The sequence below is a fragment of the Octopus bimaculoides genome, chromosome 24 (assembly GCF_046866305.1).
Source record: "Octopus bimaculoides isolate indiv1 chromosome 24, ASM4686630v1, whole genome shotgun sequence".
NCBI lineage: Eukaryota > Metazoa > Mollusca > Cephalopoda > Octopoda > Octopodidae > Octopus > Octopus bimaculoides.
Window position 1 is genome coordinate 13,874,823 of NC_142951.1, and position 72,089 is coordinate 13,946,911.

At 38.4% G+C, this 72,089-nt stretch overlaps 3 protein-coding genes across 3 annotated transcripts in view; 1 reads left to right on the forward strand and 2 right to left on the reverse strand.

Annotated features, from left to right (window-relative positions):
* The window catches only part of LOC106876111 (stromelysin-1), a 122,254-nt gene extending 118,902 nt beyond the window's left edge, over positions 1-3,352 (reverse strand). Inside the window, exon 1 of the mRNA XM_089341044.1 lies at positions 3,200-3,352. Coding sequence (XP_089197170.1) covers positions 3,200-3,346 — 147 coding nt within the window. The 5' untranslated portion in view covers positions 3,347-3,352. The remainder of the gene's footprint in view (positions 1-3,199) is intronic.
* A 1,068-nt stretch (positions 3,353-4,420) lies between these two features.
* Positions 4,421-39,956, forward strand: LOC106884243 (stromelysin-2). The gene is made up of 11 exons (XM_089341043.1): positions 4,421-4,530; positions 14,050-14,141; positions 16,606-16,724; positions 19,156-19,234; positions 20,000-20,136; positions 22,831-23,070; positions 29,673-29,738; positions 32,930-33,085; positions 35,658-35,809; positions 36,503-36,651; positions 39,730-39,956. The coding sequence occupies exons 1-11, from the start codon at positions 4,453-4,455 to the stop codon at positions 39,821-39,823; spliced, it is 1,362 nt and encodes a 453-aa protein (XP_089197169.1). The 5' UTR covers positions 4,421-4,452; the 3' UTR covers positions 39,824-39,956.
* A 12,828-nt stretch (positions 39,957-52,784) lies between these two features.
* LOC106884244 (MSL complex subunit 3) overlaps positions 52,785-72,089 on the reverse strand; it is a 31,719-nt gene continuing 12,414 nt past the window's right edge. The window contains exons 5-11 of the mRNA XM_089341046.1: positions 71,306-71,434; positions 70,617-70,759; positions 68,822-68,944; positions 65,957-66,767; positions 60,680-60,815; positions 55,707-55,791; positions 52,785-53,963 (exon numbers count right to left, since the gene is read on the reverse strand). Of these exons, the coding sequence (XP_089197172.1) occupies positions 53,903-53,963; positions 55,707-55,791; positions 60,680-60,815; positions 65,957-66,767; positions 68,822-68,944; positions 70,617-70,759; positions 71,306-71,434 (1,488 nt within the window). The 3' untranslated portion in view covers positions 52,785-53,902. The remainder of the gene's footprint in view (positions 53,964-55,706; positions 55,792-60,679; positions 60,816-65,956; positions 66,768-68,821; positions 68,945-70,616; positions 70,760-71,305; positions 71,435-72,089) is intronic.

Sequence of the window (72,089 nt, forward strand, 5' to 3'; positions counted from 1 at the left end):
CCTGGTCGGTCACGTAATCACATGATATGAGTAGAGGGGTCTGCGTATGGTAATGCCTTTTTCTAACTAGAAATTGTTATCGAGAGCAAGAAATCTCCTTAAAAATCTAACTTTTATTTCCGTTGAAGGGGGGTGAGCTGTGATAAGTGGAAAGCAAGGAGAAAACAGCTGTAGGAGAAATAAACATTGAAGATCTTTGGGTACGTGTATGTTTAACATACAGTTTGTGTGTACTTGTGCGTGTGCTTGTGTGCGTGTGTGGACCGTGCATCTGCTCTCTCTCCTGAACCCACCCCGCTGTCTCCCACCTCCCATTTCCCCTCACCTACCACTCCACCACCCTACCTTTCCAACGCACCATTTTCCGAGCTTTCTGGCGACTCCAGTCCGACCCCTCCACTTCTTAGTATAGCGTTCATAGCCTCTCTCCCTAAACAGCTCCCTGTAAACTGTTCTTGTTTCTAACGGTCATTTAACTTAGCTATATAGTGTTATTATTCGTACGTAACCTTAGCATTTAGCGCAAGTCTTGCATTTGTAACATGGTTCCCTCACGATGAATTTATGTGCATATACCAGCTTCTCTCACTTCTTTGGAGTAGAGTGCACATAATTTTTGAAACATATGTAGGAATTAAAGGAACTTGTTGATTATATGCGTTTTGCTCTATTTATTATTATTCTATACATCTACTCAAAATACATCACTTTAACATGGAATTTCTACCCATTAACCGGGTATAATATCCCAGTTTTTGTGTGATTTTTGCTACCCTGGTAACTATTAACATATTTGCATTATCGAAGTTTTTCAACCAAGATAATATTAATATATACATAAATTTATATATATATATATATATATATATATATATATATATATATATATATATATATATATATATATATATATATATATATATATATATATATACATATGTAGGTGTGTGTATGTACATACATACATACATACATACATACATACATGTACACACGGATATATATATATATATATATATATATATATATATATATATATATATATACATATACACGCATGTATATATATGCACACAAAAATACTAACATACACGCGCGCGCTTATGTGTGTGGTTATGTGTGTGCACACAACAGTGTGCATAAGCTTGCAGATGGTAATGCAATTAACGTAATATTAATATTAATATTACGAAGAAAGTAAAGAGTACTCGCTGCATGAATGGGAGTAAATATCTATAATTACATTATTGCTTAAATAGATTATGTTTCCACTTTCCATTACATAGATTTTTGTTCAAACGGTAATCATCAGATTACGTCTCAATCGGGAAGTCTCTTGTAGAGTGTTGTAACAATCCAATGAGTTCCACGAAGAGGGAGTGCGTGCATGTGAAAGGAAGCATGTGCGTTTGTGCGTGTGAGAGAGAGAGAAGGAGGGGAAGAGAGATGATGATGATGATGATGATGAGAGACAGAGAGTACGTTTCAGTACTTACTCCAAGACACTCTGAAGCCCGAACAATCACCTTATGAATGTAACTCTAAGTAGCTATGGTGTAGATAATAGACTTTGTACGAATGCATGCATACATACAAAAGCGCACTCGGCGGAAGGGAAAACCAGTAGCGCTGGCCGAGAGATCCTTCAAATGCAGTTGCTGTGTGCGTGACTGCCATTCCCGTGTGGATCTCTACAGCCGAAGCAGATGTTGCACCACCATCAGCTGCTGACACGATTTCTTCGGGCGGTGACCCATGGCCTCTCGTGAACGATGGATGACTACTACTTGCTTTTGCTAATGGCGTTCTGTTTTAAAAGGAAACATTAACTGTTGAATGTACAGAACCACTTGAAAATTTTTACCCTCTTCCTTTCCACGAATAATGTACGTGTATTAGTTTCAACTATTGTCTGTAGGTTCCGGGAGCAAATTTCTGTTGTAACCTTTGTTTCAATTCATTTTGAAAATAATTAAGAATACAGGAAAATAGCTCTGTCCTTAATAACCTGACGTTTGGGGCATAATTTGCTTTGCAATTTTGGCGCAAGGCCAGTAATTTGAAGGACGAACACAAGTCGTTTACATGGACTTGAAGGGGACTTAGTTTATTCCTCGAAAGGACGAAGGACAAAGGTGACATCGGTGGATTTTAACACAGAATGTAAAGAGCTGGAAAAGCACTTTTCCACTCTGTAACGATTCCAGCTTTCTGTGGATTTTCACTGTTCTTCCGTGTCTCACTAGCATAGAGAATTGTCACTAGAACTAAGCCGTTGACCCAGTAAAGCTAGCAATATATCGTCTTCCACAACAGAAAGCCTTCCTGGCCTTGGTTTATCTTCAGGGCTGATGTCAGCTTCCTTGAAACGTCTGAATCAGTGCCACAGGTTTGTCAACAGTTCCTGGGCCTGCCACATCATTAATTTCTTTTGTCACTGCTCTTGCATAGGTAGCGTAAAATGGCTCTAATTGCAATTTGTTCGTCACTCATTATCAAAGCAATAAAATAAAGACTAAACAATTAATGTTTATCTGTTACACATGAAAATATATATACACAACGGGTGCTTTTATTTATTTGATATTCTTTGCTTCTATTTTTCTATTTTACTTGTTTCAGTCATTAAACTAGGGCACAACCACTCACTACACTTTAGTCGGCCCGAGGCTAAAGTAGAAGGCACTTGCTCAACATGTCATGCGGTGGCACTGAACCCGATACCGTGCGTTTGAAAAACAAACTACTTACCACCGAGCCACGCTACACACACAATCACGCACATACACACACGTATCCCGTTAGGATGAAAGGTAAAGCCGATCTCGAAGGAATTTGAACTGAAAACGTAAAGACGAAAAACCGCTAAGCATTTCGCCCGGTATGCAAAAGATTCTGCCAGCTCGTCGCCTTAAGACTTCCGCGCACGCACGCACACGTCCAATATTACTTTCAAGTTTTGGCACAAGACCAACACCTTCGGGGGTTGAGCCAGTTGATTACATTGACCCCCCACCCCTGCTCAACTGGTACTCATTTGATCGACCCCGAAAGAGATGAAAGGCAAAGTCGAATCCGGCGGAATTTGAATTCAGGTCGAAATGCCGTTAAGCATTTCGCCCGGCGTGCAAACAATTTTGCCAGCTCACCACCTTAACACACACACACACACACAATATTAATTACAATTTTAACATACCTCGAAATTATCATCGGCAGGAACAAGCTCAGACCCTAAAACAGCCAAAACGAAGAAGCAAAGTTTCAAATTGTACATGGTCCGTTCAGAGCAACAGTAAACCTTTCTCTGTTGATTGCTACGATCTTCCTTCCTTTCTTTTCTCATTTATTTAATTCTTTACCCCAATTTCCCACAACATCAGCAGCAGCAGCAGCAACAACAACAACTGACAATTAAAAAGAAAAATTATTTCTCCGTTTCAAGAAAGAAATGGTGAAAGGCCTTGAGATAAATTTCTGTGTTGTTTGTTCCCGATGCATGTTTTTATTTAGTTGGATGTTTTTTGCTTATTTTCTGTGGGTCTTTTTGTTTGTTTCTTTCTTTCAAAGTAATATATCCCTTAAATACGTAACTACATCCTTTAGCCTTACCTCACTCCAGCCCGTTACCCCTCCTATGCCTAAACTCTTCCCCCCCCCCCGCATCAATTTGAAGGACATTATATTTCATATATATTTCTACACTCTGCTCTCTTTTCCTCCCTTCTTCTTCTTCTTCTTCTTCTTCATCATCATCATCATCATCTTTTCTTCTACCATGTGTGTGTGTGTGTGTGTGTGTGTGTGTGTGTGTGTGTGTGTGTGTGTGTGTACTGTGGGTGTGTGGTAAGAAAAATGAAGAGGAGGAAGAGAAAGAGGACGACGACAGCGACGAGATGTAGAGGAGGGGTGGAGAAGAAGAAGAAGAAGAAGAAGAAGAAGAAGAAGAAGAAGAAGAAGAAGAAGAAGAAGAAGAAGAAGAAGAAGAAGAAGAAGAAGAAGAAGAAGGGAGGAAAAGAGAGCAGAGTGTAGAAATATATGTGAAATATAATGTCCTTCAAATTGATGAGTGGGGGGAAGTGTTTAGGCATAGGAGGGGTAACGGGCTGGAGTGAGGTAAGGCTAAAGGATGTAGTTACGTATTTAAGGGATATATTACTTTGAAAGAAACAAACAAACAAAAAGACCCACAGAAAATAAGCAAAAAACATCCAACTAAATAAAAACATGCATCGGGAACAAACAACACAGAAATTTATCTCAAGGCCTTTCACCATTTCTTTCTTGAAACAGAGAAATAATTTTTCTTTTTAATTGTCAGTTGTTGTTGTTGCTGCTGCTGCTGCTGATGTTGTGGGGAAATTGGGGTAAAGAATTAAATAAATGAGAAAAGAAAGGAAGGAAGATCGTAGCAATCAACAGAGAAAGGTTTACTGTTGCTCTGAACGGACCATGTACAATTTGAAACTTTGCTTCTTCGTTTTGGCTGTTTTAGGGCCTGAGCTTGTTCCTGCCGATGATAATTTCGAGGTATGTTAAAATTGTAATTAATATTGTGTGTGTGTGTGTGTGTGTGCAAAATGCTTAGCGGTATTTCATCCTTCTTTGTGATCTGAGCTCAAATTCCGCCGTCGTCGATTTTGCCTTACAATCCTTTCAGTGGGTGAATAAAATAAATAGTACCAGTTGAATACTGGGGCCGGCCTCACACGAAATTGCTGGCCCTTTGCCAAAATTTGAAGCAAATATTATGTATGTATGTATGTATGTATGTATGTATGTATACAAATTGTGCCAACCTGCAGGTATCGTAAGTTTTAATTAACTTTTAATTTTATTAAATGTGTGTGTGTACACGCATACAGACATACATACACACACGTACACATACGTACATACAGATTTGGTAGAACAAACGGGAGAAATAGAACAAAATGCAAGTGTGTGTATATGCATATATGTAAATATATATATATGTGTATGTATGTATGTATGTATGTATGTATGGATGGATGGATGGATGGATGGATAGATAGATAGATAGATAGATAGATAGATAGATAAGAGAGAGAGATAGGGGAGAAAGAGAGAGGCGGAGAGAGTTCAAGCTCACTCTGCGCTGAGTGGCATGCACGATGCTTCCATCACTTGTGCCATTTTTCTAACTTACGCCCGATTAAATGAAAAAGGCGTGTGTGTGTGTGTGTGTGTATCATGTACGTATATATATATATATGTATATATATATATGTGTATGTATGTATGTATATATAATACAGAATGAGACAAGGACGCAAAACGTCCAGACAGTTAGGTGATACAAGAAAGGGACAAAACATCCAGATAAACGATACAAAGAAAACAAGGACGGGTCATTCGGAGTTTTCTTTCTTCAGTCGAGATCCAGATTATCCTTGCAATTTCGGCCAGTTATTCTCGATATTGCTCCAATCTGGCCAGCCCCAAGGAAAAACTAAGATAAGAGCATTAGATTCCTTGGAAGAAAGCAGCTAATGTATACAAAAGCAAGGACGGGAAAAATGAACAATGTTACACAAATACAGTAAGAATAATAACAGGACAAAACAACAGATGTCTTTCGACTAAGGACGAATCAAATTAAGCTGGCGTATATGGAAATGTGTGTGTGTGTGTGTGTGTGTGTGTGTGTGTGTGTGTGTGTGTGTGTGTGTGTGTGTGTGTGTGTGTGTGTGTGTGCGTGTGTGTGCGTGTGTGTGTGTGTGCGTGTGTGTGTATGTATATATACATATATGTATATACGCATACATACATACATACATACATACATATATGTGTGTGTGTGTGTGTGTGTGTGTGTGTGTGTGTGTATTACAATTTCTTTTTTTAATCGAAGACGAGATAAACAGGATGCATTTGGCTGACGCTCTGGAAAACTTGAAGAATTTTCTAACGTTTCGAGCATAAGCTCTTCTGCGGAAAGGATAGATGTGGAGGAAGAAAAATGGAAAGAAAAGAACAAGCGTGTCTCAGTTAGACGTTCAATGCATACTGGTATGCATACATACGTACATACATACATACATACATACACACACACATACATACATACATACATACATACATACATACATACATACATAATACAAATGTATATATGTGTGTGTGTGTATACATATAGGAAAATGTGTTGTTGAAAATGCACCTAAATTTCAAAAATTCGTAAATGTTTGAAATAAATTTATTTACTTATATACCAAACTAGTTTCAACAATGTGTTTTGTTTATCAATGGTAAGCGTTTAAAATTATGAATTATGTTTCAATGTTGATAAATTAACATGTTCAAAACAGATAAATTTAGCATTATGAATTAGGAGGATAGGTGTAAGTTTGAATGTTCATAGCAGTCAATAATATTAAAACTGTATATCAATTTGTTTGAATGTACAAAGTTCATTAATTTTAGTGGTGGTCGACAAGTCATACTGAGAAAAACAAGGGAGAAATGAAAATATTAAATAAAGGAATTTGGTTTACAGTTTCTCTGATCCCCAGCGTCTACTAGAAGGGGATCAGAGAAACGTTGAAACATTTTAATTTGTCAACAATGAAACTTTTAAAGATGTTTTTCTAATTCATGATTTTAAACTTTTGCCATTGATAAACAAAAAATATTGTTGAAACTAGTTTGGTATATACGTAAATAAATTTATTTTAAACATTTATGAGTTTTTGAAATTTTCCTATATTTTTTCCTGCGTCGGAACACCACCCTCTCTTTTGTTATATATACATATATATATATATATATATATATATATATATATATATATATATATATATATATATATATATATATATATGTACATATAAACATACATACATACATACATACATATATATATATATATATATATATACGATACCTGATTGGTTAAATTTAGAATTCATATGATAGAGTCTTATCAAATTACTTCATTCAGCGAGTCTTATCTCGCTGGAGAAAGATATTGTGGCTTGCCGCTCGCTGTCCCTTGAACATCTTCTGACGTTGGTGATTTTGTGTGGCTATTCGAGGTATATTTTTAGCTCTTATTTCTAGCAATTGCACCCTTAGTCATGTATTCTACGTTTTTGGCTTTTGTATTTAATACGTCATAATATTAATTTATCGTTATAATATTTTCTTGTATATATATATATATATTTATATATACATATACATGAATGGCAAAAGAACGGGCGTTACGTAATCACTTTCATTAAATTACCAGCGATTGTGCATCCAGACCTGCTAGTTAATTGTGAAAATTATAACAATTAGTTATCGGTATCGCTGTTGTGGCTAAGAGGAATCATATATATATATATATATATATATATATATATATATATATATATATATATATATATATATATATATATAAATGTTTGTATGTGTGTGCGCGCGCTTGTTCGTGTTTGTATGCATGTATATGTGTATTCATGCACATGTATGTAGGTATGTATGTAAGTGTGTTTTTTCTCTCTTAGGTGAGAACATTTTTGACCGGTCATGTACTTAGTAGCAAGGTTGTGAAGGAAAGTATCATGTTTCAACCATCGTCCTTTAAATCTTAAGAAGGTCTTGCAGATTTTTATAGTCCCTGATATTGTCATCATGTAAAGATTAAGGAATTTCCTTCTATCCCTAAGAGCCCAAGTTGAACCATGCTTAACTTCAGGCGGATTCGTTCGTGTCCTGTTGCTCCCATAATAATAGATGTGAAGCTGAAAATATTTCTCGGGTAGAGATTTTCAAACTCCTTATCAGTTGTCCACAGATGTTCTCTTTCTCCTGTATTTTTCTGACCACAATGTTGTCCAACGGGTAACGGAATATATCCTCCACAACAGAGCACATCTTTTTCTCGAATTCTCACGCAAAAATGTCTGGCCGGTGTGGTGTCTGTTTTAATCTTTAAGTTCCACCAATATTCTTTTGACCTATCGGTCTCAATATAATCGGCTATGTATGCATGCATGTATGTATGTATGTATGTATGTATGGGCCACAGTTATGCCCCTAGGTAGCAAGAAATATTGCAGTATAATGGTACATCTTTTCAAAGACAACAAAAACAAGATTCCTAGTATAATTTAACTCTTCTAAAATTTCTTATTTTTGGCCCTTAACAGTAAAAACGAATAAAAATCTTTCCAAATATTTCAAAGGCCTTTAGAAAAATTGGCAGATTTAAAGAAATAATTCATTGATGAGAATTTTTTAAAATTTACATAAATTAATGTAATATATTGATTTCAATTTGTTTCAAATTTTGGTACAAGGCCAGTAGTCTTGACGAGAGAGAGTAAGTCAATTACATCGACCCCAGCACTCAACTGGTACTTATTTTATCGTCCCCGTAAAGATGAAAGGCAAAGTCGACCTCAGAACTTAAGCATGGACGAAATGTCGCTAAGCATTTTTTTCCCGGCGTGCTAACGATTTTGCCTGCTCACCGCCTTAAAATTAATGTAATATATCGGTTTCAAATTTTGGTACAAGACCAGCAATCTTAGCGGGATTGGGTAACTCGGTTACATCGACCCCAGTGCTCGCCTGATATTTATTTTATCAACTCCAAAAGGATGCAAGGCAAAGTTGGCCTCGGCGGAACTTGAACTCAGAATGTAAAGACAGACAAAATGTTAAGCGGCATTTTGTCCCGCCTGCTAACGACGCCGCCAGCTCGTCGCCTTAAATTAATGTAATGTATTGAAAAGTGAAAAAGGTTTTCCTATTATTACAGCTTCTAAACTGCATGGCCAAATAGTTAGAGGTTTTGTACTCGCGAACTTGCGAACGTGGTTTCAATTCCTGGATTGGACGGTGCGTTGCGTTTTTCACTCAGCTGTGAACGAGTAACCCTACAATGGACTGGCATCCCATTCAGGGGCAATACTGTGACCTTCGTCACTTATATTCCATAGAAACCGGGTAGCGAGCCTAATGTTTCCTTGGACTCAAGACGTAGAGCAGTGTTTCTCAATCAGGGTCCATATGGCCCTTGAGAGCCCATATAAAATTTTGTTGTTGAAATTTTTATCTGCAATAAATCGGTTACACTTCTACAACACAAATATGTTAATTTTTTTAGACAATTCCTAATAATATTTAATTATATAAAATATAATGCAACTTTTTAAACATCGGCGTAGGAATAGCTGAGTGGTAGGTAGTTTGCTTACCAGCCACAAGGTTCCGGGTTCAGTCCCACTGCGTGGCACCTTGGGTAAGTGTCTTCTACTATAGCCTCGGGCCGACCAACACCTTATGAGTGGATTTGGTAGACGGAAACTGAAAGAAGCCCGTTGTATATATATATAAACATATGTGTGTGTGTGTGTGTGTGTATGTGTCTGTGTTTGTTCCCCCAGCATCACTTGACAACCGATGCTGCTGTGTTTACGTCCCCGTAACTTAGCGGTTCGGCGAAAGAGACCGATAGAATAAATACTAAGCTTACAAAGAATAAGTCCTGGGGTCGATTTGATTCGACTAAAGGCCGTGCTCCAGCATGGCCGCAGTCAAATGACTGAAACAAATAAAAGAATAAATCGAATAAATAGGATGCTACACCCAAATAAAATAAAGAATCGAAGAGTTCCATAGGTAAAAAAAATGGTTCAGAAACACTCATGCGGAGGGTTATATTCTTGCTAGGGCTTGCTTATTTCTATTCCTTATTTAATTTTATTTATTTACTATGAAGATGGATGGCATTCTTATGAAAATCAGTTTGAATCCATTTCTAGGCACCCAACAATGAATATTTTTAGTATTTTTGTTATATATATATTTTCTTTAAGTAAGGTATCCACTTTCGTCTTAGATGAAACTGGTTTCAGTACTGAAGGTACCATGGTCCCGGAGTACCTTAACTATGCAGAAGGGTTGCAGTGCAGACAGCAGCAGAGAAATGTGGCCGCAGAGGAGTATCCCGGAGTCATGACGTGGATGTGACCCGGGGACCTTACAGTGAGAGAAGTTGAGGGCCAAGACATTTGCATAGGCGGCACTTCTCTGAAGACTCTCTACTGTTCAGCTCTCTCTCTCTGCCGTTTCTTACTACCCGACACTAAATTGATGTGATTGTAGTTAAGTTAGATATTAACAAAACTACATCATATATATATATATATATATATATATATATATATATATACAAGCATACACACACACTCATATATACGTATGTATATAAGTGAGTATACAAAGTATATATGTATGCATTTACGTGTATATGTATATATATGCATACGATATATGTACGTATATATGTGTGTGTGTATCTATGTATGCATGGGAGTATATATATATATATATATATATATATATATATATATATATATATATATATATATATATATATATATATATATATATATATATATATATATATACATATATATATATATATATATATACATATATATATATATAATTTGGGAAAACAAATTTCTAAACCAATCAGGTGCAACCCTTCAGTGTTATATATATCTACATATCGTACTTTGGGGTCTTATTTATCGTATATCTTTATATATTTATCTATAAATATACAAAGTATCTGATAAAAGTCAAGATATGTATTTGAATTTTTCTTGTTATATATCACATTTAAACGCAGACATTTTTATTCTGATGTTTAATCTTATATCTCACATTCTGTATTTGACATATACTAGATTTTACATGATTGATATATAAACTAATTCATATTTATAATGCATAATTTATAAATTTTAATTCTTAATATTACAAAGTATAATTTTTATTCTTAATTTTTAATTCGTAATTTTTAATCTTTAATACTTAATTGTATGTAAAATTAGATATATAATATTTTGAAATAGAACTTGAAGAGATGTTGGAATAATTGTAAATCTGATGATCGCATATATGTATTTATATATGTATATGTAAGGGTATACAGTTGTGTATATGTATAGATATTGTAATCTTCCAATACTGAAACACGTGTAGTTCCTTCATATTTAATAAATATAAGTATTAACTAAAGTAGGATATAATTAAGGAAATATATTATATACCCAGCTGGTAATTTTGGTTATATCCTTTAAGTATTATTTCGAGATGTGCAAACTGATACCATGAGTTTACTGTCAGATATACTCATTAGGTTATTTTTGTATTATCTGAAATAGAATAACCACATATCGATTAATCCCCAAAAATTGAATTATTCATATGTGTGTGTGTATGTGTGTATGTGTGCTTATATATATTACACGTTTCAGTCATTTGACTGCGGCCATGCGGGAGCACCGCCTTTATTCAAAGAAATCGACCCCACGACTTATACTTTGTAAGCCTAGTACTTATTCTATTAGACACTTTAGCCGAACCGCTAAGTTTCGGTGACATAAACAAACCAATATATCAAGTGATGGCGGGAGGACAAAAACACAGACACAAAGTCACACACATAAATATATATATATATATATATATATATATATATATATATATATATATATATATATATATATATATATATATATATATATATATAAGGAGCACTCCGTCGGTTACGACGACGAGGGTCCCAGCTGATCCGATCAACGGAAAAGCCTGCTCGTGAAATTAACGTGCAAGTGGCTGAGCACTCCACACATGTGTACCCTTAACATAGTTCTCAGGGAGATTCAGCGTGACACAGAGTGTGACAAGGCTGGCCCCTTTTGAAATACAGGTGCTACTCATTTTTGCCAGCTGAATGGACTGGACCAACGTGAAATAAAGTGTCTTGCTCAAGGACACAACGCGTCGCTGCGAATTGAACTCCCGACTTTACTATCATGAGCCGAATGCCCTAACCACTAAGCCACGCGCCTTATATATATATATATATATATATATATATATATATATATATATATATATATATATGTGTGTGTGTGTGTGTGTGTGTGTGTGTGTGTGTGTGTGTGTGTGTGTGTGTGTGTGTGTGTGTGTGTATATACACGACGGACTTCTTTCAGTTTTCGTTACAACGAATGTTCCAGTTGATCCGTTCAACAGAACAGCCTGCACGGGAAATTAACGTGCCAATGGCTGAGCACCCCACAGACATGCGTACCCTTAACGTAGTTCTCAGAGAGATTCAGCATGACACAGAATGTGACAAGGCTGGTTCTTTGAATCATGGGTACAACGCATTTTTGTCACCTGAGTGGATGAAGCAACGTGAAATAAAGAGTCTTGCTCAAAAACACAACGTACTGACGGGAATCGAACACACGACCTTACGATCGCAAACCAAATACCCTAAACACTAAGCCACGTGCCTTCAAACATGGACGAATACAGGTATGTCAAATAACATATAACATAAGTTCCTGATTTATTAAAATCATGTTTCTAGATGAGATATCATAATTACTATTTGGGGACCAGTTCCATACATACATTCAAACATGCATACATACATAAATACTTACGTACATTCATACATGCATGCATACATACAAATATACCTGCAAGCATTTATGCATACATACATAATGCAAGTATGGATACATACATAATACATGCGTGCATACATTCATTTATACATGCATACATACATGCATGCTCGCATACATACATACATACATACATACATACATACATACATACATACATGCGTACATATATATATACATACATGCATACATACATGCATGCATGCATAAATATATACATGCATACATACGTACATACATTCGTAAGTACGTACTTACACACGTACATGCATACATACATGTATACATGCAGACATAATACTTACGTGCATACATGCATGCATGCAGGTATACATACAAGCAAACATGCATACGTATATACGCACATACATACATACATACATACATACATACATACATACATACATACATACATACATACAGGGAAGAGAAACTGTACGCAGTTGTGGAGATTAGATGCCCAGCGGATGTTAACATAAAGCTGAAGATCAGCGGAAAAGAGAACACCTATGCTGAACTATTGAGAAATCTGCAGTTACTTTATCCAGATTACAACTTCAGATTTATACCTGTAATTATTGGGGTATTGGGATATGTAACACACTGCCTAAATACAAATCTTGAGAAATTAGGCTTCTCAAAACAAGAAAGGAGAAAGCTAATTCGAAGACTACAGATCCAATCCATCACTGGAACTGTAAAAATCTGTAAAAATCTGTAAAACTTTCCAGAAGTTTATCATTTAAATATATATGAGCATGTCTGGATGTGCAACTAAATGCATGAGAATACATACATAAAACATACAAATCTGCACATACATACATACATACATGCATACATACATACATACATACATACATACATTTGTTGGCACTCCGTCGCTTACGACGTCGAGGGTTCCAGTTGAGCCGATCAACGGAACAGCCTGCTCGTGAAATTAACGTGCAAGTGGCTGAGCACTCCACAGACACGTGTACCCTTAACGTAGTTCTCGGGGATATTCAGCGTGACACAGCGTGACAAGGCAGACCCTTTGAATTACAGGCACAACAGAAACAGGAAGAAAGAGTAAGAGAAAGTTGTGGTGAAAGAGTACAGCAGGATTCGCCACCATCCCCTGCCGGAGCCTCGTGGAGCTTTAGGTGTTTTCGCTCAATAAACACTCACAACGCCCGGTCTGGGAATCGAAACCGCGATCATGACCGCGAGTCCGCTGCCCTAACCACTGGGCCATTGCGCCTCCACTCATACATACATACATACTTACCTGCATACAAAAATAACCTGTTGATGTTGAAATTTCAATGAAGGAACTTTGGATCTAGGTTAGAAACCGGTTCTTTCTCTGTTGGCAAGAAATCTTGAAACAAACTGAATAATGACATACATACATACATACATACATACATGCATGCATACATACATACATGCATGCATACATACATACATACATACATACATACATACATACATACATACATACACACACACACACATACTCAACTTGTGTATTTATCAATGTTCTCGTTATTAGACTGTACTGTATAAATATGGCTACATGCAAAAGCCTTCGGGGAGAGACAAAGACAGGGAAGCGACGAAAAAGGAAATGCAAGAAGCTATCAAGTAAGTATTGGGATTCCTTTATTTTCCATTTTCTTTTTCGTTTTTTATTCGTGATACGAAAACTTTTGTTCTTTGTTGTTGCTGTGGTGTTGATGAGGTGGTGTTGGTGGTGCTTGTGGTAGAAATAGTGATGGAGGTGTTGATGGTGGTGCTGTGGTGGTTGTGATGATGGTGGTGGTGGTGGTGGTAGTATTGGTGGTGGTGGTGGTGGTGGTGGTGGTGGTGGTGGTGGTGGTGGTGGTGGTGGTGGTGGTAGTGGTGGTGGTGGTGGTGGTTGTGATGATGGTGGTGGTGGTGGTGGTGGTGGTGGTGGTGGTGGTAGTATTGGTGGTGGTGGTGGTGGTGGTGGTGGTAGTGGTGGTGGTGGTGGTGGTTGTGATGATGGTGGTGGTGGTGGTGGTGGTGGTGGTGGTGGTAGTATTGGTGGTGGTGGTGGTGGTGGTAGTATTGGTGGTGGTGGTGGTGGTGGTGGTGGTGGTGGTGGTGGTGGTGGTTGTGATGATGGTGGTGGTGGTGGTGGTGGTGGTGGTGGTGGTGGTGGTTGTGATGATGGTGGTGGTAGTGGTGGTGGTGGTGGTGGTGGTGATCGTGATGATGATGGTGGTGGTTATGGTGATGGTGGTGTTATAGTCGTTGTTGTTTATTGTTGTGGCTTTCGTTGTTGTTGTCGTTGTTGTTGTTATTGTTGTTGTTGTTGAGTCCTGACGGAGCAAATTTATGCTGAATCGTATTCCATCCGTGGCCATCACGAAATTTTAGTTGATTTCTATGTCTAAATTATTTCAATATCCTTTGTCCGAAAACTTCATATCAAAGTATGATATGATGGAGAATTTAGCTTCTATCTCTAGCAGATCCAACTTCTCTGTTGCCGATAGTACTGATGCTACTGATGCGGCTTCTGCGACTTCTGCCGTTACTTTTATTGTTGTTCTAATTGTTTAGCTCCCATGTGAGCCCACCAAGCGAGGAAATCTATCATCAATAAAAGACGTTGCAGATGTGACCCTCCTGTATCATTTTGTAGTTCAGAGACGGTGTGAATGAAGCTGGAAAGGATGCTTATTACGGCGGCTGGCTGTTGTTTCTATCAGGCTCAGTGACCACCTAGTATCCTCCCTTCAACGATGGCTCAACAGCATCATTTGCAATGGAGATTCTGTTGAGTGGTACTTTCGTATAGAGAAAGGGTTACTTAACAAGCAGGTGCAATTTGAACGGCTTACTACTTAAGCTCTTCGATGACAATTCTCGACACTCGGCTGTCTTTTCTCATTCTCTTTAGTTCAGTGTTTCCCAACCTATTTTCCCTCAGACCCCACTACAACTTTCCAGAAAAATATATGCCCCACCGGTGGTTCGAAAAGAGAAACAACTTTATTTTGAATATTTCATAATAATATACTTTCCTTAACTCTTTCAGTCACTTTGTCCAATGTATTGGACAATTTTTCAACATAAATTACAAAGGAAATATAAATTATAATTAAGTCCCAGTTACCAATTCATTGGACACCTCTAAAACGCATATATAACCAAGACCACGTGATTTTGACTCTGTTTGTTCACAAGTCATAGAGGACTCTGTTTGTTCACAAGTCGTAAATTTCACAGATGTAAATAAATTGGGGTTTTTTGTAGCTAGTGTTATCAAAATTTTTATTTATCCATGCCAAAAATTAAGCATAGTGAATATTGAATTCTTTAAAAATTTACTCAATATGTGTTATTTACCTGCACTTTGGTATAAATAAAAAATTGAAATTAAAAAATAGTTTTCCTTTTTTTTATCTGTGACTGAAGGGGTTAAAGAAACATCCACACTGGAACATTGGAATAAGACCAAACTGTAGCGGACGGTCTTCACACGGCATGCTTAGCTGGAGGCATTCGTTTGGCTAGGCTCAGTAAAGGAGTAGTTTGCGTGCTCTGAATAAAAGATTTTCACAATTCCATGTCCCACTTTTAAAAAATTGGATCCCACGCCCCACTTCATTTTCCCAGGCCCCACCGGTGAGACGCATGCCTCACTTTGGAAATCATTGCTTTAGTTGGATCCCTGCTTTTCCAGCTCCAGATGTTTCTCTCATTGAAGGCCTTACTTCCCCATGTATTGTTAACTTTTAATAGTCATCAATGTTTCTTTTTTTCCCCTAGTTAGGAGTGTTGGTCCTTCGCAAACCCATTTTCACCTCTATCCCTTGACCTGTCCAGTACGGAAGACCCAACCAGGAGCTTGCACTCTGTCTACATAGTTCTTAAGATCACTGAGGTGCACAAGCCATTACACCACAACAAGAACCCAACTTGTGGTGGAATGTGAATGACTTATGTCAGTTAATTAAAAGACTTATGCCCACCTTTGCATTACGTTCGGTATAACCCGCATATTTGTACAGACAATTACACAGAAATGAACAAGGATTCTATGCTGAACTATCTCCCTCTGGTTTACCTTCTACAGGAAATACCAAGCATTCAATGGATTGGAGGTAACTGGTGTCTTTGACGAAGAGACGATTAAGAAAATGGGTTCGCCTCGTTGCGGGCTTCCAGATTTTGAACCAGGGCAGTCGCGAAGCGGTAAGTTATTTATGGAAACAGAAGCATTTGTAACTCGAGCAATTATAAGCTTTTGTCACAGTGGGGAGCACAATAAAAAGAAATTAATTTGCTTCATCATAGGCGAGCTGGCAGAATCGTTAGCATGTCGGACAGAATGCTTAGCGGCATTTCGTCCGTCTTCACGTTCTGAATTCAGATTCCTCCGAGGTTGACTTTGCCCTTTCATCCTTTCGGGGTCTTACCAGTTGAACACTGGGGTCAATGTAATCGACTTACCTCCTCTCCCGAAATTGCTGGCTTTGTGCCAAAATTAGAAGTCAATAGAGCGACGAGCTAGTAGAATCATTACTGTGCCGGAAAAAATGCTTAGCGGCATTTCTTCCAACTTCATGTTCTGAGTTCAAATGTCACCGGTATCGACTTTGCCTTTCACTCTTTCGGGCTCGATGAAATAAATACCAGTTGAGCACTGGGGTCGATGTAATCGACTTAACTTCTCCCACACAATCGCTGATCTTGTGCCGAAATTCGAAACCAACATTTATCTATTCAATAAACAGTCAAAATTTCATTCCAATGACAAGATGCTGTTGACAAAAACATGAGAGTTTTTTTGTTTGTTTGTTTTCTGTCTCCCTCACAGTAAAATTATTTATTTGAATAAATCTTAAATAATGATTTCATTTATTTACCACCAGGGTGTATCTGATGAATGCTTATTAATAACCGCAACTTTCACGCTTGGTAGACCGGCAGAGTCCTTAAAGATGCAAGATAAAATCCCTTACAATATTCGTTCTACCTCTTAGAGCTTTGAGATCAGATCACGCAAAGGGTCGGCTTTGCTTAATTCTTCGTTTATGCCCTCGATTTTTGTCCCACAGTTAATTCTTGGTCCGAACACATATCATCACAAGCGGAACAGTATGTTCCAAATTTTGGCACAATGCCAGCAATTTTGGGATGGATGGAACTAATCGATTACATCGACCTCAGTGTTTGACAATGATCCTATTTTATCAACCCCAAAAGGATGAAAGTCAAAGACATGTTGGTGCTAAAACATAGAGCAAAAAGAAATACCGCCAAGTATTTTGTTCGACGCACCAACCATTCTATCAGCCGCCTTAATAATCCTTTCTAATATAGGCACAATGCCTGAAATTCATGAGGCGCGGAGATAAGTCGATTATATTGAATGCGGTACGCATCTGATACTTATTTCATTGACCCCGAAAGTATGAAAGTCGACTTCAGCGGGATTTGAACTCGGAATGTAAAGACGGACGAAATGCCGCTGAGCGTTTCGCTGAGCGTTTCGCCCAGCGTGTTAGCGATTCTACTAGCTCACCGCCTTAATAATCCTGGTACTTAATTTATCGACCCCGAAAGGATGAAAGGTAAAGTCGACCCCGGCGGAATTTGAACTCGGAATGCATTTCGCCCGGCAAGTTAACGATTCTGCCAGCTTGCCGCTTTAATAATAATAATAATAATTCTTTCTAATTTTGGCCCAGTTTTAGAGGTGGGGGTAACTCTATTATATCGGCTCCAGTGCTTAAGTGGTACTTATTTTATAGACCCCGAAAAGATGAAAAGTAAAGTCAACCACGGCAGTATTTGAACTCAAAACGTAAAAAGCCAAAAGTAATGCTGCTTAGCAGTTTGTCCGATGCACCGATGATTTTGCCTGCTCGACGCCCTCATCATAAACAGCATAATATTACAGATAAATGTGTTGAATCACTGTAAAACTAAGAATATTTTGGATGTGACCCCAGAATGCATGAAACTTGCCGGTTCCGGATTTAGGATTGGTGATGCCCTTATATAAAATTTGGAGGATCCTTCTTTAACGGCAGAAATAAAAATTACACCGAAAGGATTCGTAAAATCTGAAAAATGCACGAGCCCTTCAGTTATTTTAAAGTCCCTGCAGATTGTAAAGTCTTTAATTGTAGCTTATTTAGTATATATCTTTTCCCGTAACTTAGCGCTTCGGCAAAACAGGCCGAGAAAATAAGTACCAGACTTTAAAAGTAAGTACTGTGGGCGATTTATTCGTCTAAAATCTTTCATGGCGGTGCCCCAGCATGGCCGTAATACAGTGAATGAAAATGAAATATGAAAGATCTATTTATTCATTTGTGGTGACTGATGAAACTTAATAGAATTATGATTTGGATAAGGCGGCGAGCTGGCTGAAACGTTAGCACGCCGAGCGAAATGCTTAGCGGTATTTCGTCTGCCGCTACGTTCTGAGTTCAAATTCCGCCGAGGTCGACTTTACCTTTCATCCTTTCGGGGTCGATTAAATAAGTACTAGTTACGAACTGGGGTCGATATAATCGACTTAATCCGTTTGTCTGTCCTTGTTTGTCTCCTCTGTGTGTAGCCCCTAGTGGGCAGTAAAGAAATAAAAATTATGATATGATGTTCTTTATTTCAGGCAGGAAATGGCTGAAGAACGACTTGACATGGTTTATTGAGAAATTCAGCAAAACACCAATCAAAAAGAAGGAACAAAAGTAAGTAAACGCATTTCAATTCTTCTGTCAAAATATATGGCTTCGTATGTTGGTTTCAAATTCTGGCACAAGGCCTGTAATCCCGATGGAGGGGTTAAGTCGATTACATCGACCCCGGTGTTCAATTGGTTTCATCGACCCGCGTGATTGAAAGGAAAAGTCGGCCTCGGCAGAACTCGAACTCAGAACATAAAGACAGACGAAATGCCGCTAAGGATTTTGTCCCGCGTGCACAATATTCTGCTGGCTCGCTGCCTTATTTAATGATAATAACCCTTTCTGCTTAAATTTCGAGGGAAATTGGTAACTCGATTGCATGGACCCCAGTACTCAACTGCTACTTAATTTTTCGACCCCCAAAGGATGAAAGGCAAAGTCGACCTCGGCGGAATTTGAACTCAGAACGTAAAGACGGACAAAATACCCCTAAGCATTTTGTCCGGCGTGCTAACGATTCTGCCAGATCACCTCCTTAATTATAGGTTATAGCAGAAGATGCTTGTCCACGGTTCCACGCAGTGGGACTGAACCTAGAACCATATGGCTGGAAAGCAATCTTCTTTCCACACAGCCACGTTTGCGCCTATTTAATCATAAAAATACTATAGGATTTTCTAAACATCGATTGGCTATGAGGACCTACCTTATTAAATTGGGAATGAAGAAGATTCATAGGTAAAATGTGGTTGAGAACTACTTCTATAGTCACACGTCACCTTAATTTTTTAATTTTTTTTTTCTTTTCTTTTTTCACTTTCATTTCAGAGAAGCTATAAAGAATGGTCTGGCAAGATGGGCAGAGGTTACAAAATTAAATTTCAAACAAGGTGCAACTGATTCAGATTTAAATATTCAATTTGGCGTCGGAGAACACGGAGACGGTTTCCCTTTCGACGATGCAGGTAAGCGTGAGCGATCGACTTTAGAAACTCGTCCACATTCAATTAACTTTTTACCTTTCACTTGTTTCAGTCATTTCACTGCGGTCAGGTTGAAGAATTTTAGTCGAACGAATCGATCCCACCCTTTTTTCAAAGCCAGCTAATTATTCTATAATTTGTTTTGCCGAACCATTAAGTTACGGGGACGTAAATACACCGTCACACAAACAGAAATTTCACGGAATCACGCGGTTCCTGTGTGAATGTTTAACTCATATTAACCCACTGTCCTCGTTTGAGGACAGTTGAAATAAATTTATTCAATCGTATATGTTTTAGATGAAATAGATTTATTTATTGCAGTAAAGATTAACTGGATACTTCAGTATGTTTTCTATCTTCAGAATTTCGATCGAAATCGCAAGGGAATCCAAAAGTTTTTTTTTTTCTTTTTTTAATTACCGATTCAAGAAATGGCGGGTGGAATTGAGATGATTTGGCTTCCAGCATTTCAAAAATTAAAGTCTATCGAAAATTTTAAAATTTGGCACAATAATGTACTATTCCCAGCAAAATTGCTGGAGTTGTTTCACTTCTCGAGAAAAATGTTTTTAAAAAGTTATAGAGGTTTAAAGTTCGATAATTTTCAGGATTTGGAAGCTGTCATTTTGTGCATAACATCACGTCTTGTCAACTGCAAACAAAGCAAATAAATTTGGGGGAAGGATTGAAATTATTTTTTTTTTTTTTTTTTGCTAAATCGTAATAGCATACTTTTTTGTTTCCTTACACACACACACACACACCTACACACAAACACACACACACACACACAGCCTCGCCTGGTTGGGTGGAGGTGGGGATTTGAATTTCAAATTTTTTGTTGTTGCTTAGATCCCTGCAATGTACCATGCGTGTGTTACTTCTGTATCATCATTCTATAAAATATGCTTATAGAAAGAAAGTTATGGAAAAACATCAACACATGTGACAGTAACAAAGAAACGAGGATGTACTAGAAACAACAGCCAAAAGTACGTAGTGCCAAAAAAAATTAGCTGATATCGGCCAGGAGGATGAGGCTGAGGTGAAAAAATAGCACAAATTTTCAAAAAGAATTTCATAAAAAATCCACACACACACACACACACACACACACACACACACACACACACACACACACACACACACACACACACACACACACACACACACACACACACACACACACACACACCCACCACCACCACCACCACCACCACCACCACCACCACCACCACCACCACCACCACCACCACCACGACGACGACGACGACGACGACGACGACGACGACGACGACGACGACGACGACGACGACGACGACGACGACGACGACGACGACGAAGGCCTGAGTGAAAAATATAATTCGAAAAATTCCTGTGAAAACGAAGAAAATTAGACTTAAGTGGGCATCCTGATCTGAAACTCCACCTCAATAATTTCTTCTCCTTAACTGTATGATGCGTAAATATATTGATTTTCATTTTTTACCTACAAATTCAGACATCGAAAGTATTTAGAGCAGAAATAATGTAGACACAAAAAGGGTTTAAATATTTAGTTTTAAGAATTATTGCTCGTTGTCAAGCCATGTCTTGAAGGAAAAAAAAATCTAAGGAGATAATGTTCCAAATTTTGTTTTTTATCTCTTACATAAAAAATGATAATATAAAGTTGTGAAGGTGAATAATACAATTTATCTGGTTTAAAGTTATATCAACCATTGCGGGTGGACCCCCCCCCCCCCACCCACCCACCCTTAGTCACCTGGCAACCAATACTTTTAGACCCAATCCGCCACTATGTTTCTGTGTGTGTGTGTGTGTGTGTATTGAAAGAAGAAGTGTATTTCCACACAAGAAAAATTCAGAAGAATTTGTTTTGTGGTTTGAAAATGCACCTGAAACTCAAAACGTGTAGTCGTTTTTAAATTTTGTAATATATTTCTTCAAATACCAAACCGGTTTCGACAACTTTTTGCTTATCAACGGTGAAAATAAATAAATAAATAAATAAATAAAGGGTTTGGGAGAGTTTGAAGTTACAAGATTAGATTCAGAAAAACATGTTTAAACGATCAAATGTTCAAACGTTCACAGAAATTTCAATGAGTTTCACAGGGATAGACAGTAATATAACTCTTTACTTGTCATTTGACTGCGGCCATGCTGGAGCACTGCCTTTAGTCGAGAAAATCGACCCCAGGACTTATTCTTTGTAAGCCTAGTACTTATTCTATCGGTCTCTTTTTGCCGAACCGCTAGGTTACGGGGACGTAAACACACCAGCATCGGTTGTCAAGCGATGGTGGGGGGACAAACATAGACACACAAACACACACACACACATATATATATATATATACAAATATATATATATTTGTATATATATATATATAGGCTTTGGTTGGCCCGAGGCTATAGTAGAAGACACTTGCCCAAGGTGCCACGCAGTGGGACTGAACCCGGAACCATGTGGTTGGTAAGCAGGCTACTTACCACACAGCCACTCCTGTAAATGTTCGTTGACCATCATAACAGATACGCATGACTGAAAGTTCAGTTATATCGAGTTTTTATTTTTTTTTTAAGTGGAGAGAAAGAGAAAAAAAAATTGACAGAAAGAAAAATGTTTTTTTTTTTATATATATATATATATTCTGCTTTCATTTCTAGGTGGTACCCTGGCTCACGCTTTTTATCCAGAGAGTGGGAAAATTCATTTTGATGACTCAGAGGACTGGCAAATGGATAAGCACTCAGGAAAAAACCTTGAAGTTGTTGCCGCCCACGAATTCGGTCACAGCCTGGGTCTGCCTCATTCTGACGTCTCTGATTCTATGATGGCCCCTTATTACCAGGGTTTCATGGCTGGTTTGCACAAGGATGATATTGAACGCATACAGAAGCTATATGGTAAGTGGGATTCTAATTCTAACTAAACAAGCGGGGGGGGGGGTAAATAATTATTTGTAACATGGGTGCAAAGAAACAGGTTCAGGGGTTGGAATAAGGTACAAATGATTAAACTGATTCTGATGGTTCCCTATATTGTCGATCTCCCTGAAGGTTGAAAGGTAATTTGGCTTCGGCACCTATTGCGTTGTCATTGAATGTTTTTCCCTTCAAGAAAGACTTCAAATTTTGGCATTTTGGCACGAGGCCAGCAACTTTAGGTGAGAGTGTAAGTCGATTACATCAACCCCAGTACTCAACTGGTACTTATTTTATCGACCCCACAAGGATGAAAAGCAAAGTCGACCTCGGCAGAATTTGAACTAATCAATCAGGAGAAATACTACAAAGCATTTTTTTTACGAGCCTCTAACTGTTCTGACAGCTTGCCACCATGCTTTGCCCTACTATGATGCGTTTCTCTGGTACACTTTTTTGGTAAATTAGCTTAAATTCAATGACATACAATGCTCAATAGAGAACATCAAGTTAATCGGTTTGTTATTCAATCAAGTCACAATTAACTGGACGGACACGATGGAGCTTCTTTATGCCTTGTATCTTTTATCTTATACTTGTGTCAGTCATTTGACTGTGGACTTGCTGGGGCACCGTCTTGAAGGGTTTTAGTCGGACAAATTGATCCGAGGACATTATTTTTTGAAGCCTAGTACTTACTCTATCGGTCTCTTTTGCCGAATTGCTAAGTTACAATGACGTAAACACACCAACACCGGTTTTCAAGCAGTCAAGTAATGGTGGAGGACAAACACAGGCACAGAGACACACACACATAGATGTATACATATCTACCCTGTCTACCAAATCCACTCACAAGGTTTTAGTCAGCCTGAGGCTATAGTAGAAGACCACTTGCCCAAGGTGTTACGCAGTGAGATTGAGCCCGGAACCATGTGGTTGGAAAGCAAGCTTCTTACCTTGCAACCAAACCTTCCTCAAATTATATTGGCTTTTTTCTCTTCTTTGCCATCCTGTTCCGTTTCCATGAGGAGTATTCTGCTGTACAAGAGATATTGTGAACTCAACACCGGTCAATCCATTTTTGCCATTAGTCCCTCTTCGTGACATACTCAATGGTTTTACTAAACCGAGTATGGTATTTGCTAGATTGTTATTAACTTCGGGGATGCTTGTCTTTCACAAAGTCCATCCAACACAATAAGCGCTTGTATATTCAAAGGCGGCGAGCTTGCAGAAACGTTAGAGCGCCGGGCGAAATGCTTAGCGGTATTTCGTCTGTATTACGTTCTGAGTTCAAATTCCGCCGAGGTCGACTTTGCCTTTCATCCTTTCGGGGTCGATAAATAAAGTACTAGTTACGCACTGGGATCGATGTAATCGACTTAATCCCTTTGTCTGTCCTTGTTTGTCCCCTCTATGTTTAGCCCTTTGTGGGCAATGTTGGCACTGTTGGCACTCCGTCGCTTACGACGTCGAGGGTTCCAGTTGAGCCGATCAACGGAACAGCCTGCTCGTGAAATTAACGTGCAAGTGGCTGAGCACTCCACAGACACGTGTATCCTTAACGTAGTTCTCGGGGATATTCAGCGTGACACAGTGTGACAAGGCTGACCCTTTGAATTACAGGCACAACAGAAACGGGAAGTAAGAGTGAGAGAAAGTTGTGGTGAAAGAGTACAGCAGGGTTCGTCACCATCCCCTACCGGAGCCTCGTGGAGCTTTAGGTGTTTTCGCTCAATAAACACTCACAACGCCCGGTCTGGGAATTGAAACCACGATCCTATGACCGCGAGTCCACTGCCCTAACCACTGGGCCATTACGCCTCCACCTTGTGGGCAATAAAGAAATAAGAAATGTTAGCAAGCCGGGCGAAATGCTTAGCGGTATTTCGTCTGTCTTTACGTTCTGAGTTCAAATTCCACCGAGGTCGACTTTGCCTTTCATCCTTTCGGAGTCGATAAATTAAGTATCAGTTGCTTACTGGGGTTGATCTAATCGACTGCGTCCCTCCCCAAAAAGCTCCACGAGGCTCCGGCAGGGGATGGTGGTGAACCCTGTTGTACTCTTTCACCACAACTTTCTCTCACTCTTACTTCCTGTTTCTGTTGTGCCTGTATTTCAAAGGGCCAGCCTTCTCACACTCTGTATCACGCTGAATATCCCCGAGAACTACGTTAAGGCTACGCGTATCTGTGGAGTGCTCAGCCACTTGCACGTTAATTTCCCGAGCAGACTGTTCCGTTGATCGGATCAACTGGAACCCTCGTCGTCATAAGCGACGGAATGCCAACAACATGTATGTATGTATGTTATTGTTCAGTTTTATTTCAAGATTTCTTGCCAATAGAGAAAGAACCGGTTTCTAACCTAGATCCAAGGCTTCTTCATTGCAATTTCAACATCAACAACAGGGTATTTTTGTTTGTATGTATGTATGTATGTATGTATGTATATGTACAAATTTGTATGTTTTGTTTTATGTATGTATTCTCATGCGTATACTTGCATATATAGACATGCTCATATATATTTAGATGATAAACTTCTGAAAAATTTTACAGATTGTTATGGTTCTAGTGATGGGCTGGATCTGTACTTTTCAAATTATCTTTCTCCTTTCTGGTTTTGAGAAGCCTAATTTCTCTAGATTGAGATTTAGGTAGTGTGTTACATATCTATATATATATGTATGTATGTATGTATGTATGCATGCATGTATGTATGTCATTATTCAGTTTGTTTCAAGATTTCTTGCCAATAGAGAAAGAACCGGTTTCTAACCTAGATCCAAAGTTCCTTCATTGGAATTTCAACATCAACAACAGGGTATTTTTGTTTGTATGTATGCATGTATGTATGTATGTATGTATATATAGGTTAAAGTAGAAAAGAAAAGGCAGACTGTTTGGCAAGACTTGACAAGGACATTTAATATAGCAAAACGATAAAAGGTTTAAATAGTCTCTGATAGTTGTTTCTATCATATCCTAGCTATTGTAACCTCTTGTCGAGCGAAGATTCCATAGGCTGAGTATTCCGCTATCGGAGAGAGATAGGTTAAACGTACGTAAGTTTGTCCAACTTTGGAACTACTAACATCCATTCTCCCTCGTTATGGATTATTATCTAAAACTTTTTCTCTGGACATGGATTTACCTAAGAAATACCCGATCTAACTGGATTTATTGGATTTCCTCTCCCTTTCTAGACATAATGAACGTCAACCATCATTGAAAAGGAAATTTCTTCCACTGCTACATATGTATAACCTATGTCTCTCCGATAACGGAATACTCAGCAATGGAATCCACGCTCGTCACAATGTTCCAATAGCTAGGGTAATTCTAGAAATAGCTGTCTGAGACTATCAAAACCTTTTATTATATAGCTAAATTAAATAACGTCTTGCCAAATTCTTTGCCTTTTCTTTTCTACTTTAATGTATACCTACTGATTCAAGGGGGAAGCCGCTTCTAGCCGCTTTCGATGAGGTAGTCGCAAATTCACACCTTCAACTGCAGTTCAAACCGAGGTTTTAGTGGTAAAGCTATTTGAGTACTCAGAGCTTATACCTATTTAGTTTGAGTCACCCTGACGAAAACTCCTCATATGTTATACATATATATATATATATATATGGGAGAATATACAAATAATAACAACAGACGAGGACAGGTGGTGTAAATAACAAAAGTATATATTAGTATGACGCTCGGGAATACGGAAAGTCTTTGACGTTTCGAGCTACGCTCTTCAACAGAAAGAATACGGAGACAAGGAGAAAAACACGGAGAAAAAAAATTGAATAGTGTTCAGTCAACGGTCAATCATAATAATGGCCGATCATAACAATGACTGACCGGAAGTTAGAAATTCTTATTTCAGGAGAGCTAAGAAAGGGGGAGATAACAAACGGTGATCGGGAACGAGGGGCTGTGTGTGGGAGGTAGAATGCTGGTGATCTTGACGTATGTAGTGTGAAAATGGGGAAGGGAGAAAGGGAGAAAGTAGTTGGTCAGTTGTAGTGTGTGCGTGGTGTGATGCGAGGGTATTGGTGTGGTGTGCGTGGTGTGATGCGAGGGTATTGGTGTGGTGTGATGTGAGGGTGTTGGGAGGTGGGGAAGGCATGGGTGGAGTGTGGGTTAGGCTTAGGGTGGGGTAGAGGTAGGGGTCTGTGGGTAGGGGTGGGTGGTGGGTGTAAGGAATTGGATGGGGTGGAGTGGGAAGGTAGAGTGGGAAGGTAGAGTGGGGTAGAGTGTGTTGGGGTGTGGTGGGATGAGCTTATGAGAGGGTGTTGACGAGGAGGGAGAAGGGGAAGGTGGATGTAAGAGAGGGGGAAGATGGGTATGGGAGGGGAGAGGAAGAGAGGAGAGAGGGTGGGTATAAGAGAGGGAAGGTGGATTAAGAGAGGGGGAAGGTGGGTATGGGGGGAGATAAAGAGGGGAAGGTGGGTATGGGGGGGGGGGGAGAAAGAGAGTGAGAGAGGGAAGAGGGGTATGGGGGGGAGAAAGAGAGTGAGAGAGAGGGGAAGAGAGTGAGAGAGTAAGGGTGAGAGAGTAAAAGAGTAAGGGTGAGAGAGTAAGAGAGTAAGAGTGTAGAGAGTAGGAGAGTAAGAGTGTAGAGAGTAAGAGTGAGAGAGGGGGGAGTACGAGAGAAGAGAGTGAGAGAGAGTAAGAGAGAGGAGAGAAAGAGTAGGGGTGAAGAGAAGTGGGAGTGGAGAGAAGTATGAAGAGAGGTGAAGAGACGTACAAAGAAGTAGGAATCGGAGCAGGAGGTGGGGGAGGGGAGAGATGGGTGGTAGGAGGGAGGGTGGGGGAGAGAGACAGGAGGAGGGGGTTAGATGAAGAGTGGAGGGGAGTTGAGCCCATATGGCGCAAAGGAGCGAAGATAGAAGATTAATCCCTGTTCACGGCGCAAACGGGAGTCTGGATGGCCCCTGTGCATGGACAATCCAAACACAGACAGGTGTTGCCGCAAGGAGTGGCCGGCAGAACGGAAGTGGCGTGACACCGGGGTGTCATTGCCGACGTTGATATCTCGGAGGTGTTCCGCGAATCGGTCGGCCAGGCGGCGCCCCGTTTGTCCGATGTACAGGGATTGGCAGAGAGAGCAGGAGAGGCAATATATGATGTTGGTAGACGTGCAGGTGAAGGAGTCGGTGATGGGTGCTGGTGAGGAGGGTGGTGTTGGAGAGGTAAGGGCAAGTGCGGCAGCGTGGGCGGGAGCAGGGGAACGAGCCAGGTTGGGAGGTTGGGTTGGGGAAGAAGCTGTGAACCAAGAGGTCCCGTAGGTTGTGGGCTCGTTTGAAGGAGGGGAGGGGTCGATTAGGGAAGATGTGGGAGGTGGAGGGGTCGGACTAGAGGCGCCGAAAAGCTCGGAGAATGGAGCGTTGGAGGGGTAGGGTGGTGGGATGGTAGGTGAGGGGAAAAGGGAGGCGGGAAACGGCAGGGCAGGTTCGGGGGGAGAGAGCAGATGCACGGTCCACAGAACGTGCTCTGGCAAGGGCGGTGTGGATGGTGGTGGGTGGATATCCACGCAGGCTAAAGTGGTGAGCCATGAGTTGAGACTGAGTCTCAAAGTCATGGCTGTCGCTACAAAGTCTGCGTAGACGGAGGAATTGGGAATAGGGGATAGAAAGTTTTGTGTGTCTAGGGTGGGAGGAGGAGAAGTTGAGATAGGAGTGTGAGTCTGTGTGTTTGTAGTGGATGGAGGTGCTAAGGGCGGAGTGGAGGATGCTGACCGAAATGTCGAGAAAGGGGACAGAGGTGTCAGAGACAGTACAGGAGAAGTGGAGGGCAGGATGGAAAGACTGAACGAAAGAGAGGAACGAGTCAAGATGTTCGCGGGAGAGTGAGGTGGCACCGATACAGTCGTCGATATACCGACCGTATAGTTCGGGAGTGGGACCAGTGAAACTGGAGAATATATATATATTCTTATAGTTTCAGCTTAGAGCTGCGGCCATTGGAAGGTGATGTACAGGAATTACGTATTAGAAAACATAATAAGGTACCCAGATATCTGAATGGTTGTACAGTTACAGATTTTTATTAATATGTCACATGTTTTATAAATATAAGCGCTTGCACCTATTCTTGTAGGTTCTTCAGATATGATTTCACTTCAGAGGATCTGTCTCTTTTTATAGTATATATATATATATATATATATATATATATATATATATATATATATATATATATATATATATATATATAAGGCATGTATGTGTGTGTCTGCGTTTGTTTGTTCCCTTCACGGCTTGACAACCGGTGTCTACGTAATTTAGCAGTTCCGCCAAAGACACTACTAGAAAATACCCGACTTTAAAAATAAGCACTGCGGTCGATTTGTACGACTAAACTTTTCGAGTCGATGCCCCAGCATGGTCGCATCCCAATGACTGAAACAAATAAAATTTTAAAGATTAAACATACACGGGAACATATTAAGTGGAGATTTTTATACCATTTTCTTGTGTGTTTTTGTTGTTGCTTTTTTTCAACTGGATCATATTTTCTGCAAATATCAGTTTCACTGTGCATCACTGATGTTCCAATTTTTTGATTTCATTTGACAGGCGCTAAGGAAGAAAATAAAGGATTCTGTGGCCATAAATATACAACCATAACTGCAGCCATGAAAGGTAAAGGAAATAAGTTTTTTTTCATTGCTTATAAGAAGAAAATGTGGAGGCGCAATGGTCCAATGGTTAGGGCAGCGGACTCGCGTACGGAGGACCGCGGTTTCGATTCCCAGACCGGGCGTTATAAGTGTTTATTGAGCGAAAACACCTAAGCTCCACGAGGCTCCGGCAGGGGGTGGTGGCTACCCCTGTTGTACTCTTTGGCCCCAACTTTCTCTCACTCTTTCTTCCTGTTTCTTGAGTAACGCTGCGATGGACTCGCGTCCCGTCCAGCTGGGGGGAACACATGCGCCATAGAAACCGGACCCATGAGCGTGGCTAGGCTTTGAAAGGCCGACGTTTATCGTTTTTTATAAGAAGATCATTAACATATTTTCCCAGCGCATGCGCAAGCGTGGCTGTATAATAAAAAGTTTGCTTCCCGACCACATGGTTCCGGGTTCAGTCCCACTGCGTGGCATCTTAGTCAAATGCCTTCCACTATGGCCTCGACCCAACTAAAGACCTGTGAGTGGATTTGGTATGACGGAAACTGAACGTGTGTATGCGTGCATGTGTGTGTGTGTATATGGGGGGGGGCTGATGTGTTTACGTCCCAGTAACTTAGCGGTTCGACAAAACAGACTGATAGAATAAGGAACAGGCTTTAAAAAATGAATACTAGTGTCGATTCATTCGACTAAAAATTCTCCAAGGCGGTGCCCCACTTTAGCTCACCACTTTAGCCTGCGTGGATATCCACCCACCACCATCCACACCGCCCTTGCCAGAGCACGTTCTGTGGACCGTGCATCTGCTCTCTCCCCCCGAACCCGCCCTGCCGTTTCCCGCCTCCCTTTTCCCCTCACCTACCATCCCACCACCCTACCCCTCCAACGCTCCATTCTCCGAGCTTTTCGGCGCCTCCAGTCCGACCCCTCCACCTCCCACATCTTCCCTAATCGACCCCTCCCCTCCTTCAAACGAGCCCACAACCTACGGGACCTCTTGGTTCACAGCTTCTTCCCCAACCCAACCTCCCAACCTGGCTCGTTCCCCTGCTCCCGCCCACGCTGCCGCACTTGACTGAAACACGTAAAAGAAAAAAGATGGAAGACATTTTGTCACCAATTCCCTCACCCACCTAATTTTCTTCTCGGTAACCCTAAATCAGTGTTTCTCAACCTTTTTACCCTTGTGTAACCCTTAAAATAAATTACATGTCTCAAGGAACCCCTGCACAAGAAAAATATATACCATATCTTTCTCATATTTTTTTCATCGTAGTTCACGTGATAAATCTCATATATATATATATATATATATATATATATATATATATATATATATACCGGAGTAAGCACATGGAATGTGCAACAAGGTGGAAAAAAGAGTACTCAAATACCAGAGGTAGAGTAATATGCTTTATTTAAAAGCAGCAGAAATATAACAAAAGAACCGTTAGTAACGGTTTTTTTGTTATATTTCTGCTGCTTTTAAATAAAGTATATATATATATATATATATATATATATATATATATATATATATATATATATATATAATTGCAACGTGGAAGATGTTTGTAAGCCATTTAAGAACACACAAAAACCGTTAGTTTCGCTTCAACATTTAAATTTAATTTGTGTCAAAATATTTTCGTCGCTTTGAAACCACGACCTGTTCACTGACAAAAACTTCGTGCTGCATCTATACATATAATTATATATACATACATACATATATATATATATATATATATATATATATATATATATATATATATATATATATATATATATATATATATATATATATATATATATATATATATATATATATATATATATATATATATATATAGGGTGTCCTTGAATTTCAGAGATTACTATATATATCCCCAATTGTTATTATATTTATCTTTTTGATAACATAATAGATTAGATAGAATGATGTCTATATTACAAGATTACAATAACCAACTGTGCATGTATAGTGATATTATAATCATGAGATTAGCATTAGCCTATCTCACTCTTTCTTGCGGAACCCCTAGGAACCTTTTGCGGAACTTTAAGGTTCCGGGGAACCCCGGTTGAGAAATGCTGCCCTAAATGTTTCTTTATTTTATCTTCTATATTTATATAGAAGACCCAAGATGCCAGAAGATACTTCCTAGGCACTTCAGCAAGTGTCTTCTACAATAACCCCGCGAGTGACTAAAGGTTGTGAGTGGATTTGATTGACGAGAAATAAAAAGAACTTGTCGTATATATATATATATATATATATATATATATATATATATATATATATATATATATATATATATATATATATATATATGTTAATTCTCTAAATTAGGTATTAACAGTAACTGCACGATAAAGTGAAGTATATTGCCACAGACGTGTGTGTGCGTGTGTGTCTGTGTGTGTTTGTAAATATCTATTCATATATAGATACGTATATATAAAATATATATATATATACGTATACATGCATAGAAAAATGTACATGTATATATTTAATGTTTATATATATGTACACTCACATATATATACATATATATATATATATATGTATATATGCATATATATAAATGTGCGTGTGTATGCATGTATACATATATGCGTGTATATACATATGCATATATTTATTTATATATATATATATATATATATATATATATATATATACGTATGCATGTATTTATGTATGCATTCATGTATGTATGCATGTCCGTGTGTGTGTGTGTGTGTGTGTGTGTGTGTGTGTGTGTGTGTGTGTGTGTGTGTGTGTGTGTGTGTGTGTGTGTGAATGTGCGCGCGCAGTGTGTTGAATCCAGAGTAAGAAACTCATTTAGAATTTTTAAATAAAATGTTATATGTTACTTTATTTTTTATTCACTTTTAATTTTTAATTTTATTCATTTTTAATGTTTTTATTTCTTATTTCCTTTATTCTTTATTCACTTTTTATTCTTATTTATTTTTTATTCATTTTTAATTTCTATATTTTATTCAATCTTATTTTTATTTTTTATTCATTTTTTATTTTTTATTTTATTGTTTACTTTTATTGTTTACTTTTATTTTTATTCACCTATTTTTATTTTTTATCTATTTTTTTTACTTTTTTATCTTTTTTAATTTTTTTGTCTATTTTTATTTCTATTTCTATTTTTTACATTTTCTTTTTTTTTTTTGCAGTTGGATCCAGCACATATCTCTTCGTTGATAATCTTTTTGTCATTGATGGGTCTACAGGACGCAAGAAAAAGACAAAAAGAGTATTTCCCGATGCCCCAAACTCTGTAGATGCAGCCGTATTCTCCCAAGATCTTCACAAAGCATTGCTATTCAAGAGTAAGGCAAAAAAGCAATAACTTAATTCATAAAATAATTATAACTCTTTCTTTATTGCCCACAAACGTCGCACACAAAACACAAGGATGACACAAAATAAAGGACAGTGGAGTCTATATAAAATACTTGTAAACCATAAAAGCAATAACAACAATAAAATGACAACAGGGGGAGTACAAGCCAAGGGCGACTGAGGAACTTCAGTCGGGAACGACAGATCCCGAGTTACCCTGCTCACCAGATGCACGATTGTAAGTGCTCCTCTCTCTTCAGTAAATTCCAGCCTACAGGTGCATGCTTAGAGTGGATCCACTAACTCGAGTCACTCTCACTACTTTTAACAAATTTACTGGGCTATAGCACTTCTCTCTCCACCCTCACTTTGCTTTCCAACTGTTGATAAGGGCTTGGCCGAAGATAAAAGTGCCTGTCTTCAGCCCTTTCAATCACGTCCATCACACAACTTTTTTTGCCATAGCCATCAGAAAGATAGAAATTGTTTGCACCTTACGGCCAAAGGAAGGCGGTGCAGCGAACTTTACGATGGAGTCGACCGATAGCCCGACTCGTCTTACACGTTTTGTGTAGCTTATTTCGTAACCAAAAGACAAGTACAGATTATAAACAATGAAAGGCTGATTTTGGTGATTCATTTGATAGAAATAGTAGAGAGCCAATCCGATGATAAATCTGACCTTGAATCTTGAATCTTGAATTTAACTGGCTCAGTTAAATCTCTTGTGGCTCCAAATGATGTCATCTGTAGTGCAGCATTATGTTGTCTAATTTTGTTTTGGAAGTGCTTGGAATATTGGTCAGCTGATGACAACCATTTCTTCAATGGCTCTGGAAGTTGGGGGATTGCAGGGAGTTTAACCTTTCCACCACTGCAGCACAATGCAGGTGTCTCTCCAGACTACTTCTTTGCTTTACAATGTATGCACTCAGTTGTCATTGCACCAATGGAAACTCTAGTGTCATCTGCATAATGAACGGCTGGATCATAATTGAAAGCTGCTTCATAGAAGTTGCTTCTCTGAGCTGTTGTGACTGTTCTTCGTTCTGCAGTGGAAATCCTATTCCTTGTCAGCCGTGCATACCTCTGTTCATCAGTTTGAGATGCTCTGGCTTTTGTAGTGCAGTCTGTTCCTTTCTTGATATGCTTCCTTTTCAGCAGCTGTCTCTCTTTCCCTGGACAGAGACATTCTTTTGGTTGACCTTGACATTATAGACAAATTTGATACTTTACTTCAAGGCATGGTAATATACGTATACAGAAACACACGGGTACAGAAGATAGTAAACAATAAAAATAAGTGGATAATGAAAATTATATTTCTTAATACGGCAGGTAGAAAGCAAACGACATTTTTATGGAAAATAAAGAACTGTACGAGTTGAAGTGAAATTTGTCACTTACTGAACCAAAGAGCCAGTATCGATGGAACCCGAAAAAAGCCGTTAACAACAGAAAAACACAAAACTGTTGCAAAAGTAAATAAGAAAGTTTTAGGGAAATTAACTAAGTGTACGGATTTAAGTGAAATTTTCGAAAGTTACTTCTCAACAACAAAAACACAAAACGTTATAAAAGTAAATAAGAAATTTGTAGGCAAATTTAACGAAGTGTACGGATTGAAGTGAAATTTATGAAGTTACTTTTGTCAGTAAATTATGTATGAAATTACTTTCGTCAGTAATTGTGAACTTCTTTCTGTCAGTAATTTGTCGTTGTTGTTTGTAAATAGTGATTGAAAACTTACAGTGAAAACAATAGTGATTGAGCTTCAAGTGAAAGCAATAGTGTCTGAAAAGTGAAAGGGAAAACAATAGAGATTGAGTGATATATATATGGAGGGAGAGGCGAGATAGGGGGATGGGAGAGGGGAGAGGCAGAGGGGGAGGGAGAGAGGCGAGAGAGAGGGGGAGAGGCGAGAGAGAGGGAGAGAAAGAGGAGGAGAGAGAATTAGCTAGCTAGACAAATAAGATAGATAGATAAGATATAGACAGATAGATATAGAGATAAATATGGATAGAGAGCTAGAGATACATGTGAAAAGCGAATACACACACATCTCTTTTTAATATATTAGATGAGATTGTGATAATTTTTTGACCAATGGATGTAAGAGAAACAATCAATTTCTGAAAATTACTCCGCAGAGAGTTACCTCCCTTCTCCACGTAACCCATATTTCTGCCCCCAAGGGCCCCGTTACTCATTACGTGAAAAATTTTAAGTCTCAAACCATCTCTGGAACATAAGTAATGTATGTCCCCAGTCTGGAGAAAATCAGTTGGAAAATACGGCACTTATAATCTTTTACACACGCACAAAGAACGGGATTTATATCATAGGTATATACAATGGGCTTCTTTCAATTTCTGTCGACCAAATCCACTCACAAGGCTTTGGTCGACCCGAGGCTATACAAAAACAAACACTTGCCCAAGGTGCCACTGAACCCGGAACCATGTGGTTAGGAAGCAAACTTCTTACAACGAAATGCATATCGACAGGACCGCATTGACCGATTTCTTTTTTTTTTTTTTTTGCTCTTTAAATATACAGACAACCAGGTATGGTCATATTCTCTAAGCGGTGGTAAGTTCTACTCAAACTACGGCTACCCCAAAACTCATCGTGATGCTGTGTTCAGTAAACCAGACGCTGCCATGATCATGAGAGATTTTGAACAAATAGAGCGAGTGTTCGTATTCAAAGTAAGTCAGTCCTTTGTTATGTTTGTTCAATTTAATTCAAATCATTGCTTGTGTACATGGCAAATTATTTTTATTCATTGTTAATAAGTGAACTATGTTGTGTTGTATTGTTTAAACTAAATACGAGGATTTTATATATATTTTATATGAATGGCTTTCTTCAAAGTAAGCGGGAGATTTTAGTTTATTCCAGAGAAGGAAATATGCTATACAAGTTAGATATTAATTACAACACCAGGATCTTTGTAGTTTTCGTCACTGTTTACAATTATCTTTTTTACTCTTTTACTTGTTTCAGTCATTTGACTGTGGCCATGCTGGAGCACTGCCTTTAGTCGAGCAAATCGACCCCCAGGACTTACTCTTTGTAAGCCTAGTACTTATTCTATCGGTCTTTCATGCCGAACCGCTAGGTTACGGGGACGTAAACACACCAGTATTCTATATCCCACATTAATTTTATAAGAATATAAATTAAACATAAAAAACAGAGTTGGAACTCTTTTAATATATTCCTCTATACACTATCATATAACCCTTTTTTAATTTTTTATATATATATATATATATATATATATATATATATATATATATATATATATATATATTATTATTATTATTATTATTGCTATTATTATTATTATTATTATTATTATTATTATTATTATTATTAAATGTTTATGCGTCTTTCAGAATGACAGTATGAGAGAATGGGTGACATATTATGAACTATTGACTCCCGAATCAACTTTGAAGCATCACGACCTCTTCATTGGAGTACCAAAACATGTTGATGTCATTCTGTCAGACGGCAAACAAATCGTTTTCCTTTCAGGTGAAAAGTAAGTGAAATTTTTCTCTTCAGAAATGGGTTGTTATTTTCTTTTCCTTTTTTTTACGTGTGACGTCAGCATTGATGCAGTGATAACTACTATACAGATGTGATAAGTTCATGCAATGTCCTGTACCCAGATATGCATCTATATATACAGGTAGATGTAAGTATGTACATACATGTACGTATATATGCATATACTCATTTATTATTTGTATTACATGATCGAACGCACGCGTCATCCCTGCAAGTAAGTTTTGAACTTTATATTTTCTTTTTCCCCCTCTCGTTCTTCCTTCTGTTACTACTACATCTCTCTCTTCCTCCTGTCTCTCATTGCTCGCCTATTTTTTACTTCCTCCCCTTTTTTCTCCCTCTACCACTCTTTCTCCTTACCCCTCGCTGGTCACATGTGTCCAGCTTTACTTCCTTTCTTTCTTGGACATCGCCAAGCATGCACACGAACTATTCTTCGTCCCTCTTCCTTCCAGTTCGTTGCTTCACAGCGTTCAATATACACACATTCTTCCACGTCTGGCCGTATAGCCTTTTTTGTTTATTCTACTGTTTCGTTTTCCTGTCTTGTTTTCTGTCCGCCACTACATTCCTCCATGGTACAAATTTAATTTGTGGTCCGTGGGAAGAGCCATTTTAACGATGCGTCCTGCCCTAACTCTTCGAAACGCCAGTGTTAGAACGGTGGCAGCTGATGAAGGAAATGTTCTCTATGTGGCCTGTGTGTTTTCTGTACCCTGTTTATCATTTTGTCTGCGTTTTGTTTGCAATGTATTGTACCCAGATATGCGCCTATATATACAGGTAGATGTAAGTATGTACATAGATGTACGTATATATGCATATACTCATTTATTATTTGTACTCATCTTTTAACCTGCTCACCCATTGCTTTGTTTCCTCCTCTCTATATCATTTTTTCTCTCTCTCTCCCCCGCACACCTCACTTCTTCCCATTTCTATTTTTCGACACAGCAGCTGCTCCATCTATGTATGTGTGTGTGTGTGTATCAAAAATGTCATGCACAACATGGACCAAAAAGTTTCTTCTTACAAAATTACGTATTCAAATAATTACATCTAAATTTCATGAATAGCGAAAGCGAAACCGGTAGATTATTTTAGAAATTATATTAAAACTATGTAAAGTGTGTGTATTTTCCTTCGATAATTTCTTATATATATTACAACTCACCACGTGGGGATAATCGAAATTCTTCCTTTTCTGTATAGACATATACATATATATACATGTATATGCATACATATATATACATATATATCTATGTATGTATATAGCATATGCATGTAGTATATGTATATACATGTGTATAGTATATATATATATGTGTGTGTGTGCGCATATGTATGTATATATACATACATGTATGTGTGTATATATATATATATATACATATATATATACATGTATGTATGTATATTGTATATATATATATATATATGTATGTATATATATATATATATATATATATATATATATATATATATATATATATATATATACAGCTCATACATTTAATCACAATATACAAATTATTTGTGCAGGTCGTTCGGCAAACGCTGAACGCTTATATGTTGTCTTCGACGAGAGAGTCCGTCATATATATATATATATATATATATATATATATATAATATAAACATATAGCTATATGCATATATTCATACATATATGTACATACCTACATCTATATGTATATATACATGCATATATGGGTACAAAAAACGTTAAACGCAATGAGAAACGAAAACATAAAAACGAAAACATAGAAAACGAACTTTTTTCGAACGAAAAAACAGAGAAACGAGACATGCAACATAAAGAGTATATCCCTTCGTCAGTTGTCCCTGTTCCATCTACTCCGCGTTTTGAAGGCAAGGACAATACGCGACTTCGTTGGAACAGTGTTTCCCACAAAGCAAATTAAATACAATTTGGGATTTTTTGCGGAGAGTGAAAGTGTTAACAAGAACAGGACAGTGAGGACAAGACAGTAAAAACAAATGTTGAGGGTTGTTGGGCCAAGACGATAGAGAAATTATTATGAACGCTAGGTAGACGAGCCATGAGGAGACAGGAAAAGTCACGTCTTTTCTTTAGCAAGGAGGTGGACAGAAAGAGAGATCCCCTTTCGTCACGTCTCAGCAACGAGATAGTCAAGGAGGAAGAGTGAGAGAGAGAGGGAACGGTGAAAGGGAGATAAGAATAGGGAAATGGTGGGAGAGAAAAACAGAAAGGATGAAGAACAAGAGAGGGACAGAGATAGACAGAGAAGAGATAGTAGAAGAGTGCGCATCGTAATTATTAAGATAAAACTTACTTGGAAAGGGATGCGTGGCGTTCGATCATATAATAATATAAATAATATATAAATATATGCATATATTCATACATATTTGTGCATACCTACATCTATATGTATACATACATGCATATATGGGTACAGGACATCACAAAAAATGTTAAACACAATGATAAACGAAGACAGAAAACGAACTCTTTTTCGAACAACGAAAAAAAACAAACAGTGAAACGAGACATGCAACATAAAGAATATTTCCTTTCTTCAGTTGTCCCTGTTCCATCTACTCCGCATTTCGAAGGCAAGGACAATACGCGACTTCGTTGGAACAGTCCTTCACACACACACACACACATATATATATATATATATATATATATATATATATATATATATATATATATATATATATATATATACGTATAGTACCATACATTGATGATACTGTGTTGAATGTAATCTCCGTCGACAAGTTTCTACTATATGTAATCTTAATGATTTGGGTTAAATCTTCCAATTTCGATGGTCAAACTTTTGATATTGCTTTGTGGCAGTGGTTAGCACAGCTACAAAGTTTACAGCAAACACGGCGTTCGAATTCTGCAGGCTTTTCAGCTTTTTCTCGTTTCCGAAGTGTAAACATATGCATGCATACATGTATGTATGTTTGTTGATAAATATGTGTGCGCATGCATTTGTATCTATGTATGATTTAAAATTTTATCATCAAATGTCTTTATTTGTAGATATTTCGTCATGAACTCTGACGACCAAATTGTCACAGAATCGGAAAAGGATATGGAAAGCTTGCTGGGACCCTGTAAAAAGATATCAAAATAGCTAGTCACGCGTGTTTTCTCTTTCACTTTACCATGTTCAAGGGACATAATTCGTAGATAAAAAGAGAATTAAACTTTTTTGTCAATTTCAACAAATATTTGATGTTAATTAATAATTAAATCATTTCATTGGACCAGTGTTTTCTTTTTTCTTTTATTTTAGTACAACTATGTTTTTAAAACGTCTTTACTTTTTTCCGGTGGATAAGCTAAGCATCCCAGGATTTCAGACATATTTATTAGTTCTCGTAAAAGATTCCTAGTTGAGGATTTTCCACAAAACCCTTTCTCTTAAAATGTTTGAGAAGTAGAGCACAAGAGTCACGACATGCTCCAGCATAGCCAGTCACATCGCAGATACCAGACATCCGGAGGACCATTTGTTTTTTGGGGGTTTTTACAGGTGAAATAAACAAGCGTAGATGCTTTGTGCTCACGAAGAAACTGCAGGAAATACTCAGAATTTTTGCAAGTTCTTCTAAATCCATTGCAATGTCGAAAATATTTCCGTATCATCAGCAGATTTCTCAGATCACATACGTTTCGTCCCTTAGCCTGTACACTTCGACTTAATGGGACGGTAAGGATTGAATTATTATTATTTGCCAGCGGAAGGGTTCCACATGCAGTCTCTTATCAACCACAGCTCCCTCGAACCAGTTTCATCTGCCACGTCTATCTCCTTAGTGGCTTTCTTTAGTTGTCTGGTTTCCAAACCATTCTTCAATCGGAAATAGCACACCGACTTAGATGGAAAGCCGCGGCAACCGATTTCTATCAGAAATGAGGCCACGTGTCTTCTCTTGACAAGTCTCTCGTCGACCAAGTCCTGATAGTTAGTTTCCTTCAGCTGCTTTAAAATACAAAATACATTTTTTTCATTTCGTGTTTTTATTTTCTCGTTGTTGTTGTTGTCATATAATTAGGACAGAGAATACTGCCATGACCCTTTACAGGGATCCTAAAACTGACAGAAAGGGGGAAGGACAGTATCTTCAAACGGGAGACTTATCTTGCAGCAGAATACTTGAAGCACAGTGAACTCTCTGCCGAACGTGACCCAAGGTACCAGGAGGCGGTGATGAAGGTGGTGGTGGTGGTGGTGGTAAACGGGGTGACTAAGTCTATCATCATCATCATCATCATCATTATCATCATTTAATGCCCATTTTCCATGCTGGCACGGGGTGGACGGTTCGACAGGAACTGGCAAGCCAGAGGGCTGCACAAGACACCAGTCATCTGTTTTGGCATATTTCTACGGCTCGATGCCCTTCCTGACGCCAACCATTTTACAGAGTGTACTGGGTGCTTTTCTTTTTGACGTAGCGCTGACACGGGTGCTTTTTATGTGTCACCAGCAAGGGTGCTCTTCGTGTAGCGCTGGCATGGATGCCTTTAATGTTACATCGCACGAGTACTTTTTACTACAGAGGAATTTGAACTCAGAGTGCAAAAGCAGAAACAAATTGCGGAACGCAATTGAGCCAGCGTTCTTTCTGCCACCCCCACCCCCTGCACCACACTGAAGTGGTACTTCTTTTAATCGACCCTGAAAGAATAAAAGGCAAGGATGAAAGGTAAAGTCGACCCCGGCGGCATTTGAACTCAGAACATAAAAACGAACAAAATGCCGCTAAGCATTCTGCCCGGTGTAGTAACGATTCTGCCAGCTCACTGCCTTATTTGGAACATAAATCAACATGAAATTTTGATGAAAAGGTTTAATCCAGATTACTTTAAAACAGTGAAACCATTCTTGCATCGGACTCCATCAAGGGCTAACCTCTCAAATATATGGTGCTCATCATTAATTTCCAAATTTTTTCCATACATGATTTTGTGATGCACTTGGATACATCTTAAAGTGATGTTTCCTGATGTGATAGGTGTGTTGGGTCTTTCAACAATCAAATACTCTTCTTGCCCGTGTCCCAGCCAGGGTTGACCAAGCCCCGACCAAGGTTGCCAATTTAATGCTTTTCGCACTAGATTTAGTGTCTTTTTACTATTTTCAGCAGGAAAATCCATCGAATTACGCACTCGCGTAATTTCAGTTCTTGATATATATATATATATATAGTTGAAATTTACAAAAAAGACTAAGTCAGGTGTATAAACAAAAAACAGGTGTATTCGTTTGACGTTCGGGGAAGAGAGAAAGTCTTTTGTGTCGAGCCTACGCTCTTCAACAGAAATCAACACGATATATAGAGAGAGAGACAGAAAGAGGTGTGAGTTCGAGTCCCATGCGTACAGAAAACCTACTTTTTTCCGTTGAAGGTTTATATGTTCCAAACTATTATTATTATCATTTACAGAATTTACGCTACTTACCAAAAAACCATCGCGTGCGTGCGTGCGTGCGTGCGTGCGTGCGTGCGTGCGTGCGTGCGTGCGTGCGTGCGTGCGTGCGTGCGTGCGTGCGTGCGTGCGTGCGTGCGTGCGTGCGTGCGTGCGTGCGTGCGTGCGTGCGTGCGTGCGTGCGTGCGTGCGTGCGTGCGTGCGTGCGTGCGTGCGTGCGTGCGTGCGTGCGTGCGTGCGTGCGTGCGTGCGTGCGTGCGTGCGTGCGTGCGTGCGTGCGTGCGTGCGTGCGTGCGTGCGTGCGTGCGTGCGTGCGTGCGTGCGTGCGTGCGTGCGTGCGTGCGTGCGTGCGTGCGTGCGTGCGTGCGTGCGTGCGTGCGTGCGTGCGTGCGTGCGTGCGTGCGTGCGTGCGTGCGTGCGTGCGTGCGTGCGTGCGTGCGTGCGTGCGTGCGTGCGTGCGTGCGTGCGTGCGTGCGTGCGTGCGTGCGTGCGTGCGTGCGTGCGTGCGTGCGTGCGTGCGTGCGTGCGTGCGTGCGTGCGTGCGTGCGTGCGTGCGTGCGTGCGTGCGTGCGTGCGTGCGTGCGTGCGTGCGTGCGTGCGTGCGTGCGTGCGTGCGTGCGTGCGTGCGTATATAATTTAGTGTTCAAGTTAGTGTTTTTCGATGAAAGTGAAATCAAAACTTCCTTTTCAATTCAGGCAGGATAATTCTGTGGGAAGAAAAACTGTTTTTCTACTCTTTTTAAAGCAAATCATTTCGGAAGTTCAAAGAGTTATCAAAGAGTTTGAAGCAGAAACACACAACCCCACTAAATTATTGAATAATCTTCAGCATCTCATTGATTCACTCGGTTCAATAATTATAATGCCAGGAAAGAATCTAAATGAAAGTGATTCATCACAAGATTATTTCGATCTGAAATCCTGTCTTGGTAATCAATTTGAGCGGAAAATTCCTGAGTGTAAATTTACAGAGCAAGAAGAAAATGAGATAAAAAGCCTGGTGCATAAAACTTGTAGTGGAAGTTTTGGAATAAATCAAAGAGCGTCTTTTAGAGAATTTTTGTATTTTACAATCAATGAGTTATTTACTGTAACAGATTGACTTAAACCATTAAAACCTGGAATTTATAGACCTGACAATGGATTTTAATGAAGAACCAGAAATTCTGACAATAATTAATTTTCAATGGAATTTTTTTTTTTTTAATGTACGATGGACACAAGTTTCAGACACAGTTTCTTTCTGGATTGAAGTACCATCAAATAGGAATTTGACTGGGAAAAATTCATTTGAACATTTGTCAAAGTTATTTTTAACACTTCTCGTTTCACCACGTGCAAATGCTGATGTGGAGAGAGTTTTTAGCCACGTGAATTTTATGAAATCAAATAGACGTGTAACCGCCTAAGCATAAAAACACCAACAGAAATTTTGAACGTCAAATATGGACTTAGACGGAGAGGTAAATATGCTATGATTAAAAACTACCACTTGAACACCTAAAAGAACTGTGGATCCATGGATGCTTATAAATCATGTGAAACCGCACCTTCTATATCATTTAACATCCGTTTTCCATGCTGGTATGGGATGGTCGGTTTGATAGGAGCTGGCAAAGCCAGGATCCGCATCAGGTTCCATAGTCTGTTTTAGCTTGGACTCTACAGCTGGATGCCCTTCCTAACGCCAACCACTTTACAGAGCGCACTGGGCGCTTTTTACAAGGCACCATCATTAGTGCTTTTTACATGGCATCATCAGTGCTTTTTATGTGGCATCATCATCAGTGGATTTTTTTTTACGTGGCACTTTTTTACGTAATATCTACGGTTCTTATTACCTGGCACCAGCACCAATGTTTTTACATGGTACCAGTGCTTTTTTTACGTGGTACCAGCACCAGTGCTTCTTTTATGTGGCACCATCATCAGTGCTGGCCTGCATCAAAAGAAAATGAGGAAACCTGCAAAAATATGATGAAGTAAAACTGAAATGTAATGAAAAAAAGGCATCGGAGGGGGCGATGCACACCCTGCGCACATAAATTTGTTCGCAAATTACAAAGCGTTGCCTGTCTAAGCTTTTAAATTGAACTTAATTAAGCTTTGTAAATGTTTGACTAAACTTGCGTATCGGGAAATTTGTAAGTTCGATATTTTTTTTTTTAAATATCACCATTATGCGTATTTATACTCCAGTGAAATTTAGAAATCAACTCGTAAATAAACGAAACCCTCGAATCCATCACTGTACACACACACATACACACACACAGTCGCACATCTATGTATGTATTTATGTACTTACACGTGTCTACACGCATAGGTACACCATGATCTATACACACGCAGACGAGGGTCGATTCATATGAAAAAGAGTGTGAACAAAATGAAATACTTATAGAAATTATTGCATAGAATTTGAGAAGTATTTTCAACATCTTTCAATGATGGCAGGTGAATCAAACGTACTGTAGTTCGTTGTAGTTCGATATAAATAATATGACCACCTGCTTATCGGGAAATTTGTAAGTTCGATCTTCTTTTTTTTTAAGTATCACTATTATGGATATTTATACTCCGGTAAAATTAAGAAATCAACCCGTAAATAAGCGAAACTCTCGAATTCATCACTGTACACACACACAGTCGCATATCTATGTATGTATTTATGTATGTTTGAAAATAATCAAACCAAATTTTCATCATTCTGAGCCACTCATCCAATGAGTATTTCTGCCAAATTTGGTGAAAATCCGTTCAGCCGTTTTCCAGTAATTTTGCAAACACACAGACAAACAGGAGTGATTACAATACTCTGCTTTCGCTTACGCGCGCAAGGTAATTAAGTTAATTTCAGTCTAATTTAATTAGAAATGAAATAGGTGTAAATATCGAAAGATTTAAATCAACAATTTTGCTTTGGTGATTTTTTTTTTGCACTTTTTTCATCTTTAGTGTCTTTTAACTATTGAAATAGTCTTTTTTTTTTAAATTTAGAATTGACAACCTTGGTCCCAGGTTATGACTAGTTAACACTACTCTGAGTAACACTACCCCTTCCAAGGTTCACGCCCCCACCTATATCTACAGCCACCCTGAAAATACCTTATGTTGCCTCCATAGTCAACTTAATGGGCTTTCTGCTTACTGGCCCCCATAATGCTCAGTAAGTTGTAGGCTCTGCAAAAAGAGGGACTTAGCTGTTGAAGTGAAACAAATTTAATTTTGAAACAGAAAGAAAAAATTTGAAATTAAAAACGATTATGAAAAAATTAAATTAAAAAATTGTTTTTATTTTTCGCTTTGTTTTATTTTATTTTGTTTCATTATTATTTTTTTCCTTTCTTTTCTTTTTTTTTTCCTTTTGCTTTTGATGAGTGGCTTAAGCCAACAGTTGAATGGAACAAGCACAGGATTGACTGGGACAAGCCAGCAAGTGAATGCTTTTGCAATTTAAGAAATTATATATAAATGTATGTATGTACGTACGTACGTATGTATGTATGATGTATGTATGTGTGTATGTATGTATGTGTGCATGTGTGTATATGTATGTATGTACGTACGTATGTGTGTATGTGTATGTATGTATGTATGTATGTACGTATGTATGTTCATGTTTGTATATGTATTATGTATTATGTATGTATGTATGTATGTATGTATGTACGTATGTATGTACGTATGTATGTACGTACGTATGTGTGTATATGTATATATGTATGTATGTATGTATGTATGTATGTACGTATGTATGTATATGTGTGTGTGTATGTGTGTATATGTATTATGTATATATATGTGTTTATGTATGTATATGTATTCATTCATGCGTGTTTACCTTTTGCTGCTTGCCATTTATTAGAAAGTATAACAGAGACACTTGAATTAAAAGGAAGGAAAGAAAGCTGAGAGAGAGGAAGAGAGATGGGGGGGGGGAGCAGAGAGTGCAAGAGTGAGAAGGAAAATAGCAGATGAAGAAATAAGGAAGAGAATCCAAAGTCACAGTCTTCAGCAACAAGATAGTGCCAACAATCACACCAAAATCAAAACAAATATCTGCAAATCCCTATCATCCTCCAACTCCCTTAAACCGCCACCACCACCCCACCCTACATCACCTCCACCCGAAGAAGGTTTGGGGTGAGGTTGGTGGGGGGAGGGGTTGAGTCAGTACTTAGCTTAAGTTTTTTTTTTTTTGTTTTTTTTTCTTTTCATAGCATCATGGAGATAGCACCAGTCTATTTTGCAAGTTACATTCACAGCTAGACGAAGTGAGGTAATGTGGAATAAAATATTCTGGTTAGAAACAGAATGAAGTGCCCGGTAATAGATTTGATCTGACAATCTGGGAATAAGTTAAATTGATCCACGTCTACAGCACCACCAACAATTATAGCAAATTATGTAACATAATTTTTCTAGTGTGCGGCAGAAGACAGAAGATCCCAATTTCTTGGTTAGGGGAGTGAGGCAGAGACATTGAAACTAACATCAAGCAATGACTGCTACTTTGTTTACAAAATCTGGAGGGATGGAAAGAAGTAGAGTGACCGCTCACCTGAGTTGCACTCAGAACATAGAGTGAGGAAATGAAGTAGAGTCCGGCATTTAATCCCTCCCACCACACGCTTCTGTTGCCTAGGCAATAATAATAATAATAATAATCCTTTCTACAATGGGGACAAGGCCTGAAATTTGGGGGAGGGGGCTAGTCAATTTCATTGATCCCAGTGCGCAACCTGGAAAGGATGAAAGGCTAAGTCAACCTTGGCAGCCACAAAGCATTTTGTTCAGCATGCCAACAATTCTGCCAGTTCACTGCCTTAATGATTTCAAATTTTGGCACAAGGCCAGCAATTTCAAGGGAGGGAGTAAGTCGATTACATCGACTCCAGCACTCAACTAGTACTTATTTTATTGACCCCAGAAGAATGAAAGGCCAAGTAGAACTTGACAGAATTTGAACTCTGAACATAAAAATAGGTGAAACGCCACAAAGCATTTTGTCTGGCATGCTAGTGATTCTACCAGCTCACCCACCTTAGCAAAATAATTACAACAATGATGGTTTCAAATTTTGGCACAAGGCCAGCAATGTCCGGGGGGTGTGCTCAACTGGTACTTATTTTATCGGAAAGGATGAAAAGCAAAGTTGACCTTGACAGAATTTGAACTCAGAACCTAAGACAGACAAAATGCCGCAGAACATTTTGCCCAAATGCAAACAATTCTGCCAGCTCACCACCTTAGCAAATAATAATAATAATAGTAATATAGGATTGCCAAGCACAGCCTACATCTCATACAATGCCACAACCTATACAACACATAATCACATAGTCACCACCCAATAATACAAGCACAACCAACACAACACATACTAAACAAAATCAACACCTAAATATAACACAGCTTGCACAGCACGTAGCCTATACAATCACTACCCAATAACGTAACAGACTGACATAACACAAGCTCCACACCAGAGACCACACCTCTTGGGGTGTTCTTTGACATGGCATGCCAAGGTATGTAACACAAAGAAGGGAAGTATGTGCTTCGTTAAAACTGTTTCTCAGAAATAAAATTAACCCCTTTCTTTCTATTGAAATACACACTGCTTTGTTTCAATTAATTTTGAAAATAATGAAGGACATAGTGAAATATAATTTGTCATTATTCCCCCTTTAGCACAAGGAGGTGCATAGCTTAGTGGTTAGGGTGTTGGACTCATGATCATAAGATTGTGGTTTCAATTCCTCAGCTGGGCAATGCATTGTGTTCTTCAGCAAAACACTTCATTTCACGTTGCTCCAGTCCACTCAGCTGGCAAACATGGGTAATCCTGTGACGGACTGGCATCCCATCCAGGCGGGGAATACATACGCCATGGAAACCGGGAAACCAGCCTTTATGAGTCGGCATGACTCAAAAAGCTAACCTTTATCTTTACTATCCTTTAGCATTTAAACTGGCCATATTTGGCCCAAATATTTTACCAGCTTCGTGTTCAAACTGGCCAGACCTGGCTTCTTACACCTACCCTATAATCACAAAGCTATGAGATAATTCATGATTAATTCAAATCAACATGAATTAATAAGCATTACATTTGATAGAGTAAAAACGGAAAGCTAAAGGGTTAATCTGGCATTTGGAACATTAACACTTTAGCATTTAAACCAGTGGTTCTCAACTGGGGTCCCTATGGCCCCCGAGGGTCCAAATAAGATTTTTGGGGGTACACGCAACAAAGCAGTAAGTTGAGGATCCACAATAATATCTTAAGGTCCCCTGAAAAAATTTCACTTTAGATGTATGTATTGGTATGTTTTGCAAGAAACAGCTAAGTTTTTTGGGGTTTTTTCTCTAATATTTTGCATAGTTCAATCTACACAAGTTAATGTGTGAAAAACAAAACAGGAATTTTGAAAGAAGTTTGTATAAAACTAGTTTTTAAAACATCGAATGGCTATCAGGGTCCACCAGAATAAAATAGCTATCAAAGGGTTCCATAAATAAAAAATGGTTGAGAACCCCTGACTTAAACCAGCCATATCCTGCCAGAATATTCTACTTGATTTATGCTGAAGCCAGCTAGATCTGGCCTCTCACACCTACCTTACTATGTCATTGTAAACATAAACAGTCACATGATCAAAATTTCAAAGCTGTGAGATAATTGCATGATTAATTCAAAATAATGTGAATAAATAAGTTTTACATTTCACAGAATAATCTGAATGCTAAAGGATTAAATTAGCATAGAAGTTTGATGGAAGGTTTTAATTTAAATCTCTTGAAAACAGGGAAATTGTGTCATAGAACCAAGGTGTGGTCTCCAGTGGGTTAGTATCAAAACGGTTAAGCTTGCTTTCAAAGAAATAATTTTGCTCTGTTAAGCACATCAAGAACATTGTAACTCAATCTTTGGAAAATAAGCTAGTTATTAGAAAAGTAACTTGTTCGTTCATTTTCAAATATGATATTACTTATGTAGGAGTGTGATAATTAATTAAACATTTCTTAGGGATGGGAAGAGGGGTAGAGAAAGAGGCTGGGAACCAGAGCTCTACTGGATCGCCATCAAATACTGAATCACAAGCCACACAACACACACCCTAAACAATCACCATCCAGTAATGTAACGGCCTGCATGGCACATACACTACATAACTGCAGTCTGGCACACACAACACCACCCAACAAACTAACACAACTCACATTGCACAACAAATAAGATACTAAAAGATACTGCACAACAAACGAGATACTAAAATAACACCAGAAACAAATCTCACAACACCAGAAACAAAATTCAGAACATCAAAAACAAACCTCACAACACAAAAAAACAAACATCACAACACTGGAAACCAAATCTCACAACACTGAGGACAAATCTCACAATACAGTTGGATGCCCCTCCTAACACCAGCAAACAAACCCCACAACTCCAGGAACAAAACCTCACAACACCAGGAACAAAACCTCACAACACCAGAAACAAAACCTCACAACACCATGAACAAAGCTCACAACACTGGAAACAACATCACAATACCAGAAACAAACCTCACAACAAAGCAACACTGATATAGTATAGAAACACACTTCTATATCAATGCTACATAAACCTCAGGAACATGAAGTGCCCCCCCCCCCCACCCAATGGTGCAACAAGGCTAAGCACTGCACAACCACACATAAAACCAATGAAAACATAATGATAATCTCTCTTACATAGGCACAAGGCTAGAAATTTGGGGGAAAGAGACCAGTTGATTATATTGACCCTTCAGTATTTGACTGGTACTTTTACTATACAGATTTTTTCCAGGACAGAGAAGAGGCCAAGTGGATCCTGGAAGGATTTGAACTCAGAACATAAAGGGATGTAGCTAAATACCACAAAACCTTTTGCCTGGCATCTCTAAATCATTGGGTAAAAGAGAAATAAGGAGCACAGTTGGTAACAGTCAAGCGTCAACTATTTCTCGTGAGATACGAAGAAAGAAAAAGAGTAAAAGGGGAAAATGGCTTCTAAAAACAAAAAAAAAAAATGGAGATTTCAAAAGCAAAAAAATTTTTTTTAAATTACACGAAACACAAATTAGAAATAAACACACACAGTTTGTGATGTGATGTAATAGGAAGTCATATGGCATGATGGGAGGTCATGTGATGTGGTGCAAAGAAAATGACGTGTGAGGTGATGCTGCATGATGAGGTACCATGGGAAACCATGTGGCATGATGGGATGTCATATGAAAGGATGAGGATATGTGAAGAGACAGGGGAGATGGGAAGGATGTTGGGAATGTCATTTGTGGGAGGAGGGGAAGGAGAGGAAGTCACGTGGGATGATGGGGGGATGCGATGCAAAGAAAGCTACATGTTAACTGATGTTTACAAGTTAACTGACGTGGTATGATGGGAAACATGTAGCATGATGAGAATTCACATGAAAGGATGAGGTGTTGTGAGAGAACTGAAAGTGATGGGGACAACATGTGGGAGGAGGCAAAGGAGAGGAAGTCATGTGATGTGATGCAAAGAAAGTTATGACACGCGAACTGATGCTGCATGAGATAGTATGATGGGAAGCCATGTGACATAATGCAAAGTCACAGGAACAATGGGAAGTCATTCAAAGGAATGGTGAATTATTGGGAGGGAGAGGGAGTCATGTGGGAGAAGGGGAAGGATGACAAAATATGTGGCATGATGGAAAGTCATGTGGAAGGGTGGGGTGTCATGAAGGAGAAAGGGAAGGATGGAAAACCATATGACATGATGAGGAATCATGTGGGGGTGATGGAAAGTCATGTGGTATGATGATGCAAAGGAAGTTATGACATGCAAAATGATGCTGCCTGACATGGTATGATGGGAAACCATGTTGTGGAAGAGAAACTCATGTAGCGTGGTGTGAGGTTGTAATGGTGTAATGCAAGACCGGGTGGCGTGATGGGTAGTCATGTGGTTTAACACGAAATTCATGTAGTGTGGTATAAATTCATGTGATGTGACGTGATGCCATGTGGTGTGAAATGAGATTCGTGACACAATTAAAGGCCAAAAAATACAAATTGAAAAAAAAAATAATAAAATAAAATTGAAAACAGAAAAATTAAGAAAAAATAAAAGTGGGGGGGAGGTTCTGGTTCACCATGATCGATGTTGAGAAAATACTTAATATTTCGGGGCATGACCCGTCATCAAGTTTAGTTTCAGTTTCCAAACCAGCCCCTCCTATCTACCTGAAGCTGTTTGTGTGCAGATTATGCATGTGTTTGTGCAAGTAAATGACTGCACAAAGGCATGCCTATGCATGTCTACTTGTGTGGGTGTGCATGAGTGTGTGTGTGTGTATGCATGAGTGTGTGTGCATACATACAGACATACATGCATGCATGTTCATGTATGAACAGACCATATTCATTATGAAATACATCCCCATTCTGTCTTTCCTTCTAATTACTCAACAGCCTCACACCAACAAACATTATACTCCATACCTTTCCTAATGACCACCACCAATAACTCTGCCTAACAGTTATAATCATCGATTAATTAACTACCCTGTTCCTTTGTAATCAATAGTTTAGAGAATAACAGTTTTAAACATTTAGAGATGGCAAAAGATAGAATGCAGTACCAACACATGTATTTTTGCGTATGTGTACGCATGCACCCATATCTGCATATGTGTCTGCATGCATGTCATTGTATGTGTTTCTGAATGTGTGTTAGTGCATTTGACTACATGTGTGTGCATGTGTGCATGCATGTATGTGTGTACACAAAAGTGTCTACATGTATGTATGTATGTATGATGTATGTATACATGCATGCATGAAAGTATGGATATATGTGTGAATGTATGGTAGCTTGCATATATGCAGGTATGTATGTGTATATGCTCACTGATAAGATGGCACCCTTCTGATCAGAAATAGTGATCAACATGTATGCATCTATGTGCAGGTGTGTGTGTGTGTGTGTGTGTGTGTGTGTGTGTGTGTAAGTGTGTGTGCCTATATATGAATATGCTCAAATGTGTCTACATGTGTATGCATGTGAATATGTAGATGTCAACATGCATATGTCTATATATGCATGTATATATGTGTGCATGTATCTGTGTTGATGTGTGTATGAATGAATCTGTACGTAAATATGTGTGCATGTATATACATATGCGTGTTGATGCATGTGTATGTGTATATGAATGTGTGTGTGTGTGTGTGTGTGTGTGTGTGTGTGTGTACATTCCATGACATGGTAAAAACAATGCTGAATTTTGAGAAGGTAATGCAATAAAACAGAATGCCTCAAGCCTGTCCCCCAGTATATAGCAGGTACGTACATAGCATCAAGGATACTGCTGCCACCCACCATGAGGTGGAGGGGAAGGAGGAGTGGAGAATGATGAGGAAGTAGAGACATCATTCCCCCTCTAAACACTACAATAAATATCACAAGCCAACAAGGGAACCTACACACAGCAGCTTAATCTACAGAAAATGGCAGACAAATCTCCCTCAAATTACACCTTACTGTCTACAACTTAAATAAAGGATATGTTAGATAATGTAGTCTTAGCCCTTGATTAAAAAAAAAGGAAAGGAAAAAACCAAGAGGTGATGGTCATGGACGTGGAAACATTTAATCATGGTTGACCTGGGGCTAAACAGTAACACTGACCGAACTATATATGTTCTATAATGCTATTATTTCAAACAGATGTTATTTATGACAAAGCAGCAACCAGCTTTTTTAAAGAATTCTATGGAAGAATAAACATTACTGGAAAACAAACGGTAAAGTAATGCTAAATGCTGTTATGTTCACCAATACCATTCTCAGCAAAGCTTTTATAAGTATTAATAATAATAATAATAATAATCCTTTCTACTATTATAGGCACAAGCCCTGAAATTTGTGGGGAAGGGACTAGTTGATTACATAGACCCAGTGTATCACTGGTACTTAATTTACCGACCCCCAAAAGAATGAAAGGCAAAGTTAACCTTGGCAGAATTTGAACTCAGAATGTAAAGGCAGATGAAATACTGTGAAGCATTTTGTCCAGCATGCTAACAATTCTGCCAGCTCGCCACCTTAATAATAATGATGATAATGATGATAATAATAATAATAATAATAATAATAATAATAATAACAGTTTCAAATGTTGGTACATGGCCAGGAAGTTGACCTTTGCGGCATTTGAACTCAGAACATAAAGATGGACGAGATGCCACTAAGCATTTCATCCATCATCCTACCAATTCTGCCAGCTTACCGACTTTGCTTTCATAATAATAATGATGATGATTTCAAATTTTGGCACAAGACCAACAAGATTGGGGGAGGGGTAAATTGACTACATCAATCCCAATTAATAATAATAATAATAATAATAATTTCTATCTTAGGCACAAAGCCACAAATTAGAAGAGAGAGAGAGAATGCATTCAAGTAAATCAACCCTAGTATTTAACTGGTACTGGTGTTCTATTTTTGTTTTTCAATCCCAAAGTCAACCAAACTCCACACACACACACAGACACACACATACAGACACACACATTTTGCACCCACCAAGCAGCAGGATCTGCACTCTGAATGTCAAAGGATATAACTAAAATAATATTGCAAGGCATTTAGTCCGGCCATTCTAACCCTTTCAACCGCTCTGCTGATCTAGAAATAATGATGATAATAATAATAATAATAATATTAATAACAAAAGACATCTGTTTTACACTGCATCAACATAAGCAGAAGCTGGAAACAAATCTTCATGTCTTGCTGCCATATATCTGAAACAAACACAAAAAGAAAAAAAAAAAAGAATTACAAATTAAGGAAGATATTCAAGAAAGTTCTATATTACAAATATAAAGTGCATCATGGCCTTCCCCTCATCACTCTACCTCCTCCAATGCATGTATATATACATACAAGCACACATTCTATGTAGTCAGAAAAATAAGGGAGAAGGTAACATCTATGGACCATTGATGAGGAGATTACAAATCCTACCCAAGATATACTTTAAGGTTCATACCTATTATTACAATGTGTAACAAATTCCTTTTCTTTTTTTTTTTTTTGTCTTTGGTCAGTAATTGTTATTTTCTATTTGCTTCTAGCTAGAAATCAAAAGAAATCACTACTATTCTCTTCAAACTTTGCTTTTCTGACCTGGACATCAATGTTTTGAAACTGACCTATTTTCCATTACATCTCAGACAGATTCAGCATTGACTTGATGAAACAGAAATATCAATATTCTGCTCAATACTACAGATTTGCTAGTAAATATTAATATTATCTCGGTTGAAAAAACTTTGATAATGTAAATATGCTAATAGTTACCATGGATAGCAAAAATCACACAAAAACTGGGATATCACACCTGTTTTATAGGTAGAAATACCAAGTTAAAGTGATGCATTTTGAGTAGATATTAAGAATAATAATAAATGGAGCAAAACGCATATAAACAATAAGTTCCTTTAATTCCTACATATGTTTCAAAATATATGTGCACTCTACTCCAAAGAAGTAAGAGGTGTTGGAATTGCACATATATTCATCGTCAGGGAACCAACATACAAAAGCAAGACATATGCTACATTTAGCATATGTCTTGCTTTTGTATGTTGGTTCCTTGATGATGAATTTATGTGCAATTCCAGCACCTCTTACATCTTTGGAGTAGAGTGCACATATATTTTGAAACATATGTAGGAATTAAAGGAACTTATTGTTTATATGCGTTTTGCTCCATTTATTATTATTATTAAGATATATATATATATATATATATATATATATATATATATATATATATATAAAGGGTGCAGAAACTCACAGACTTGGGATATGAGACTTTACCACATCCTCCATTTTTTTTAGCATTTAAACACGTTTTTAAGTGATAAAACTTTCAGGTCCAAACCAGAGGTGGAATCAGCTTTCAAAGATTTCTTAGCATCAAAGCCAATAAGGCATAAATAATCTCAATGTCGATGGCAGAGATGCATAGATGCTCACAGTTCATACTTTGACTTATCAAAACATTTCTATTGTTAATTTTTCCAGAATAAACTTATGTTTCTGAAATCAGTCATTATTTTCAGAACAACCTAATAACAGTGACGGGGTAGGTGGCATGGACATACTTCTCACAGGGAAGTGGGTGGATATGGTCATAAAGGCAGTCAGAGTGTGCGATAGGGTGCTCAAGCTTAGGCTCTCTTACAGAATAGTATAGTGAGAATTATCTCTGCCTATTCCCCTCAAGTGGGCCTACCAAATGAACAGAAGGACCACTTTTATGATGCTCTTATTTGATAGCTGATCTGACAAAGAGTCAGAGAGGCAGGCTATTAGCTTGATATAGAATGAAACACATAAGCTATCAGTCTGACAAGGAGTGAGACAGGTGGGCTTTTAGTTTGACATGGAGTGAAACACATCAGTTCTTTATACTGCAATTATCCAACATGAAATAATGTTCAAAAGTGACCGAAAAAAAAAATATATATTTCACTTACTCTAGGAAATTTTCCAAATATCCAAGAAGTATTCCAAGTTTTAGTTCAGGCAAGTCCATTTTGCCAAGCACTTCTGGTAATTTAACTAAAATGAAACAAATATAAATTTATGAATTTTAAGCTTTGTCAGGTACTACGATTCACCCTTCACTATTTCCAATTCATATAACATCTGTCCTACATTAGATGGGTTTTTACCACCATCCCATTTAAATCCATAATTTACAACCATTTAAAAACATTTCACACACACACACACACACACACACACACAGATAAACCAGACAGCTGGTCTTCATAAACTTTTTCTTCTTAGTGTTCTTTGACATCTACTTTGCTTCATGAATCTTGAACATTGTATATACTCTGCACAGTCTCATGCACAGCTGGTGTATGTTTGTTTGTTGCTTGCTTCATGCTCTTGATTGATACGGCTGGGGTCATCACAGGTTAGTGGCCCCAGAGATGTCATCATGTGTAGAGCCAACCAGGTCCACCAGTGCTCTCCGTTGCTGGCAGTCCCGTGCCAGCACCTCTGCAACTTCCAAGGTGATGTCAAGCCTCTGGAGATCTGGGACTGGCATGTGGCCTCTTCCAGCCCACAGCTACTGCATCAAATAAGAGTAAAGCTCTGGTAGAATGATCTAACAGGAGATGGAAGACCTGTCCATAACAGCACATGCAGTGGATAGCTATGAGGTGGGAGGTGGCAGGCTGATGATCAGATCAAATTAACAAATTCAACTGTCAGCTTTGTTGACATTAGAAAAGGCCCAAATGTGGACTGCTAGCTTTGGAAATGGTTTTCCAACTGCTAGCTTTGCAGAATAAGACTATAGAATCACTTATATGTCAATGTCTACAAAGTTCTGCCAGCTGAGCGAAAACCTGATTCTGTGTGGGAAGAAGCTTGCTTCCAAACCACATGGTTCCGGGTTCATTCCCACAGCATGACACCTTTGGCAAGTGTCTTCTACTATAGACTAAAACCAAACAAATCCTTGTGAGAGGACATGGTAGACAGAAAGTGAAAAAAGCCTGTCATGGCTCTGTGTGTGTGTATGCCTGCCTTTATGTGTGTGGGTTTGTCCCCCACCACTACTTAATAAACTGTGTTATATATATATACATATATCATATACATATATACACACATACATAAATAAATAAATAAATAAATAAATATATATATATATATATATATATATATATATATATATATACAGAAGGGTTAAATTACTTAGAAAAAAAGATCATTTCACAATTCTCACACAAAAAGAATTTTTTTAATGAGTTTTCTTGTTTACATCATAAGAATTTAGAAAGTTTAGGAGACATGAAATGATTTATTTTAATGGTGGACCTTAAAGTATAAAAATTATAAATAATAGCAGGGGTTTAAAAAAAAAACTCTTTTGATAGGTACAGGGGTGGCTGTGGAGGGAGAAGCTTGCTTCCCAATCACATAGTTCCATGTTCAGTCCCACTATGTGGCACCTTCTGCAAGTATCAAGTCAGCCAAAGCCTTGTGAGGGGATTTGATAGATGGAAAATGAAAGAAGCCCATAGTGTGCCTGTGCCACATAAAAAGCACTCAGTCCATTCTCCTGGTTGATTGGTGCCAAAATAGACACAGATGTCTGGTACAGGCACCTGCCTGGCCGGCTCCTATCAAACCATCCAACCCATGCCAGCATGGAAGGCAGACATTAAACAATGATGATGATGATAATGGTGGTGTGTGTGTGTTGTGTTTGTTTGTCCCCCACCACTGCTTGACAACCAGTGTTGGTGTGTTCCTGTCCCTGTAACCTTGCATTTTGGCAAAAGTGATCAATAGAATAAGTACCAGGCTTTAAAAGAAATTTTTTTTTAACACTGGGGTTGATTCATTCGGCTAAAAAATTCTTCAAGGTGGTGCCCCAGTATGGCCACAGTCTAATGACTGCAAAAAGTAAAAGATAAAAGATGAAAAACGAAAAATGTCAAAAGCTGACCATGGGACATAATCCACCTTTGTAAACATTCATCTGCTTTAAGCATTAAAAACAAATTATTTCACATTCTCTCAAAGTTTCTAAATCTTTATGATGCTGTTAAGAACAAAGCTTCTAAAATGGATACAGAACTTCAAAGAAATGCTTTGGTTCAATGGTAGAACATCATTCATGTTTACAGCAGATGCGAGTTCAAGTCCCATGAGCAGCCTTCAACTTTTTCCATCCCAAGGAGTATTTTTAGTTCAATATTTATACACTATTAGTTATAGTTTTATCTACTTCAAGTTTCACTGAAAAATGAATTATGAGGTTTGTTTACCAACAAACATTCACCCACCTGCACACTTTTCTTTTATATTGCTTCAAAGTATTCTATTTAGACTTAAAACCCACAGACATCCTAGCACACCACAAAGCATCTCAATATTTCTAAAATATTGGGTGTTTTTTTTTTTCTTCTTTTTGTTGATGATTTCTTAACATGGGGTCCCTCTGAAGAGTGCCTGAAGTAACATTACTCGAGAGGATGCATAGCTCAGAGATCAGGGAGTCTCTCCAGATCAACCTGCTACTTTCCCGCATTGAGAGATCACAGCTCCGGCACCATAGACATGTGATTAGAATGTAGCAGGAAAGAATCAAATTGCAAGACAGATTCTTCAAGCTGAGCCAACCAGAAGACCTAGATGTAGACCAAGAACGAGATGGTTGGATAATATCCATAGTCTCGGTTGGTTATGCTTGAGAATCAGGCCAAAAAGTGTAATGATGGTTGCTTCCCAAAGAACCATATTGAGGAGGTACCTGAGGACTCTATCCTTATGACCGGCAGAAGGCCTAGGAGTAGACCAAGAACAAGATGGTAGGATAATATCCATAGACTCAGTTGGTTGTGCTTGGGAATCCAGACAGAAAGTGTAATGATGGCTACCTCAGACAGGACCCTATGGAGGAGGTGCCTGACGACTCTCCCTTCATAACCCACTCCCCAGGAATTGCAGGTAGAGAAAATGAATGGATGGATGGCTGGAATTCTTAATATCTTATACAATACAAACCTACCCAACAGTATAAGTACGTGTCTCTCCTGTACCACTTGAATTGTTTATATTCATTTTAAAGAAAGTTATTAACTCTCTAATCTAAAATAAAAATTTTAATTTCTTCTTCAGCCATTTATTTACATTCTGTAATGTTTGTTAATAAAATCAACCCACATATTGCCAAACTTTGGCAATTTATTCTATATATACCTGGGTGTGTTATTTCCACAGAGAGTAACTCAGTTTACCTGTAAATTTTATAATGGGAAAGCAACGGTAAAAAGGTCATGGAAAAATAACCTTAGTCTCATTTTTCCGTGATGTGTCTATGTCCACATCTGTTACTAGCTGCCTTTAATTTACATCTTTTTTCATCATCCTATTTGAGTTTATATTTTTAGTTATTATGTAATAAATTTATAATCATACAGGTACGTCATTATTTTTAGCACAAATAGCTATTTATATTGCCAGCTTACTTCATGCTTTTGCTTGATGGGGCTGGGGTCATCCCAGGTTAGTGGTCCCAGAAACATCATCATGTGTAGAGCCGACTAGATCCACCAGTGCTCTCAATAGCTAGCGGTGCCATGCCAGCCCATCTGCATCCTGTAAGGTGACATCAAGCCTCTGGAAACCTTCCTCAATTATGTCCAGCAATCTGGTGCAGGGCCTGCCACAAGGCCTCTTCCGGCCTGCAGCTACTGTGTTGAATGAGAGTAAAGCCCTTGTAGGATGATCTAGCAGGAGATGGAGGATATGTCCATACCAGCGCATGCAACAAATAGCTATTAGGTGGGAAGCAGCAGGCCAATGCATGCACACATGTGTTTCTTTGTTGGAAACATGATGGTACCATCCAATGTTCTCGATGGTCCTCAGGACTCTGCTATCAAAGTTGTTGATCCTCTTTACCAAGGTCTTCGAGAGGGGCCACATTTTTGCTCCATAGAGGAGAATGGAGAGGGAAGATGAGTTGTAGTTTTGTCTTCTGGGAGATAGAGCAGTGCCACCAAAGAGGCCTCTATAGGAAGTACATGGCCTTGGCAACCAGACATCTGCAGGTGATCTTTGGGGGTCAAGTCTCCATTGTTGATGACTGTGGAGCCCAAGTAGATGAAGGAGCTCACAAACTCCATAACATCAGGGCCAATATAGGTGAGTGTCCAGGCCATCTCCGACATGTGTTGGCTTGGTCTTCACCCAACTCACCTGAAGGCCAAGCTTTGCTGATTCTTCTCCGTATATCATCAGTGTGTCCCTGAGCTGGTCAATCAAAGTGCTGAATAGAGTGATATCATCCACATACACCAGGTCAGTAAGGTAGTAGTTCCAAAGATAATTCCAGAAACTCACTCACAGACCCTGGTCATCAGATAATCAATGACACAGTTGAAGAGGTCAGGGTTAGCCACACAGCCCTCTCTGACTCCGCTGTTGATGGAGAACCAGTCAGAGTCCTTTCCATTCACCCAAACGTAGCTCTCAGCATTGCTATAGAGCCATTAAAACAGAGCAGTGATCTTGGTGGGTGCACTGACAAGCTTGAGAATTTTCTAGAGGGATGTGTGCTCAACCACGTCGAAAGCTACCTCAAGGTCAACAAAATGCAGTGTAGAAGTAGCAATCTTTGCGGAACCCCCAAGATCTTTCACTGGCTATTTATATTTTTAAAAAAAGTCTTTTCCACAATACAGCCAATTTTCATTATAACCTGACGACAAGTAAAGACACTATAAACATTTGAATAAAGTCATTTAGGCTTAGGCACTTCCTACTCAATTATGATATGATTGAGATTTTGAATTAGAAAATTTTCAGCAGAATGTTAAAAGTTAAAAGGCACCAACTTAATGGAAGTTGTTCCAAACAAAAGAAAGGGGTCTACAGGTATCAACTTAAGCATGTATACTGAAATGGAACTACTTACCAAATAAACGTAACAATTGCTGAGGACCACAGATGATGGAGGGTTGTGGAGGACATTGACTATAGAAAGATTGAGGTAACAATCTCCACGTGAAGATTTCATCAATACTACTTTGATCCGTTTGTGAATGGAAGACCTGCAATCAAGAACAACAATCTGGTTAAATACAAAATCTAATTAAAGATTTTTTTTTGTTGTTTATGTTTTATCATTTCATTTTTGTCTGTCCCACTCATTCTTTGCCCTGGTGTCAAATAAATGAAATCATTATTATTATTGCTATTATTATTATTATTATTATTATTATTATTATTATTATTATTTTTATTATTATTATTATTTGAGTGCGAGACCAGTGCATGCCATCAAAGTGACACAGGGGTACAAATATATGAAGCCCAGTATACCCATCACGACTACCCATCTGATAAGGGTACACCAGGTACATGTATCACAACAACCATATGTGCACAACAAGGTGATCTCATAATGAGATAGACAGCACATGACCTTGCAGGTGGGGCCAGTTAGATTTCTTCAGGTTAAGTTGCCCATCCCACTCATTATTATTATTATTATTAAGACTAAATACTTAGTATCTTTCCTTTAAGGCAGTGAATTTACAGAATCATTAGACCACCGGGCAAAATGCTTAGCGGCATTTCATCCATCTTCACATTCTGAATTCAAGTCAAAAATTGTTATTATTATTATTATTATTATTATTATTATTATTATTATTATTATTATTATTAAGGTGGTGAGCTGGCAGAATCATTAGCACACTGGCCAAAATGCTTAGCAGCATTTCATCCATCTTCACATTCTGAATTCAAGTCAAAAATTGTTATTATTATTATTATTATTATTATTATTATTATTAAGGTGGTGAGCTGGCAGAATCATTAGCACACTGGCCAAAATGCTTAGCAGCATTTCATCCATCTTCACATTCTGAATTCAAGTAAAAAATTGTTATTATTATTATTATTATTATTATTATTATTATTATTATTAAGGTGGTGAGCTGGCAGAATCATTAGCATACTGGCCAAAATGCTTAGCAGCATTTCATCCATCTTCACATTCTGAATTCAAGTCAAAAATTGTTATTATTATTATTATTATTATTATTATTATTATTATTATTATTATTATTAAGGTGGTGAGCTGGCAGAATCATTAGCATACTGGCCAAAATGCTTAGCAGCATTTCATCCATCTTCACATTCTGAATTCAAGTCAAAAATTGTTATTATTATTATTATTATTATTATTATTATTATTATTATTAAGGTGGTGAGCTGGCAGAATCATTAGCACACTGGCCAAAATGCTTAGCAGCATTTCATCCATCTTCACATTCTGAATTCAAGTCAAAAATTGTTATTATTATTATTATTATTATTATTATTATTATTATTATTATTATTATTATTATTATTAAGGTGGTGAGCTGGCAGAATCATTAGCATACTGGCCAAAATGCTTAGCAGCATTTCATCCATCTTCACATTCTGAATTCAAGTCAAAAATTGTTATTATTATTATTATTATTATTATTATTATTATTATTATTAAGGTGGTGAGCTGGCAGAATCATTAGCATACTGGCCAAAATGCTTAGCAGCATTTCATCCATCTTCACATTCTGAATTCAAGTCAAAAATTGTTATTATTATTATTATTATTATTATTATTATTATTATTATTATTATTATTATTAAGGTGGTGAGCTGGCAGAATCATTAGCATACTGGCCAAAATGCTTAGCAGCATTTCATCCATCTTCACATTCTGAATTCAAGTCAAAAATTGTTATTATTATTATTATTATTATTATTATTATTATTATTAAGGTGGTGAGCTGGCAGAATCATTAGCACACTGGCCAAAATGCTTAGCGGCATTTCATCCATCTTCACATTCTGAATTCAAGTCAAAAATTGTTATTATTATTATTATTATTATTATTATTATTATTATTATTATTAAGGTGGTGAGCTGGCAGAATCATTAGCACACTGGCCAAAATGCTTAGCAGCATTTCGTCCATCTTTACATTCTGAGTTCAAATTCTGCAACGGTCAACTTTGCCTTTCATCCTTTTGGAGTCAATAAATAAATAAGTACCACTGAAACACTGGGGTCAATGGGGTAATCGACTGCTCCCCACTACCCCACAAAAATTTCACGTCTTGTGCCTATAGTAGAAAAGATTATTATAATTATTAAGGCAACGAACTGGCAGAATAGTTACTGGATCAGACAAAATACTTAGCATCACTCCTTTAAGGTGGTGAATCTGCAGAACCGTTGGCCCAGAGGGCTAAATACTAAGCGGCATTTCCTCCATCTTCACATTCTGAGTTCAAATTCCACTGAGGTCAATTTTGCCTTTCATCCTTTCGGGGTTTATAAAATAACTACCAGTCAAGAACTGGGGTTGATGTAACCAAGCAACCCCTTCCTCCTAAAAATTCCATACCTTGTGCCTTTTTAGAAAGAATTATTATTAGTAGTAGTAGTAGTAGCAGTTGTAGTAGATAAAATTGTCCTTCCTTTCGCTCTACTTCGTCTACCACTAGTACAATGGCTTCTGCTCCTTGAGCTGCTTTGTATCATGTCAGCTCCACTCAGTCAATCGCAGCCCATTCATCTTTCCACTTCTCAAGACTCATTATATACACTACCACCCACCCACTACACCCAGTCCTTCCTCCCCACCCTCCAGAGTTCTCTCCCTGTGTATCCTTTTCTTACAACTATCAACTTACAACAATTCAAGTGGAGGCAACCTTGCTAGTGCCAATGGCTCACAAAAGAAAAAGACACCCAGTACATGCTGCATTGTGGCTGGCATTAGGAAGGGCCTCCAGCAATAGAAACCATGCCAGACAGTGGAGAAGAATGCAATCTTTGGACACATCAGATCCTGTCAAGCATCTAACCCATGCCAGCATCAAACATGCTTTCATTACTCCCAAACAATGCACTCCAGAGATAACTCCTGTCTTCCCCAAACTCTTCAATCTCCATACTCTTTACTCTCTTTTACTCTTTTACTTGTTTCAGTCATTTTGACTGCGGCCATGCTGGAGCACCGCGTCTAGTCAAGCACAAATCGACCCCAGGACTTACTCTTTGTAAGCCTAGTACTTATTCTATCGGTCTCTTTTGCCGAACCGCTAAGTTACGGGGATGTAAACACACCAGAATCGGTTGTCAAGCAATGTTGGGGGGACAAGCACAGACACACAAACACACACAAACATACACACACACACACACACACACACACACATATATATATACACATATATACGACGGGCTTCTTTCAGTTTCGTCTACCAAATCCACTCACAGGGCTTTGGTCGGCCCGAGGCTATAGTAGAAGACACTTACCCAAGGGGCCACACAGTGCGACTGAACCCGGAACCATGTGGTTGGTAAGCAAGCTACTTACCACACAGACACTCCTGCGCCTATGTATACATAGATATACAAAGAATAGGTTCTTTGTAAATGAACTATAAGGCATGTGGATTAGTGGCTAATGTATTCAGCTCACAATCATGTGACTGTCAGTTCAATTCCCAGCAGTGCATTGTGTCCTTGCACAAGACACTTTATTTCACGTTACTCCAATCCACCCAGCTGGCAAATATGAGTTGTACCTGTATTTCAAAGGTCCAGCCTTGTCACATTTGGAGTGTCACACCAAATCTCCCTGAGAACTACTTTAAGGATACACATGTCTGTGGAGTGCTCAGCCATTTGCATGTTAATTTTATGAGCAAGCTGTTCTGTTGATCAGATCAACTGGAACACTTGTCATCATAACCAACAGAGCGTCCAGCTTTTTACACTGTGTTCCATTCATGAGAAAGGCAACCTGTCTGACTCTACCAACTGTTATCTCCTTACATATTAAAGGTGATGGAGAGACAGGCATTTACAGCAATTTTCTCCAAACGCTTTGAAGCTCTCCTTCTCTCTCTCTCTCCTCCTACTTTTTAGTGACTATCTGTAAAGAGTAAAGACCCCCTTCAGTCATAAATGACCATGGGATTGCACCTAGAAAGTTCTCCTCCAAGGAACAAGTCCGAGCAAGGTTGTTTATGGAAGACCAGCAGTCACCCAGGCATACCAGTCCCCCCCTCACCAAGCCACTGATGTTATCCAAGGGAAAGGCAAAGGCCGATATAGCTTGGTATCAGTGACATGGCAACTCATTTCTACAGCTGAGTGAACTGGAGCAATGTGAAATAAAGTGTCTTGCTCAAGAACACAACACACAACCCAGTCCAGGAATCAAACTCACTACCTCATGACTGTGAGACCAACACTCTAACCACTGAACCATGCACCTTCACAGTGACTGTCTGTATGGCTTTTGTAACTGGACATCAGAGAACCAGACTAGGAAAGAATTAGTGGCAGGAATTAGAAGAGACACTACTGCTCAGTGAACAGAGCAAGGAACACTGACAAAAGCATAAGTGAAGAGCATATGGAATGGAAAACTTTGATAGAATACATGAATGGAGCAACCCTAGAGCAAAGCAAATTCTGAAATTTTGGGAGAAGTAGCCAGTTGATTAAATCAACCTCAAAATTCAACTAGTACTCATTTCATCAACCCGCAAAAGGATGGAAAGCAAAATCAACATCAGCGGAATTTGAACTCAGAACATGATATGCTGCTGAACATTTCATCTGGCATGCTTTACGTTCTGAGTTCAAATGTTGAGTTTCACTTTGCTTTTCATCCTTTCAGGGGTCAAGTACCAGTTGAACACTGGGGTTGATATAATCAACTTACCCACTTTCCTGAAATTGCTGGCCTAGTGCCAAAATTTGAAGTCAATAATATACTTTGGAATTAATTCACTGCAATATAAAAAGGTAAAACCTATTTTCTTATTATTATTATCGTTAATATTAAAATCATCATTATTGATTTTCCATGTGTGTGTGTGTGTGTGTGTGTGTGTGCATACACAGAACATAAACTCTTCTTGCTACACAGCAAAGCTTATACACACACACACACACATACACACACACAGAGTCTTTCTCTCTCTCTCTCTCTCTCTCTCAGTTTAATCGCCACTCACTACATACACACAGCTGAATATACCATACTGACAAAGATTAAGACTGATATGAAACAAAAAACACCAAAAACTTATATATGTGTGCACGAGCATGCATCTGTGTGTGTGTGTGTGTGTGTGTGTGTGTGTGTGTGTGTGTGTGTAAGCACAAACCTACCTCTTTGAGAAGATCCTGACAAGGTGAACGATGACAGGAACTTAATAATGCCTGACGAAGTGACGACATATTTGATTCTGCACAAGACGGGTTGATCACAGCAGCAATTTGAGGGCAAGGGGATGATGGTAATGGCAGATTGTCCTCAATTTTCAAATGCGAATCACAGAAATAAGCCATGCAAGGTGTTGTGGGAGAGGATGAAGATGCAGCGTCAACAGGCTCGGTCTTCACTGCACCCTGTGTGTCCCGCTGCAGCTGATCATGCAGCTGATGTTGCGGAAATGAAGCCTCGGTGGGGCAATTCGTCCAACTGTCCATTTGATTGGCAGTTTGTTTAGAATCTTTGCTGCACATAGAAGAACTAAGAGTCGCGGAAAGGCTAGCAGACGGCACCGAGAAATCACCACTGCTATTGTTGTTGTCATTACCACAGCCATCACTTGAGATTTCCGTACTACTGTTGCTACACTTAGCAACCGGCTTCCACCTACCCGTGTTCCGTGAATTAATTCGTTTCTTTTGCTTTGATTTCCGACTGATTCTAGCCGTTTCCGCGACAGACTGTCTTGTCACCCGCCGCGTCAGTGGTGCCGAAACCACTGACACTGAACACTCGCTGTCCGTAGAGATTTCCTCGGAGTTTGATCTCGCCACGCAGTTCTCGGATATTCTGCGAATTTTATCTCTTTGACCCGTTTCGCAAGAAGACCTGAACTCTGGTGTACACTGGCTGCTGCAATTGTTTGTGTTATTATTAACAGGACTACAACTGGAAGTGTCAGGCTGAGGCGATGACAGTTTCTGTTGGCTGTGAAACATATAGAAACAAAATGTTAATACAGTGTGGAAATAAAATAACAGATACATACATTATATATAGACACACACACACACACATACACACACACACACACACACACACACACACACACACACACAAAGTTCCTGGCATTAAGAGTATCGCAAAAGGCCTGGCTGGTGACCCAACCTTCCAAGTTCTTTTAAAGGGCTTAGAAAATCTGAAAGATAGCTGCAATAAGTGTGTGAATCTGAGAGGGGAATATATTGAATAAAATCGTAACTAACAGATCCACCTGTATTTTCTTTTACTCAAAACCAGGAACTTTACAGCACCCCCTTGTGTATGTACACACACACACATATATATATGTGAGTATATGCATATATACGAACATGTATGTACATACCTACATCTACATGTATATATAGATGCATATCTGGGTACAGGACGTCAAAAAAAAAACGTGCACAAAATGAAAAACGAGAACATAAACAAAGCACAGAAAACAAACTTGTTTTCGGACAACGGTAGGAACACACAGGAAAACAGACAGGCCACATAGAGAACATAATATATATTTCTCAGCAGATCAATGAACCTATTGAGTAGACTTATCAATAACAAACCTATAATGACTACTGGAAACAGATGTAAGTCAATTTTGCAATAATAAAGAAAAATATGTAATGACCATTATTTATGCTTTGTTATATCTGGATCTTGCTTTACGTAATGTATGTATATTTATGTATATATACACATGTGTACCTGCATATATGAGTTCCTATATATATATGTATGTATGTATTTGTCCATATATGTGCATATATGCATGTTTCTAGTTGCATGTATATACTCATATACTAGGATGTGCATGTGTGAGTGCATATATATATATATGTATCTGTGTATGTATATGTGCGTCTAAGCACAAACACAAAAAAATTTCCGTCTAACTATTATCCTCCTTTCAACTTCTACATCCTCTTCTTTCTCTTAACAGTTACAACAGCAAAGGCTCATTATGTAATTTCCTCTAAACTAGAATTTATAATTTTCACGCTCATATTTGAATTTTTTGCGTTTCAATAATTTCTGTTTTTCATTCATTCTCGAATTTGATGGACATATAACGGTACATAAGCCGACTCAGGAAATCTCTAGTGAGAGTTTTTATTGATGTACCCGAAGAAACCCAGAACGGGTCGAAATGTGTTGTACCCAATAAAATCTTTTACTCATTCCATCTATTTTATTAATACTGTTACCCCAACCACCACCACTACAAAGTTCTTGCAATAAATCTACGGATGACAACAGGTGATGGAAACTGTGCCAGTGCTTTACTCATCATCTATTTATACATTTTGTATAATTTCTCCATTATATATATATATATATATATATTCCGCAAATTGTTTGATCAAAGGAACAGTCTGTTTGTTGAGTTAGTGTGAACGTGGCTGAATATTCCACAGACACATTATACCCTCAATGTAATTTTCAGAATGTATCAGCATGAGAGGGTGGAGGGTATGGGTGTAATCACAAGACCAAATCCATCCAAAAGATTTCCAAATGGTTTGTCGACCCAAGGTGTGGTGAAAGACTTGCTGAAGAGTTCACACAGTGAAATTGATCCCAGCTCATGATTGCAAAGCAAACTTATTAACCATTTGGTCATGGTTGCGTCCAGAGAAAGAGAAAGGGAGAGACATAGAGAGAAAGAGAGGGAGGATCATAGAGAGAGAGGAATAGATAGACAGGAGAGAGGGAGGATCATAGAGAGAGAGGAATAGATAGACAGGAGAGAGGGATAGATAGATAGGAGAGAGGGATAGATAGATAGATAGATAGATAGATAGATAGATAGATAGGAGAAAGAGTGGGGACAGATAGATAGATAGATAGATAGATAGATAGATAGGAGAAAGAGTGGGGACAGATAGATAGATAGATAGATAGATAGATAGGAGAAAGAGTAGGGACAGAGAGATATATAGGAGAGAGAGTGAGAGAGAGAGTGAGAGAGAGGGTTTAATATGACAAAAGTTATTTACCTGTAACGATGACTAATATACTTTGAATAATGATCTTTTTCAAAACTGTACAATAAAATAGTTGACAAAGAGAAGTCAAAACAGACTCGAATTCCATCTACTACTTCCCGACATATAGGAATGCTGCAACAGGGAGAAAAAAAAAGGAAAAGGAAAAGAAAATGGTTAAGGAAATAATTACCCAGAAGAATTTACAAAATGATTTGTTGTGGCGATTTGCAGTATTTGAGAAGGTGCGTCAAACGAAGTAAAATCACAGTCATCCAATAGATACAGGTTTGTCCTTTCCATGTGCCTCGTAAAATGCATCGGTGCCAGTGCTGCATAAATACATCCGTGCTGGTGGCCTGCAAAAGGCACCCAGCACACTCTGTAAAGTGGTTGGCATTAGGAAGGGCATCCAGCTGTAGAAACCATGCCACAGCAGACACTTGGGAGTCTGGACAGCTCCCCAGCTGGCCAGCTCCTGTCAAACCGTCCAACCCATGCCAGCATGGAAAATGGATGTTATATAATGATGATGATGAGTTTTGAGCTATTTTGAGGGTTGAGCTAGTCTTATCAGAGCAACAGTATGTGAAATATCACCAACGTTCGTTCTAGGCACAACACATACCAACAAAATGTTCAGCGACGATCCATCATCACCATCACAACTATCACCATCAAGTTGTCATGCCTATCCGTATCTATGGTTATTAATACTGGGTAATAACCAAAAGAGTATGACTATCAAAATGGGGGCTCCTCCAGAGAATCTCATTACTCAGAGAATCAACATTACTCAACAGGAAGTCTCTCCAGGTCAAGCTGCCTCTGCATGGAGAGGTCAACAGCTCCAGTACCACAGACGTGTGATTAGAATGCCGCAGCAGCAAAGAAGCACAAGATGGATTCTTCAAGCTGAGCCAACCAGTGGGAGACCTAGGGGTAGACCAAGAATAGTATGGTTGGATAATATCCATAGTCTCAGTTGGTCGTGCTTGGAAATCTAGCAAGTCTCTGAGGAAAAGTGAGTGGAGAAGGATGGATGGATCACACAGAGATTGGTATTAATATGTTAATCAAATCACTACAATACTGAACCACAGTTGTACATGCAGCACTGACTGTAACCCAATAGTTAACTCTCGATTTGAGTAGACCAGCTAGGTGCAAACAGGTCCCATGATTAGGTGCATTTCACTGTAGTTAAAAGCAGGAGTCATCATCATTACTGTTTTAACATTCACTTTTCCAAGCTTGCATGGGTCAAAGAGTTTAGTGTGGCATATTTTCTATGGCCAGATGCCCTTCCTGTTGCCAACTCCCTCCTGTTTTCAAGCAAGGTAATATTTCCTCATGATGGCATGGCATGGTTTTGCAGAATATAGGAGATGAATGACACTCACTCACAACAATCACATTATGTCAAGGCATGGAAACACAATCATACACACACACATGCATGCATGCAAGTATGTATGTATGTATGTATGTACGTACGTATGTATGTATGTATGTACGTACGTACACAGGGCTTCTTTCATGTTCCATCTACTATAGCCACTCACAAGGCTTTGGTTGGCATGTGGACAAAGTACCACACAGTGGGACTGAACCCAAAACTATGTGATTGGGAAGCAAACTTCTTAACTACACAGCCATTGCCTGCACCAAGAGTACTGTATATCAACCCCAGTATTTATTCTAAAACCTGGTACTTACTGTATCGGCCTCTTTCACTAAACCATTAAGCCACAAAAAAATATATAAATTGCATATACAAATAGCGAAATTTTAATTGGAATCCCACCTTTTTATATTGATGGCAGGGTTTTTACCGTTTCCTCTCTGTTTACAACGGTCAGACAAACCATAGAGAACATTGACGGAAAAATTTTTGACATAACCTTCTAATACCGACACGACATTAATTTCGGCTGGAAGACGCAGGAACTGGAAAGACAGAAATAATTTAAGTTAAGAATAATTTTCTGATTATTGGACACAGATTTAATGCTTTAGCATCCATGATATTGAGGTAGAAAGTATGATGTTGTATATTAGTGAAATATGAGCATTGAATGCAGAGGACGGGTGAAGGAAGGAAACAAACAAACAATTATGATCTGCTGGTTATATAATGTTAGCATACATGAACAAATGAGACATGGATTAGCTTTGAGAAAAATTGGATGAGAGAGAAAGAAGCTGTAGTGTGCAAGAGAGAGAGAGAGAAGAAGAAGAGACAGCTGCATTGGTACAGACATGTAATGTGTGTAGATGATAATAGTTGCATAAAGAAAGGCCAAGAGATCCATGTGAAAGGAACCAGCAGAAGAGGAAGACCAAGAAGATAGAAGCAAGAAGTAGTGAAAGTTAAGTGGTAAAAAAAACAAAAAGAATCTTGGGTTTATATCCAACTTTACTTTATCGTTTTTGACTGTAATTCTAATTAGTAAATGTGTATTGTAGAAATGGAAAACAGTGAATGGGATTTACTTTTTTCTTTTTGTTAATCATGTAGCAATCTTCTTCCAGTTTCTGGCGAAGAACTTTTGGAATGGTCAGCTCGATTCCAGACTCAACATCATTACTTTCTTCTTCATTCTCATCCTCATCGTCATCTCTCTGCAAATAATTTTAAATGTTTATTAGTTTCTGTGGTTTAAGAGACCAAAGACTTCATTCACCAAATATTACAAATAATCAACATCCAGCTTAAGTAAGGGAGAGAACTCACCCATTAAGTGACCGTTATTTGCTAATACCTATATACAGTAATCCGTCGACTATCATGGACGTTATGTTCCAAAATCCCCTGCGATTGGTGAAAATCCGCAAAGCAGAAACAGTACTGTACTGCATATTTTCTTTTATTATTATTTTTATAATTTGTATATATTTATTTTATTAAAAATTTAAAACCACACCACAGAGGAATCGACGTAAGCTTAAATAATAAGCCGCGATAGGTGAACCGTGATATGGTGAGAGATTACTGTATACGATAGACTGAAGACTTCTACGTGGCTAAGGTAAGTCAGCATAATACCTGATTTCTTCATAAATTTTATCAGTCTTTGATTACTTGCTATTATTCTAAATTTATTTATTGTGCAGGTGAGTACTAAAGATGAATAAAGGATACAAAGGAAAATTAAACATAATACATCAGGAAAATTACATAAATTGGGAATCAACTATCTAAACCAGCGGTTCTCAATCAGTGTCCATATGACCCTTGGGGGTCCATATAGGATTTTGTCATTAAAATTTATCTGCA

Coding starts and splice junctions, on each gene's coding strand:
- LOC106884243 (XM_089341043.1), top strand. CDS start 4,453: ATGTACAATTTGAAACTTTGCTTCTTCGTTTTGGCTGTTTTAGGGCCT. Junction 4,531..14,049: donor CTGCCGATGATAATTTCGAG/GTATGTTAAAAT, acceptor TCTCGTTATTAG/ACTGTACTGTATAAATATGG. Junction 33,086..35,657: donor CAAAGCATTGCTATTCAAGA/GTAAGGCAAAAA, acceptor TTAAATATACAG/ACAACCAGGTATGGTCATAT.